This window comes from Amblyomma americanum, chromosome 3 (assembly GCF_052857255.1).
Source record: "Amblyomma americanum isolate KBUSLIRL-KWMA chromosome 3, ASM5285725v1, whole genome shotgun sequence".
NCBI classification, from domain to species: Eukaryota; Metazoa; Arthropoda; class Arachnida; order Ixodida; family Ixodidae; genus Amblyomma; species Amblyomma americanum.
The window spans coordinates 160,971,823-161,043,911 of record NC_135499.1 but is presented as its reverse complement, the minus strand read 5'-3'; the positions used below and the strand labels follow the sequence as shown (position 1 = coordinate 161,043,911).

Sequence of the window (72,089 nt, the reverse complement as noted above, 5' to 3'; positions counted from 1 at the left end):
CAAGGGCCTGGTATTAGGCTTAAGCGAGGGCATGGGGTTATGTGGCGTGGTGCCTGGTTGTGCACTTACCAGCAATGTCAAATATAGCCAATGTGGTCCAAATTACAAAGACGGGACAGAACAAGACAGTGGAAGCTGTGACGTTCAGCTTGGCCTGGCATGCATGGTCAGGTGATGCCTGCTGGCTGCCGCTGGCGCGGTCGCCCTCACTGGCAGTGCTTGAGGTGGTTTGTAATCACGCCGCCTGGTTGGCACGATTGGAAATAGATCGGGTTTGTCAGCACCAGCCAAAACTGCAGGTATTTAGAGAGCAAAGCCGTAACTGAGCACGCAAGGCTTTCAATGCCCATTTCTGAACTACCATCTCGCACGTATTGACGAGAGCATATGGCCCAAGACGTCCTGTGGCAGCAGAGATAATATACTATGTCAGTAAAGATATAATTTAGTGAGGCAGAAGGTTGTCTAAAATACTGCATTGGAAGAGGTGCTACAGAGTTCTCAGAAGGGTCTGCAGGAGCTGACAGACATCCAAAGTGAAGTAAAATTGACACTTGTATTGAATACATGGCTCGTCGTTACTGAGTACATGCTTGAGCGCCTAATGCTTTTGAAAAAAAAAGAAGTAAATTCGTTATGTTTTCAGCCTTAAATATCTGCAACTGCATTGTTTTGCTTTAGGCCCATTAGAAAATTAAAACAATCCTGAATATGCTATGTATTGTGGTTGCGGCCTCTCCCGTGTTCCAGACATGTGCCGACATCCCACAAAACAAGGCGTTTTTGATTTTCGACAGCCGGATCTGGGAACAATTGATAACGCGCAACCTTATCTTAAATGCTTTGTGCGACAGAATAGAGAATACAGGCACGCTACTCGCACGCCGTTTATTACCCTTGACCGCCACCCCACAGCGGGCTGCCAGAGTCCGGTTGAATTCACAGGTACGTGCAGCACATCCACCGCGAGACAGAATGCAAGCTGTAGGGGCTTGCCCAGGCCAGAGCTCTAGAGCGACAGGGAGCGTCGTATGAACGGGCACAAGAATTGGCCATGGCAGCCTCACATTTGCTGCGGACGAAGTAGGTAATGGTTTCTATTTCGTCCCGGTGGAATAGCCGCATTGTCACAGTTCGCAAAGGAGTCCTCCCATTACCGCACTCCGCCTCACAGCGACTGTCGCACTAGCACATGTTAAGATGCTCTCCGCGAACCAATGAGACGAGCAGTCAGCAGTGCAGTCTGTGAAAAACCCGCCTGGAAGCTTCCGAAGTACCACATGGGAGTTGACCGGTGAGACGAGCAGTCAGCAGTGCAGTCTGTGAAAAACCCGCCTGGAAGCTTCCGAAGTACCACATGGGAGTTAACCGGTGACACCAAGGTGAAAAAACTACTGCTTCGCGATTAAAGTCACAGTAGAGTGCATTCGCGATGAGCATGACCCTCAATACTTCACTAGTATTATGTGACAGCGCACACGGGGTGTACTACCTGGTTGCTATAAATAGGATGCTGCGGGTGGCGGATCATGAGGCTCAATTGGAAAGGTACATGCCCCTTCCAAGCGGCAGTGGGTTCTAAAACTGTAATCCCATACACAGGATATTGCCGATGACACAGCTCACGAACTGCCGATGCGTAGTACACACGATAGTGCTCTTGAACGCGGCCAGGTTTCGAAATTACTTTTTGTAATAAATAATAAGTTTGGAAGATTCCTCGTTTGCTAAGGAATGTAGCAAATAAGGATTTCGCAGGCATGTTCAGCGGTCGGGTAAATAGGGTGCACCTCCGGCTTCGCCAGAAGTGCTTTAAGAACTCAGTCCAGACGGAGATTGACGATGAAGGAATCTCCAGGCGGCGCGCAGGTTTGAACTGTCACTGTCCGACGAGCTCCGGTGTCGGAGCAGCGACGCGCGCGCTAGCCCGCTTCTCGGGATTGGGCCGACCGTCCGTGAACTCGTATCGAAACACTGCGGCCCGAACCCCAAGCGGCCGCCTATTGGCGTTGCAGCGCCGAGCCCTGGGTGTGCACCTCGCGCTTCAGATGGTAGAGTGTGTGCCACTCGCCGATGACTGTGCCGGCGCTCCGGTTGTTCCTCATCGTGTCAGCGATGAGGTCACTTCCGGCACAGTGCAGCTGCTCGCACTCGCACCCACGGAGCTCGGACTCGAGGCGGCCAGCCCAGATGTGGTCATAACTGCGTAGGACGGGAAAGCTCTGCTTGTGAACGCGAGTATAGTTTACACGAACCCAATTAGGCGCTGCCCACTCAGTCGATTTTATTCCATCTCTTTGCACTTGAATTTGAACTGTGAAACACATGGCTGCCACAACGCTTAGCAGGATGTAATTCGCCTACCCCTTTCAATTAAAAATGCATGAAAAGCAGGGTTGGAAAGAGAGCTCCGGTTCTCTGAACAGTACAATCTTAACTTACGTGTCTCAGGAATCCATCTTTAACCCCTCCCTCGCTCCCGCCTCTCCCCCCGCACACACTTTCCAATAACTGTTGAACCATATGAAAGAAAATATTCGCGAAGAAATTCCTAAGAAGGTGCTCAGGAAAGCGCTAAGTTGTCACGCAGTTTCTGCAAGCCAATAAATATCGAATTCCGAACATGACATCTAATAATGCATTGAGAAGTCATATTGGGCAGTAGACGGGAGTGGGGGAGATCGGAAGCCAGCATATATTGCGAGTAAATGATGCCGCGAGAGACTTAAAACAGAGGTTGAGGTTGAGGTTGGAGTGTTGAATGCTACAAGTGGGGTTAGCCTTGTTTTATCTGCCGGCAACTGCTCCACCGCAACGTCCCTTCGATATTAACAATGCCGCATCTAGCATCTACCCCGCTAAGCGCACAGTCTCTTATAATAGCACACATTCTCTCCCGCAGTCACCACCTATTCACACAATCAATCCACACAGTTCACATCATAGTCCACTCCGAAATTCACCATCTATGCACATATTCAGTCACAGTAGAACATAGGCCATTGTAGTGCCACACTCCATACACACATTCACTCACAGTATAAAGTAGTCCACTCCGGAAGACACCATCTACGCACACATTCAATCACAGTAGGCCATAGTCCGTTCCTGCTGTCACCATTTAAAAACAAGATCCGTGTTCTGCAGAAATGTTAAAAGAAGGCGTGCCGCCTCCCTTCTGCATGTCTGGTTTCCACTCGGGTAGACAATGTCCTGCACTGTGCTGTGACGGGTTCCTGCCTTCTTGAAGGAAGCGAACATCACATGCCTTTCCGCGTTTTACTCTGGGCAGTACATAATATAATGTTCGATATCCCCGCACACACCACATAAAGAGCATAGCGGAGACGATGCTATGCCGGTCTTATGCATCCATGCAGGAGTGCGAGACACAGAAGGCGCAGCAGTCATTAAAGAAATGTGTAATGTGTTAAAAATCATGTACGTTATGAACACGTGGTTAATGACCATGCGTTCATTAAAACAGAGCCAACGCGGGCAACGTTAAGCAACGTAACTGTCATCAGGAAAGTATTACAATTCGGCATCGCAAGTGGAACCAGATGCGAATTTTGACTGGTCTTGTGAACAGGCTCAACTTCCACACATGGTGTGCCAGCTAACTTGAAAAAAAGGATCGTGTGCTTTGTTAGGTCAGAGCTACTCCTATATGCGCCTGATCTGCTAATTTACACAGAATAATTAGCGTCTAATCTCTAAAATATGCGCAAACGTTTTAGTGTCAGAGATGTAGGCCTTGCTGAGGAATTTTAGTTTAAGCTGGCTTCGTGAAAGTAACGTTCGCGCTGCATGTAGAAGAGTAATATAGCGCTACTTATTTAAGATGAGCACACATACATACACGACAGGACGAGCCCAGCATGTCATGTCTATTTGCTCGCCTGAAATAAGTAACGCTCAGTTACTCTTCTATAAAAAATGCAACACCAACTAACCGCTTAACTTGTCTCATTACCTTCAGCGCAGTTCTTTTTTTTTTAACCTAATATAAGATACATGAGATCTGACAAGTGGCACTTGACTATGCGCTTCTGTGTCCCGGTGTTGGCCCCCTCAAACACACCCCGATGCAATAACTCGGTTACAGAAACAAGCCACATGTCGCAGTGGTGGTAAGGCGATCAGCGGGATTCAGACTATCTATGAGTGCGGACGATACAAATATTTTTTTTTTCGGATGGTTTGTCAGAGCCAGGGAAGCCTACCGGTGGCTATGAAAAAAAAATGTGCCCAGCGTGGGCGCCTACGACAAGCTACCGTGCTAAAATAACAGCTAAATCAGCTCCAATATGCAATAAACTTCGACATTTCAATTATTTATCTAATGATACCTCAAATTACCCTGTTGTGGTATGTGCAAGCAAATACTGCCGCGATAGCGAAGAGTGGCTGCTTTCCAATGCTTCTATCTGTGAACACATTTGTCAGCACATTTTGACGGGTTCTAGGTCTCACATCAATGCGGTCTAATAGAACACATAGTTTTACTTCTTGACAATAAAATGCTTGCTTACATATTGCATGCTGCTTGCGGACAATCTAAGTAAGTTATTTTCAGCCAAAATTTGTCTCTGCGGACTATACACAGAGTGCAGACTATCTAAGCAAGAAAAGTTTATTTTTAGCCCAAATTTGCCCCTGCGGACTATACAAAGGGTACGGACTATAGTCCGGATATTACGGTACGTGCAAGATTGCACTAGTCCAGTTTCAAAAGTGTGTGTTCTGTTTTTTACGTCATGATACAAGTGAGATGAAAGTAACATAATGATCATAGGACCCGTGAGCAATGTGAACGAGTAATTCCAAGCCGAACTGGCAGCGAAAGCTGAATCATGCCGAGGATAGGGCCAAAATTTATCCGGTTCCCGAATAGACTGTTCGGAAGTTTGAATTTTTCACGCAACAGCATTGCATAAATTCGACGGCAGTCTGACCTCCAATTACATTGTCGTATCCTGAACGTTAAGTGCGTGATTATTTCAAATAACTACCATCCATGTCCCCTGTCAAGTAAACCGCGTGCTGCTGGAGAGAAGAATGAGGCTTCAGAGGAAGTACGGAGCGCAGTTAAGCGAGAGCCACACATGTCCACCCCGCCCTCCTCCTCCCATTGGATGCATGGATGCTGCTAGTCTACATAGAACGAGGTAAGTGTATCGGATAACAGCTTGTCAGCTTATGGAACAACATTCCTGTGACCACTCCTTATATCTCAGACGCATGGTGAGCCTGGAATGAACTCTGAAGTGCAGCTGTAGATGCGAGCCAACTTACCCGACATGAAAGCTCCCCTGACTGCGTCTCTGTGCGTTCTCTCGTCGCGCCATTGCTGCTGTGCATGCAGGGAGATACTGGATAACCACAGATGCAGCACGAAGAATTATGCTGATACGTAGTAGACGCACTTACAACGGCCACCCAAGCAATGGCTGAACCCGAAGTTGAGCCATTACTTCCTGTGCACTTAGATAATTTTTACACAGTCAAGATGCGAATTGCGTATAGATATAAATGTACACTCATGATATTCATGCATACACACATATGAACAATTTTAATGTAGTTGGGATCGGTATGGCATTTCCTACTACCCACAGTCACTGAACTTGCTTCGTCTTAACCTCTGCCACTTTCGTGAATCGCATGCGGGAAACTTCACTCACCGGTAGCGCGGATCAGCACTGAGCTGTTTGCTGACTTGCTCCCTGCGTGACTCGGTGTGGTGGTAAATTGAGAGCAGCTCGTCGCTGACGGTACACAGCTGGGCGTCGGCGGTGACTGCGTCTTCCTCTCCAGCGGATTGCGGGGCAGGCTCGGTGGTCGGGCTAATGATCTCAATGGCCTGCGTTTACATTAATAGTACGGTCATTCCCAAGGTGCCAAAACACTAAAACCTAAACTTCTGACAAATATCCGGCTCCATTGCATTTCACCCTGTTCAATGTGGCGCTGGTTTACTTTCAAGATGGGCAATGTCTGGAACTTGTCTTTAACGATGAAATTTAATTTCTTGGTATCTGGGATGGATTTCTTGAAATTTAGTAGTGCACTATATAACACGCACACCCTGCAATAGTCGGCACACATCCAGTCCAGGCTACGCGTAAATACCGCGATGTAAAGTGATGACAGTATGTCAACACGCTAAAAAGAATTGTCGTCAAGATAGACCAGTTTGTATGAGCACCGAACTCGCACAGCAGAGGTGACCGGACGCGTAAAACTTTCGCGGTAGTGGGCTCTTTCTCCACTGGGGGTGTATTGCCTTAATACCCAACAACTGTACACAAAGGCAGTTTTGAACTGGAGAGAGTTCATGAATGCAATTTGTTTCATTTATTTTAAGATTTTTGTATTAAAGTTAATAAACCCGCTGATTTCTTGCCGATAGGCTGTTAATAAACCAGCTATTTCTTGCCGATAGGCTTTCATTTTTCTTTCTATTAATGTTTTTGCTGTCGTCAAAAGCGTTCCCAATTGCTTTTTTATGGCAGTCTTAACTGCTCGATACAAGTGTCAAAGATTTTGCTACACATCGGAACAATGGTCGATTACCGTGAATATTTGCCTAAAAATGCCTTACACATTTCCAATATTAAAAATTGTTGTCCAAGAATGATTGACACGCTCGCGTAAGTTGAGTGTAGTTATCAACTGCGAAATGAATTTCACTCCCCACTTCAAACCTTATAAGCTAAAATTAGACAGTTGAATTTCGATAAAATGCGGTGGAACAACTTCAGTTCTATTCATTTGTTACTAATGGGAGTATTAACATGGTTACCAGCGGGGTGTCCAATTCCTCCTGATCACTGCCACCGGCATTAGCGTCCGAATCAGTACGTGTACTGTAAGATCTTTTTTATAATTATTCGGGTGCTTCAACTATCTTACTGATATTCGCAATGACAATTCCCTCCTTGTGCCTTAACACACACATCTGACATTCGCTTTGCTTAGCTTTGGCATGGATGTTTATAGGTAACATGCGTTGTTCAGATGAGGGTGCACGCCCCCGATGCATACCTTTCCTCAAAAGCCTGACGCTGGGTCGCGAAAAAAAAAATTCCGTCTTTCAAGGCATGCCTAAATTGAGAAAAATGTTACTGCAGACGTGAGATGGAAACAGGCAGAGAACTGAGAGAGCAACAAAGAGCAAGCTTGACTTCATGCACGCTCGGCCCTGTCTGGTGGCATCCAGCTTAGGTTGTTGTGGCCCATTGGCTCCTGCTCCGGTGACAAGGTCGCGGACGTACAGTCGAGAGTAAAAAAGATAGCACTAGTGGGGTGCCACAGGAGCGGCATATATATAGACACGATGGCAAAAGTGCCGGTTGGTTCCGCAAAGCACGGCGCCCCGCCAGCAGCACGGAGCGATTATCGCCGCTCTGATGACGTACCCCCGACTGCACACCATCAACGCCAATGCATTCGTGCACCTAATACCACGATGCTTTCATTGTCTTCTACAACCACGAACAAAGATTTAGGTCATAATTTGAATGAGTGCGATATTCGAGAATTTATGCGCAATATATAAGCTGCCAGAAGGGAAATAAGATGTGTTCTGAGCTGTGCCCTGACCCGTCATCTATTAAATGTGTTTGAACACGGTCGTAGGAAAACCAAGCATTAAATATGAGGTGGCAACAATGCTACAAGTGCGCTGGCATTGGGTAAACTGGAGGTTCAGTTCCGTGCTTCACCTACCTGCGCCGTGCCGTCAGTAGTGTTGGGTCGTGAGCGGGGGCAGAGCAGCGTGACGTGCACCTCTTCAAGTTGGCGGTGGCTGAATGGGGCTACAGACCCGGCCGACGTAGGCAGTGCATTTCTTGGCTCGGCGCTGACCTCAGGGTTGGGTTGCTGTCTTCCGCTGGTGTCATCGTTGGTGGCGTCAGGCATGATGAAGAGCCGTTGAGCCAGCGTTGTCAGGCGGTGAGGCAGTGCAGGTTAATGACAGCGCCTTAACGAGAGCCTGTGGTTCTGTTTGATGGTTCAAATTAAGAAGACCCAATTCAGAGGGAGTGGACTAGAACAGTAAACAGCACAGTACACGAAGGTTTTCAGCTCCATGACATGGATGGAGGAAATAGAAAATCTATTCCGAAGTTTTCCTACTTTAAGTGTAAAGGGACGGATGTTTGACGGTGAAATACTACAGGAAAAAGCAAAGTAATGTAGGCACATTGGTCTTGCTGTGCAGAAAGAAGCGAACTGAGAACACGTTTTGATAGAGTGTATTACAATCTAGCCTTTAATAAAAAAAAAGGGAATAACAGAGGTCTGAGGAATTTAGAGGGTTTTAGAATACCGCGTAAAACTAACATTGGAATAACAGCAAGGAAAATAATTGGGCACAGGGAGGGGGAGAATGTAGGAGAGACTGAACAGAAAAATCGTTCGTAAGGGAAGATGTTTGGAATTTTACCTGCTGTCGAAGAACGAGGCAATGAAGGTGGCTCTGACAGGACGATGCTTGTTGAAATACCAGGTGCTGTAATGTATTAGACGAATGAGCGAATGAACAAGCCCTCGCTTGACAGCATTGCAGCTATTCACTTAGGGTATTGCACAAATGTGGTCATGAATGTTGGTGGCGATGAATCTCATCAGAAGTCTAACAAACCTAGCACGTATGCCGTTATGCTTGACCCCTGACATGCGCTGATTTTTTGTCACGTTTCGTTCCGGACCTCTCCGTGATGAGCACTAGCCTCCGTATGCCAACATTGGGATATTGGCACATGTAGCAAGATCTTACAGAAGTTTAGAGAAGGCATGTTCAAACTCAGTATTGTCATAACGTACGAAGATGTGCGCATTTTCGTCGATGATGCATAGAGGTGAACAAAGTTGAGGTGTATGTGCTTATCTTAAGGCAGACCATTCCAGCATGACAATTATATAAGAATAAATAGCGCAAAGCACAGTGAAATTCACTTCGATTGAAGTGCTCTCAGAAATACACGTTGTAAATGATGACGGGAACAGTGAAGAAGCGCAAAGAGGTCAAATTTTTGGCAATTGACGCGTCATTCTGCAGGGCTAGAATGTGGTTTAACGGGTTTAATATGCCAAACTCAGGCTACAGGGACGCCGCAGTGAAGGGCTCCGGAAATTTCGACCACCTGCGGAGAATATAGTATGTGGCCACGTTCTGTGCATGTGCCATAGAACAGTAGAAGGCACATGCTGGTTAGTTTCATAAATTAGTTAAGCATAAGTAACTACTATCAAAAAGATTTTTAAGTGATTTTGATTTATTCTCTTCGCTGTTTAATCAGAACTGCGAGGCATTGTTGCGCGTCAGGGGGGACCACAAACTTCCATTATGCCTGGAAACAATAAAAATAGTGAGCAATTTCTTCTGATGAATTTGCGCTAGAATTACTGTCACTGAAAGTTTTTTACATCTGAGTGTGCCCATCGCAAACGAAAAAAGGTCAACGCTTCCGGTTGTGCGTAACCACGCGGAATTGCTCCATGGCAGATGATTTCGCCTACAAGAAGCCTGTAAACAACAGTATTACTCGCATTTTATCATCTCTAACCTGCACCCTGACTAATGCTGGGATGTCGGTCACTTTCGAGCCACGGAGGCAGATCGCATTGGCGCGTGGCCGAGGACCCTCGCATCGCTTGAGACATAGCGAAAGCCAAAGGCCCGCACCGAACACATCGCCTGCTGTTTTTCCCGGGCAGAGAACTTCGGCATCAGAGACGGTTGTGAAGAGACTGATAAGGCCGAGAGAAAAAAGGCTTCATTTACCTTGTGGAGGTCGCCTTGCACAGATGCGGGACAGGAGCAAAGACCGGCTGCCGTGCACGAGAGGAAGGCGCGAGGAACGCGTTGCCCGGCCTCGTGAAGAACGTGCTGGTCGTGCAGTAGGTTAATAATGATGATGGTTATGATGATCATGAGAGGGAAATAAATAGAATAATAACACAGGGGTGGAGCGCATAGAAGACGTTCTCTCAGATCATGAATGGCAGTATACCAATATCTCTCAAGAGCAAAGCAAACAACAGGTGTATTTTACCTTTGCTCACCTACGGGGCAGGAACGTTGAGGCTAACGAAAAGGGTTCAGCTCTAGTTAAGGACAACACAGCATGATATGGAGAGAAAAACGATAGGCGTAACGTTAAGAGACCGGAAGCGGGCAGATTGGGATAGAGGACAAACGCGCATTAATGTCGTCCTAGCCGAAATCGAGAGGAAGGAATGGGCTTGGGCAGGGCACTGAGATCGTCAAGGCAAAAGCGGGAGAATGAAGTAACAGAAAGAAAGAAAAATAAATACCCTCTTCGCCACAATGAAAGCCAACACATTATATATCATGACAATAATGAAAAACAACCCACCAAAGTCCAGAGATGCCACCCACCCATCACTTTACTCACATATAGCACCTCCCCAAGTGTATACATAACGGAAGCTTCACAAGTACATGAACGCGCCCTAACTTTGTAGCGCGTGATACAACACGTCAAACGCAACTATTGAATTAAATATTATAGTTGCCACTTAGCTTTTACTTTGTATTTATTTCTTAATTTTTCACTTATACTATTATTTTTATTTTACATTGCTTTTTTATTTTAGTTACAGTATTATTTTTTTTAATTTTATTTCAGAGTTAGAGCATTTCTAGTTGTATTTTGTAGTAGTATTATTGAATGCTCTATTTCCGCAGTAAATTTCTCCGGAAAGTGTTCCTTACGTGTACCTGTTAAGTACACGGGCGTTTTCTTACCCATTTTCCAACCTGGGTAACAGCCTCCGAGGCCGGGTTACTAGCCCATGCATCCTGCCCAACACAGTCGCGGAACGCATTGCCACTGTGCTACCACGAAGGGTAAGCACCATGGGCTTAAGGGTGCCTTTTATGTCTTTAAGGTCCAGCGATTATTGGGGAGAGGTCCTCACTATCCGGTAGGTAGGTTGTGATTACGCCGCAAGGTCACGTGACTTTGGTTGCCCATCTACCTCTTAGGTTGCTCTCCGGGCAAACCCTCCTCCACAACGTACGTTTCAAGACAGTGCTCCGCCGATCACCGCCCCCGCCCCCCCCTCCCTCCCGTCTCTGCCTCCTGCCTGCTCCTTTGGTAACACTATGTTGTCATCCTCTGAAGAAACCTAGCAACGCACCTGTGCCTGATGGCGATGATGATGACGTCCATGCTACTATGCCGGCCTACACGAAGGAACAACTTGACGCCGTCGGGCAATATTGCAACAGATAATACCTGGGTAGAGACGCAGAGGAAGTGCCTGGGTGGTATTTGCGCTTTGTCCGGTGCTCCCCGAGATCTGCGCTCCTTGCCCTGGTCTCTCTTGCGTTGTGCTAGCCTTCAGGGAACGTAACAAAAAAAATTTGGTAGTGGTTTGGCTCTGGTTAAATCTGGAGTGACGCGATAGCTACAGCTGGCCGGATGGAACTTGCTGAGTTGAATTGCAAAGTCAGTTTTTCGCCGCTCCGTTTCGCTGGGCATTCCTTCATCTTCAACCCATTTGACACGGCGCATGCGCACAGCTGTTGCAGCTCGGTTTCACCGGACCGCCGCGCCGGTGAAACCGAGCTCGTGATCAGCCACGGCACCGCGACGCCGGCATCCGCTCGGCACCACGTGACCTACCACGTGACAGCGTTGCGGCGCAGCCACAGGGTGGCGGCGCCGCCACGCTGAAGTCTCGAAATGCTACCGTAATGTAGCTATTAACAAAATGCTACAGTGCCATTCACGTCAAAACGGCGGCAGCTATACTTCTAACTTAGGACGTGATTAGTTTGGACCTCCTGGCAGGTAGTATTTTAAATCCAGTTCTTTAAGCGGTAAACGCCTCTTTTGCCGCCGGTAGAACGCCAACATAGCTAGAAAGAGCAAGAGAATCAGATTTTATTCTGAACAGCAATTGGATGGAGTGGTCCGCAGTGCCGCTTCAACAAATGAGAGCAAGGAGATATACGTGACTGTTCTCTCGGTCAAATGCGCTCGCTCGGTCAGTAAATGCTCTGCCACAGGGCGCAGTAGGGTAATGTCCACCATTTATTGATACCACATTAATGGTATGGCTGCTTCCAGAGGCATTGTTTTTACGCTATTAAAAAAGTAATTAGACATCTGATACGACAGGTGCCGACAATAGTGGCCAATGTTATGTTTCTACTAGAATCTTCTAAAATGGCAAAAAATTCCAAAGGCGGACTCTAAGTACGATACAGAAGCTCATACAAAAAGAGGAAATAATAAAAACAGTACAATTCCACCATTAATCTCTTTCATGCGCCCCTGGTTCCCGAGACACACCACATCCCGGGCGCATGCGGCGAAAATAGGTTGGATCTGGCATTGCCGAGTGAACCACTCACGGTTTCACCACGAGATAGCCTTCTGCCCCAACATGAGTACTCAACGTATCGCAACGTCAAGTAGCAGCCGGAACACACTGCATGTGAGCACCATACGTGGCTTCCCTAAGTCTATTGTTCGTGCGTGAGCATCGCTTCCTTCGCTTGTGATCTTTCTTTGCCTCATTCATGATGAGTTGTTTGTCGCTCAGTCTCCCCCTCTCTTTGTCTGGTGCATAATTCGCGATGGACGCGTCGGCGATTAGGATAAAAGAGCGGCAATAGACGCAGGTTTAGCAGACATAAAACCTATGAATCCAGTTCCAGGAAGCCATAAACACGTGGCGCGAAGGCTGGAACAGCCGCTGTTTCTTGTTCCTTCCCCGCTTCCCGTGCTTGTACTGCTCGCCGAAGCATAACAGAAAAGGTCAAAACCAGGCATTCGCACTGTATGATTGCTGGTTGACCAAAGTGGCTTTACTAGGCACGAAGAATCACATTGTGATCGTGAGGCGAAGACGTTCATGTGTTTCCTTCCAGAAGACGCCGTGTAGAAAGGAAGAAAATGTGCGTGTGCAGCGTGTGACGACGGATATGCCGCCCGGACATGTTGAATTGATTGCCCATGCCATGCAAACGCCTCACAGATCAAGCACGTGTCCAGTCACAGAATGGTAAGGAGCAATGTAAGACAGTAAAAATTGTAAATGGATGTAAGACCGATGCTCGCGATGAGGCAAATGAGAGCCGCTGAATCTCTTGTCATCTAATGGGAAACGCTGTTCTCTCCGCATGAACGTCGTCGCACAATTTGTTCTGTGCTGTACTTGCACACAACCACGGAGCTCTCTCCAGCGAGCTCGAATAGAACTCTGCAAACAAGAAAAGAAGAAAGGAAACGGCTCGCAGCAGAGAAGGTCAACTACACCACTTGACGAAACGCGTGGTTGGAACGAGTTGGAGCTGCAAATAAAACAACAAAAATGAACGCTGGGAACGAGTCTTTGCGCCTTTTCTCCCCATTATCCCCCCGAGGGTAAATGCATTGCTAAAATCGGAGTTAGTTTGAAGGCGGATTTGAAAATTGGACAGAGGTGGCGTGGTAGTACGTGTTGGAGCCTGCGGGTCACTCGGCAAGCCGCAGCACTGTTCATGCCCCCCGGGTGCCCAAGATAGGAAGCTGATGGGCGCACTGCCCGCTGCTTTCTGGCTTCCCGGCTACAGTAGGCTTTGAAAACACCGTCCTCGCTCATGTTGTATTTTTTTTTGCAACTTTTACCGCTACAGCATGCTATGATGTGCGCTCGAGAGTATTCGTGCGATGTTGAGTGAGCTAGAACTCTAATTTCGATCCAACTTGGTGAGCGCAGACAGACGAAGCCACTTTAAATAATTAGTGTCACTTTATACTATACCACGTCATTACTTTTAGGAAAAAAAAATGTAACTTCGTCTAAAAAATGATTTTTGTCCCAGGTTTCATGTCCCGCGAGCTTGAGAGTAACAATACCTTTGTTATGCATGGCCTGTTCCAACATGCTTCCTTCAACTAAAAATTGGGAGTGAGTGAGTGAAAACATTGATTTCCGAAGGGATTTGCGGATCGAAGGCTCCGTCGTCTTCGTGCTTGCGCCGGCGACTAGAGTCTTCTTTCAGCAAGGGTGGGCCCCTATTCCAAGGCTCCACTGAGTCGTGCTGCACCGGTCGCGTGCTCTATAAAGGCCCTCTGCGCCGTGAGCTCGCTGCTGGTGAGACTGCTCTCCCATTGCTCCGCACTCGGGTGTTTGTGTTTGTGAAATGCCTCGTTACGTTCGCATTCCCATGTGATGTGGTAGAGTGTGGGTATGGCTCCGCAACACGGACAGGTGTCCCTGTATTGCGATGGGTACATTTTGCTCAGTATATATAAATCGGGGAAGGAGTTCGTTTGCAATCTGCGCCAAGCAGTGGCCTCCTCCTTTGTCAGAGCTTTGTGTGGTGGCGGGTATCTAATCCTGACGCCTTTGCATAGGTTTAAAAGTTCTGTGTATCCCCCCTCGCAGGCTTGAAGGTGAAGACCCGGGGCGTGTGACTGCCCGGCTCGGATTGCTTCCCCTCGAGCTAAGCTGTCTGCCCTTTCGTTCCCCTCTATTCCCGCGTGGCCTGGGATCCAAATTAAATTATGTCTGAGTTTTTCCAACCCTGCAGGGGCTACCCCGCCGAGTATCCTAAGGGCCGTTTTGCTGACTCTGGCCTTTGTATAGTTTTTGCACGTTTCTTTCGAATCTGTTAGTATGTTGAGTGGGCGACCGGTTCTGTAGCCTTCTGCTGCCGCCAGCGCGACGGCAATTTCCTCGGCCTCCGCTGCGCCCGCGACTTTTGCTGCGGCGCTCGTTAGCATTCTTTCTTTGCTGTCTACGACTACCAGTGCGGCTGCGTGTTCTGACCCGCACGGGTAGACGGCAGCGTCCGTGTATACGTAGAGAAAACGCTAGCCTCGGAAGAAAAATTGGGAACAAAACAAGGGACAGGTGTCTGTGTACACGCTGTTTGCAAGTTAGTGATTCGTCATGTGTGTCACGGGACTATATATTTTCTCGCCAAAAGACTTTGCTCGGGTAAGAGTGGTTAATTTCGAGCCACTCTCATAGTGGCCAGGTATTCGGCTCCCCGGTTTCTTCCGTGTCCTGCTAACAAAATTTACTTTTGCGCTCAGATAACGCTTAATGCAGCTGTGGTTAGCTATGATTTGAAATTACTTCAGAACCTTATATATTAAAATTTACTATATGTTTGTCCCCGCTGTTATGTTGTGCACAACAAAGCGCTGTGAAAATCTCTTCTAACTGCGGTTTATAGAAATGAAAAGCATAATCGAGAAGTTTCTTCGAGGCATAGAAGCCGAAAATGTGACCCTCCAACGAGAACAGAATGGAGAAGGCTATGATGAGACCGGACAGTCAAGCGTACGAGAAGCGGTCTTCCACGGCACCCAGACCAAGTGTTCAGCAATGGTTTTGTACCCTCTTGGTTAGGCCTTCATTTATACTAAGGCCAGCACTAAGACGTGGACAGATTCCATTTGGGGCAACTCTTGCAGGTGCTTCTTCGAAAGCTGTGAATGGGTTTGGTGAATGCGTACGCCATGCTCATAACTACCTCGTGATTTAAGGTGGTGTTAGGCTGGCGGTAAAGCCAGCCTAACAAATTAAAGCCAGCGGCAGCTCTGGCTTGGCGCGCTTCACTGCCGAAGGCGTTGAGGAAGCCAGCCGTGCCTCAATTTGCATGGACGATTGCTCTATTTATATTCTATTGGTTACAGGATTAGACGTCTTATTATATACAATGATTAGTTCCTAGGCACCGTCCGCAGCGGCTTCAGTGCGAAGCAAGTTAGACCTGCCAACGCTTAGCGAGCGTTGCTCGGACCGGGCAGCATGTCGTCGCAAGGACGCGTCACACGTGTGGGTGCAATGTGTTATCCCTTCTATCCTTCTATCCCTATTATCCACTGTTTATATATCGTATTATCGATATATCGCATTATTTCGTGATCCACTTCGAGTTCGATACTATATACATGTTCTACTCTACTCACTCCTGAACGATTTAGTTGTTGAAAGAGGAGCTAAAGAAAACACGCTCAGTTGCAGAGCTGCGCCACAACCGCGAGTCCTTCCGCAGTGCACGTTATGCGGCGATGGTCTGTCGCGTTCGCCTGATCTTGCACGAAAACAACCTAATAGATTTGTGTGCTCAGGCATACGTCTGCGACGCGGTCTCTGCGCTTGGAGTCGCGGAACAGCTGTAAAATTCCTCTTCGGTGTCGGTTATCGCCACTTTTACACAGTTTGACTTGCAGCTGCATTTCATGTGGCCCTTAGAGATGCAAGGTATTGAGAACTCCTTTGGGAGGCAGTAATGATAAAGCCCTTTTTCCAATCACTTTATTGCACGATTGTGGGCGGCATACTCGTGGGTGCATGAGGGCTGTCTCTCGACGGTACTTAAACATTAAAAGAAAGTAAAATGTAACAATTAAGACAATTAAAGTATAATAAAACATAAAGCACTAAGAACAGTAAAAGAGCCGCCAACGCAGGATTGGCACGATAAAATGCAGTTCGCGAATGGAAAGAACGCAATGATAGAAAATGTAAAATTGGCGAAAACTGAATAGGAAATGCGAAATAATGAAAAATTGCGCATTTCAACTATTTGGAACGCTGTGCGCTCCTAATGTGACTAATTAAAATAATGTAAGACATAAAGAGGGCTTCATTCACTAGCGTGAACGCTTTGGGTCCAGTAATCAGATAATGCAAGGTGCCATGAGAGTGTATTTTAAAAAGCAGTGTCGATTTGCCGAATAATTTTTCCAGAAGTCATGGCCGCCGAAGTTTCCTGCAGAAAACAAAAAAAGAACATAAAATACACTACAATAATTATGACAAGGTGACAAATTAATTAACGCGAAATGCGGCAAAAATTCCGCTGGCGCAGATGTAGCAAATGGGTTGATGATGTAATTTTTCGAGGGTTGTTCGTTGTTTTGTTATTCTAAATCGGTTCTCGATGAAGGGCATTTTACGAACTCATGGTGACAGAATCAGCGAGTGCTCGCGAGCAGACCACTCATGCCGTCACTTCAGTGTCATAAATTCCGCTACACAGTGGGAGGTGCAAGGTTACGGCATCCTTTCAGAGCTCCTCTACGGACGGGCCTAAACTACAAAAATAGCGTCTCTTCCTACTGCACTTCACTTGGATTTGTAAAAAAAAAATCGAACGGCCGGCAGTTACCAAGAAGTTTGCACAACATGTTGGCGTTGCTTTTTCTTATCTTCGACTCTATGACGTAAAATTTCGTTCTCATAGCACAAAAAACCGAACCCAATTTAAGAACACAGTCATCAGTCGCCTTTTCAGTATAACGTAGCTTCTAAACAGCAAGTGTAGCCGCTCACTTTCCAATGTCTGGCTCCTTGTAGTTCTTCCCAATAGCAGCGCTGCGTACTGGCCGCCCGCTCGCAGACCGCGCGACACTCTCTCCATCCGCTGCTGAAGTGGCCACAGCTGCAAAATTAAACACACACACGCAGCTGTATTTCCCGAGTGAGGCAGAAAGTAAAATTTGCTCTATATATTGAAAGGGTTTTTCTGGACAACAATCTAAATTTGGTTTGTTATATTGGTTAGATATTGGTTAGCACTGCCAATTATACATAAATAAAAGTGCGGCTCAGAATCACAGCAGTTTTTTTTTTGCGTTTCATTAACTGATATCGCACATGTGGGTGAGCTTATGGTGGAAATCTCGGCAACGAGGCCGCCGACTCCTTAGCCCGAAGGTCTAGAAACCTGCCACAGGCGGACTTCGTGGGGGATTTCTCGAAGGAGCTTATGTATTCCTTTGCTAATGTCCCCGCAAAATCCCGCACTGTGCGCCTAATCTACCCGCCACCACACCCATCCCCCACTACCAGGGAACAGCCAGTTTGACGTCGCCTGCAGGCGGGAACGTTGCCTACACCAGCCAATCTTTCTAAATTTATGCCGGTATCCCCATATGCATTTTGTGCTCCCACCCAAGGCCACTCTTACCCACATACTTTTATGCCCGGCCTCCCCTGGCCTCGCCGGTCCGGCGCCTCTCCGAACCTGGGAGGACATGGAGACCTCACTACGGTCAGCGTACCTTGCCAGGCAGAAGATCGCGATCAGGCGGGCCGCTTACGTCATGGACAAACACCACATGAACGTCTAGACTGTGAGTGGGGTCGTGCGCAGACCCAGGAGGCGTGCAGGCCTCGAATTCTCTTGCTGAATAAAGTTACGTCCGTCCATCCGTCCATCCATCCGTCCATCCATCCATCCGACCATCCATCCGTCCATCCATCCATCCATCCGTCCGTCCGTCCGTCCGTCCGTCCGTCCGTCCGTCCATCCATCCATCCATCCATCCATCCATCCATCCATCCATCCATCCATCCATCCATCCAATCCTTTTTAACGCGATAGCGTTAAGGGCTCGTGCCTCGTGTCGCAGAAAAGCCGGTGTCGGCGTCGGCGTCGGCGTCGGCGGCGTCGGCCGTGAGCAAGAAATCCTCCTCCTCGCACTCCTTGCAATATACGCCACTGCCCCAACAGATGGTGCGCGACGGCAGCGCCTCCCGCAGGTCTCTTTTGGGCGCAGTGGGGCCGTGCGGGGCGCATCCAAAGCGCGTTCACCACGAATCTTGCGGCTTGCTGCCCGTTCGTTTGGCGCGGAAGCTATGCTTGCGTTCGGGGCATCGAGTTTGTTGAGAACGATGTGTCGACGAACTACAACTGCAACTTGAGTGCCGCGCGTTTTGGCAAGGCGCCTGACAGCGCTTCTACGTGGTTTGCCGCTCCGCACGTCCGTTTCACCGCACCTAGCAGAGCGATTCGTCTAACGGGCAAGGCGTCGCGCCGAACGGGCGATGGCGTTCCGTGGACTCCCTGGCAGTGCTGCAGCACGCTGTCGCATTCCACTCTGAATGGGAAGCTTGAGCGTCCTCCAATTTTTTCTTCTTGGTTTCCATTCTTCGTCTCTTCTCTGCCAGCGTGATCCTGGCGTCCTTCCAGAACGGGGTAGTTAAAATACTTTCCTTTTTAACTTTCTCGTCACAAAGGAGACCACGCGACAGTTACGGCGAAGTTGAAGTTTGCGTGACTATGTCCCCACCACACTTCAAAAGCTCATCCGAGACAAAACTTGCTTTTTCGTCCAACGCCTTACATGGTTTTGTATGACTAATAAGCAGCATAACAGTAACTTTGGCAAGTCTCTTCGGCATTTCTCTGTCATGCCACTATTTCCTTTGACGAAAACTCACCTTTTGGATGCGAGCATAACAAATGACACGCCAGGTAGCAGCACGTATTTCAAGTTGAAAAAAATACAGTCGCTCGAACTTACAAATTAACGTGGTGGTCACACGGATAGCGTTCTTTGTATCCGAAGTTTGTAATAGGCGGACTTGCGGTATTGCAGCCAAAACACACTTTCAGTCAAGAGTGGCCTTCATTTCATTAAAAAGTCAGTTGTACACGTGTGATTCTACAAACAGGCCCTATCAAACCGCTTACTAAGCTCTACAGAGTGGTCGTGTGCTCCTGGCCGAAACCATTGCAGCGGACGAGTCGCTTTAGGGACGCGATAATATCGAGAGCGATTGAGCCGTTCACGGTGACTGGTGGTGGGTCGGCATCGTTGTCTGCAATCCTCTACAAGGTTGTAAAGATTCAGCTACGAAGCGACCACAGCGCATGTGCGCAGTGCGGCGGCTTACTAGTACAGTGTCACCTTGTGTAAAACACTCAAGCCGCTCATTGGGCGGGAAACAAAGCGACACCTCTCCACAGTTGGTAGGTTCTTGAAGAAACACGTGGAGGTAGAGCCGCGAAGCTCCGTCAACCCGGTGGGAACTACCGCTTTACTCCAAGGTTGTTATTGTCTGAATTCCGTTTTCAACGATTAGTGCACACTGCTGGATCACTCCATGCAATAGTGACTCAGCCTGCACGCTTCCGGCACGTGGCAGAATTGGGGATGGTGGCGAAGGCCACGTGACTGGATGAGCCAGCAGGCATACCTTGTGAGTCGTGACAGGTACTCTCATCTTTCATATTGCTGCCATTGGTTGATCATCGGGCGTGTGCAGAAGTTTCGCTTCCAACACTGCCCCTGTCACGCTATTATCACACATTTTCTAATTTAAACGCTTCGCCCAACCGGCGCGCGCGCACACACACGCACACACACGCGCACACACACGCACACGTACACGTACACGCACACGCACGCACACGCATCAACTGACCTTTAGCCTGTATGGGCGTGCTTAGTCGGCGTTAAACTTAAATTTAAGAGTCGCATCTAAATAATTTTTGGAGGTCGACATTTATTTGGACGAGATGACGGGCGCTATGAGACGCTGAGAAGGCTATATAAGAAGGTGCATACTCACAAGATGTACCATCCTCCGAAGGTTCTCGACTAGCTCTGCGGCGGCGAGATGTCTTCGCTCCCTGGCGTTTCTTTGGCCGCGAGTTGCCTCGGTCTACTGGTTCGATGGTGGCAGCTGGATGAGTCGAAGGCTCCATGCCGCCGAGCCCAGTCACAGCCGCCGGCTCATTCTCTTTGCTTCGCGCAAAGCTTGCGTGGCTCCCCTTCTCAGCGTGCTGCATAAAAGCAGAACGCACATTCTGAAGCTGAAGCAGAAGCTGTGACAAAGTGAGTGCATGAAACGAAGGCATCTGAAGGCGTCTTGGTTTCAGACATCGCACCTGTAGCAGTGTGGTCTCACGGATAAAGAACGCTCACCAGCTACGTCAACCGCGAGCCATCAATGTGGACGCACTAGCGCAGTCTATTGCTCAAGGAATGTTAGCATTTTTAGCGTATACGCAGATATAATGCTACTGTGAAAGGTACCGCTGGATAAAAGAAACATGGGATGAAATCAGCTGCAGTCTAGTTTGATTTCTTCACATATTCATTAAAGGCATTGATGAGCTAATATACTAGAAATCGACCAAATATGATTCGTTAGTTTAAACCCTTTTTAATAATGTGTCGTTCGACCGAGATAGCCCTTACGACGATGAAAAGCCAATCAATTCTTTCTCACTAAATACCGATTTTTTAAAAGCATTCCAACCCATCAATCCTAATATTCTTACAAAGTTACAGAACTACTGCATCTGTGGAGCACAGATACTGGAATGATATCTAGCTCGGCCACAGAAAACAGTACGTCGATTACGGTGGTGCTAGACCTTCTGAACAAGTCGTCGTCACCAATATGCCGCAAATAAGCATTCAAGGTCCATTTTTATTCCCTGTCTTTGTCACCGATATATTGTACTGCGTACAAGGGGCGTAGTTTGTTCCATACGCTGATGGGAGGTACTTCTCTAATGGGAACAAGTAACCTGCAAATGTCCCGAAGCCATACATGGGTATAAAAGACGCCGTAGTTTGGAGCTCTAAACTAGACTACCTGGGGTTGACGTCGCTTTGCCCACTGGCGTTTCTTCTATATAGCCTCCATCAAAATGCGGCCGTGGTGGCCAGGATGGAACCTCCGAGCGACTTTGGGATAAGCAACATAAACCGTTGAGCCACCGCGGCCAACCGACAGAGGTTGTACAGGGTGCATCAAAAAGTCCCAGGCAAAAGAGTCCACTTTGAAGCAGTATATCATGGGGCTAAAGACACCTAGTAAATACTCAAAGTTCTCAAAGCAGAATTAACCTGTGTCCTGGGAACTTCTGACGGGTGCTGTATATCGTTACACAGCGCGCACGCTGCAGTAGTCTCCCTTATACTGTGCAGAATGCGCTAAAAAAATTAGCGATCACTGCAGCTACCCGCATTGTAAGAATGCGAAAGCATTGCCTCCTCCTCGACACTGGTCGCCTATAAGATTTTGCGCCATTGTTGTTTTCTCGTCCACTTTATTGGTTATCGAATTACTCTGATTATACCCTCATTCCATCCCGGCAAACATTTCGAGTTTTCAAATTTTCCGTCACGCTTCGTTCCCGCCCTATATACCCGTCCAGTCTATTTACCGGTCCATTACCTTTTGCTTCTCAATAATTACCTAATTGCCCCTAATTTTTCATTATTTTTCTATCTCCTGGTTACGCATCTGTCACTTATTACTGGTCACGTGATTGCCCAATACGAGTTTTCAAACTTTCCACCACGTTTTGGCTCCGCTTACTTCCGGCGTTTTCAAATTTCGCGAAACCCTTGGTCCTGCCCGCCCCCTTTTTGAAATTTTTGGCTCTAATGATTAACTATTCATCCCATTTAGATTTTTTTTTCGGGCAGCATCCTCACATTCTCCTTCGATGACAACCATTCATTAGATGCTGATGATAATAATTGGGTTTTGGGGGAAAGGAAATGGTGCAGTATCTTTCACATATATCATTGGACACCTGAACCGCGCCGTAAGGCAAGGGATAAAGGAGGGAGTGAAAGAAGGCAGGAAGAGGTGCCCTAGTGGAGGGCTCCGGAATAATTTTGACCACCTGGGGATCTTTAACGTGCACTGACATCGCCCAGCACACGGGTGCCTTTTTGCGTTTTTGCCTTTTTGCTCGCCTGTTAATTGTAGCGGGCCTTTTTAGTTTATGGCGCAGTCGATGCACCGCGGTCGCTGGTGGATTTCGACGCCGCGCTGTGCGGCCAATACTTGGCCGTCTTCGAAAGGAGCTGATCTTTCTTATCGGAGGAACTCTCTATCTTGGGAGAGGAAGAGTTTCCGCGGCAGTGGTCGTGCCCATTCATTTCTGTTAACGATCGTCTTGTTCCGGTTTTGAGACCAAACTGGTGCTAAGGTCTTTTTTTCTGTGTCAGATTATTGCTGTTTCACTCCGTCAATAGGTATGCTATCCCGTTGTACATCGCCCAGAAGCAATTCCTGTTAGTTGCTCAAAGATGCTTATGGTACCTCTAATTTTTCCTCGCCTTGCATGCTTAGCGCCATGTTTGCTTGTGAATGTCAATGTTTCCAGTAACCTTGGCATGCGTACATACGTAAATAAAATTTTTTTCTAATCAGGGCCTAACCGAGGTTTGAGTTAGCAATGCGCGTGTTATGACTGGAGTAAGTGCTATAACTGAGGCTGAGGAGGGAACTAAATCGCTTATGAAATGTCATTTTATGGCGAAAGATCTTTTCCTTGGGGTCTAAACCAATCAAGAATCTTGTGGCGCCATTACCTTGACCGTAGAGAAACAAATTTTGCCCTGACTGCATTTAGTACCCGCTGGCCAATGCACTTTAGCGCTAAAGCATCGCCGCAGCGCATCACGACTCATGTTATACTGCAACACACTCTCGCGCTTTGCATTCCACATTGTAGTTTTCATCAACTTCCACCTGGAGCGCGAACAGATTAGATCAACCTGTCTAACATCGTTGTCACAAGTGACAACGACCCAGGGAAATAAACCATGAACCAACCAGGCTAAACACATGCTTTCGCACGCCTACTCGTTTTAACTACATTAAATGCCGAACAAGTTTGTTACATATAAGGAAGAAGTTCATAGGTAACCGAGGGCTTGGAATGGGTGCGGACACACCGCTGATCAACGGGCTGGCATCAGTATGTAACAACGTCCACCTCACCTGTGTACAGTGGGGACGTGCGCAGACACCGGGGCCTGAGTACCTCGGATTAGTTCGTTCGAATAAACTTTTAACGCGAGAGCGTTAAGAGCCCCGTGTCGCAGAAAGGCCGGTGTCATCGTCGGCGTCGGCGGCGTTGGCCGTGAGCGACAAATATCAAGCAAAAATAAATAAAACCGAGTAGGAAATTGGTCGAGGTTGGGGATCGAGCCAGGGCCCCGGGAGTACGAGACGAGCATAATAAGCACTCCGCCACGCCAGCTATTTTCTGTTTGCCTTTATTGCCTGTTTAGACTGTTTACAACAGACCACAAACATGTTCTGCGCTACATTCTCAAACATCGAGAGCGGACATGCGTTTCACTCACGTGAGAAAATCAAAACTGTTTCAAAGAACACAACTCTCCCATCAACTCGATAACTTCATCTCCAAAACATGGCTCCTTGTACACTTCACGCAGCTTAAATATGTTTTTTTTGAAGTAATCTCGGACAGACCGCGCATCTTCATCGCAGTGTCGTACAGCCATCCTGCTTCGCCAAATGCTGGGCAGGCCAAGAAGTAAAATTACATCGTATGTATAAAGACCCAGCTCAACATACAGGAATCGTATCGCATACGGCGTCAAGGGTCAGTCTTTCTTTATTCTACGTTGGAGCACGTCCCAAAAGAGCAGCGCATCCCACCAATCAATAAAGACGTGTTCTATTGATTCTGGTTTGTGACTTAACAAGCAGTCAGCATCCCATGGTAAAAACAATCCCTTCTCCTCCATCCATGCTTTAATCGGCAAAGTCGCAGTGTGCAACTTGAAGAAAAACGCCTTCACATCCGCTGGCACCACCATTTTTCTTACCCTTTTTAAAACATTTCCTCCTTGGCCTCCACTATACACAGATCGATATATCGGCTCAGGGAAGACACAGTCAAGCAAATCTTTTAGCAACTTCTTACGCTTGCCATTTGAAAGGTATTCCAAGCATTTAGAAACCGGAAAGCAAAGACCACTTCTTTCAAAAATCTACTTGCACTGCATCGCTTCCCGTCTACAGTGGAAATTATCCCGGAGCCCTCCACTACGGCATCTCTTTCCTCCTTTATTCTTTCACTCCCTCCTTTCCCATTTCCTTATGGCGCGGTTCAGGTGTCCAATGATATATGAGACAGATACTGCGCCATTTCCTTTCCCCAAAAAACCAATTATTATTATTAAAGAAAATGGCGCATTATCTGTTTCAAATATCGGCGGACACCTGAATCGCGCCATAAGGGAAGGAATAAAGGAGGTATTGAAAGCAGAAAGGAAGAAAGAAGTGCTGTAGTGGAGGATTCCAGAATAATTTCGACCACGTGGGGATCTTTAACGTGCACTGACATCGCACAGCACACGGGCGCCTTAGAGTTTTGCCACCATAAAAACGCAGCCGCCGCGGTGGGGTTCGAACCTGGGAACTCCGTATCAGTAGCCTAGCGCCCTAACCACTGATCACCGCGGCGGGTGTGAGAGTATGGCCAAAGTTCATTTTCGCCTCCGTGTTCTCCATCCTGGCGCCAAGGTCACCTACAGCGCGCCAACAACGGGGGCTTAAAGCATTTCATGCCTTAAACGCGTGATGACACCGAGGTCCAAGAAGAACATGCGTCAAGAATGCGAGTCCCGTCGCGACCTCGACCTTCCACGTATTATAGGGGTCACAAGGCCGCCTTCGTGATCCCAGAATAGCGCAAATGTAAGCATTGAGAACTTATCAGTAGCCTTCTTTCTTTTTCAGGCCTTCCCTCAGTCATATCCAGTATCGCTTCCCAAATCTTTCTCTGCAGACCATTACCTAAAAGTGCATCACATTCATATTCACCTCCGCGAATCTTGCGTGAAGGCAGAGCTGCCGCTGTCATTCGCAATGCACTTAGGGCGATCTATCAAGGCGAAAGAGCGCACCAGCACTATGACTATGGACGAACAGCCGATACACTGTGCTGGTGCGCTGTTTTACTTTGACATGTTAAAGAAAGTTGCTATTCAGTGTGCGTTGTTTAGAATGATGTTCCTGTGCAATTTTTCTTCCGCTCAGCTGTCCTGCATTAATGTTATGACCTCGAACTCACCGGCATCGCCTTCTACAAAGACCTGTAGGTCTGTCGTACTCGGACTTGAACTCATTTCTCTGTTCTCCCAGAGTGTATTCGGTACAGCGAGGAGGATGTTGGAAAAAACTTCAATGCCTGCTCACAAACATGTCATCTCAAAATTTTCAACGAAAACGAAGTCATTACGGAAAACAGCATAAGTGCAAAGTACAGCCAGAAAAGGAAAGGGACCATTTCATCGAGGCAAGAGTAAAATGACATGACAAGAAAGTACTCCTGTACGAATCAGAGGCAGAAATGGATGCTAGAGGCCCCTGTGAATGCACTGTGGAAAAGCAGAAAAAAAATCATTTCACCGTACTAAAACTCGCTTCTCTTGCCCCCGTTACATCACAGTAAAATACAACACATAAGTAATACATACCAATAAAGGAAAGGTAACCAAGCACGGTAGCCACCGCAAATTTAGAGATTCACATAAATCTATGTGTTAAACCGAGAAATCCTATGAAGCTCGTCATATGCCGATTCAAGACATGTATCCAAGACGGGCTGAAAGATAAAATTTTTGAACTCTGTAAAATCTTATTTTGGGGTTCATTTCAGCACCTGCTATTTAGAGCGGATGAACAGAACAGAATCACCACTTCTCGTAGTAATGCACTACAGTCTTCCGAGATATTTACACAATAGCAGGCCTCTAACACAAAGCTGACAGGATGACGAAACTACAATCGTCGCGACAATTTCTTCCGATTCTCTGCCGTAAGTGTGCCAGCGATTCCGCTTCATATAATAAATGGATTTGTTATAAGCATTGCTCAGCTTATCCGCATAAGCCGAAATACAACCACGAGCGCAGTTCTCGTAACGTGTCAACGGTAGCTACGTGCGCAGTGAAAAACAGAATGCCATACTACACGACTATTGACAGAAAAACCATTGAAATCCAGAGCCACTTAGATCCTGCAGAGGCTGACGAGCAAAGAAAGCAAGCTACTCACCGTACTGCTCGCCGACATAGGAGGCTCGTCAGGCGCTTTCTGGCTCGCTGTGCCGACCTCGCGTGAGCTCTTCTCTTGACCGCTCGCTCTGGTCACCATTGGAGCACAAGCCAGGTCTGAGATCTGAGGGACAGCGGCAGCGGGGCTAGGCGACTCCAAAAATGATATGTCGAAGTCAAGTGGGGTGCTTCTGGTCTTTTTTCGGCATGTGATGTTCGTTCTAATCAGTCTCAGGAAATCTGGTGTAAATGAGAAATGCGGGGAGGTGGGGAGGGGTGCGAAACAGGGTCACGTGTTGTTATTTCTCTTTGGTAGTGGTAGGGCCGGATTAAGAAAAATTGGGGCACTGGGCTAATGCGCATGCAGGCCCCCTTTCTCTATACTGACCCCCCCTGTCGCCTGCTACGCTACTGAAAATATGTCGTGTTTCATTTTAATTCCACCAAATTAAAAAGAACGGGATTATTATTATTGCTGTTATTATAAGAAAAGCAACAAAACTTGCTTGAAACGCGTGCTGTTGTAAACACCAACACATATGTTCACTTTGTGATTAATCTGCATTCTGTTTTCAGCAAAAGCTAGGCTTTAAGAACAACTTTAGTGCACTCAAGACGAACAAGAACGTGGAAAAGACAATACAGCTCAGATGTCGATCCTTCTGAAGCTAGGCTTTGTTTGCATTACTAAGTTTAATCCCTTGAGCAGACGCATGGTTGTATAAAAAAAACATTAAAATTCAAGCATCAGAGTGCAGTAATCGTTATACACGTTACTCTATAAATATGCAATAGATATATACAATACTTAAGTCAATGCAAACACCATAAAAATTCACTAGAATACAGATGAAAGTTACCAACTGCAATTACAAAACATTTAAAAATATTTTCGTTAAAGGTAAGACACGCACGGACGACACCGAATAAACGTCGCACTATCAAAAACAACAAAAATATAGTTATTTATAAGCACGGTAAATATCACAAGGAGAACAAGAGACGAACAAAGAAGATTTGCATAACTTGAAATACACTGTTCAGCGTTTCATTGGCAACGTGGAGGCTGGGAGGCGACACAACAAACTTATGGGAACCATTCATGTTTAGCGCAAGCAAACCTATTTTGAAATGTCATATTTCGCGCCTTCGCTTTGGCGAAATCATATATGGTCTGTTCGAAGGATAGATCGCGGAGTAGGTCACTTTCAATGGACATGATAGCAAGCGAGTTCACCTTGCCGTCCAGGAGGCTCGAACAAAGGCGATATTTTATCAGCGACGACTTGGAAAACGATTGTTCGGTCTCACAATTTGCCACGGGTATGTTTAAGTACATTCGCAAAACCATAGAAAGGTTCGAAAACGCATCAATAAGCTTTCTTTCGTGCAGCAATTTCATTATTCTCAGAGGACTCGTGTTCTGGCACACAGAGTTGTGCAGAAAGTTCGCACACTGACCGATTTCCGCGGAAAATGCTGGCTCCAAATCATTTTTGTAGGTTTTCACCAATTTCTCAGCCTGCTGTGCCAGAGATGCCTCCCTCCAAACTTCTGCCAGCAATTTTAAGAATCCGAACCATTCGCAGAGTTCAGCGTAGGCAACCTTTCTCACTCGGAAGCAGAGCCTAGACTCTCAAGTGTAACATTGCAGGCCACTACGATAAACTTTTTTCTACCTTGTAGCGCACCATCGCTTTTTCCGTCCGGGTGCTTACTCAAAACGATGCGTTTGCCCTCATCCTGATCACATCGATTGGTACTTAGCGTACGTGCTCTCTCTTCGAAGGTATCAAAGAGAGGTCGCAAAGAATTAAAGCCTTCTAGAGAGCTCAGTAGGTCTACAGCAGTTGAAATGTTTAGGTCTAGTTTCTGAAGTGCTACGCTCGTTTTGACAAAGCGCTCCAAGATTTCACTCAAGAAAATTGTCATGAATGCTGTCTCTAGGTTTGCCATTTTCTTGGAGAGAGTGCGCTTCGTTCCTAGTGTCACCGTTTTCTTCCTCGTTCTTTGATATAGCGTCAAGGCAACACAAGACTGGATTGAAATTTTACAGAATGACCTTACATGATTCAGCTTGTCTTGACCACCTGGTCTTAGAGACTTTTCAAAACAAGCTGCTGGCCAGTTCCGCCCATGCTGTCCAAAAAATACCTCCATCGCTTATGTGAGGCAGCAAAGAACATGTACAGTCTCTGAATTAGTGAAAAATTTGACTGCCTCAAGGCAACTGTCAACGCTACACGCGCCGACTAAGTTCAGTGAATGACCAGCACACAGGACGTAGACTGCCAATTCGTTCAGGTGTTTCATTTGACCTTGCAGTCTTTTGTATTTTCGTGACATTTTACTCGCATTACCCTAAGCCTGGCTCCTACAATCATCAATTGAGATGCCATTGGTCGTCAAGAGGGACATCATGGTATCGAAAAGATACAGGCCGGTATGCGATTAGATTGGAACTAATCCAAGAAAGGTTTCGTACACTTTCCCATTTAAATAGTATCGTAAAAAAACTGACAGCTGATTAACGTGAGTAAGGTCTGGAGTCGAATCAACAATTAGAGAGAAGTATTTTGCGGGTTTCACTCCGTCAAAGAGACGTTCCTTGACAGCCTTTGCCATATGCTCGATAAATTCATCACAAATGGTTTTTGGCAGATACGATGGGTGACCTTTTCCTTTGTTCCCGTAGCGTTTGATGTGCTACTCTAGAAAGGTATCAAACTTGGCAACGGCCTCAAGCACTCCCATATAATTGCCATTTCTCGGTGAACCAAAAATCTCTTCACTGCGTCTAAACGCAAGGTTGCGCTAAGCTAGAAGCTTAACTACAACGACTGCGCGCTCCAACACCTCTGTCCAGTAAGCGGTCTCAGTGACAAGATGCTAAAACCAGCTACCTGTCCATTGTGCTGCTCGAATTAGAGCGGGCGAGCCATGCTGCCCCGCAGTTCCGGTGCTCGAAGCTATTTTCTTGTGCGCAAACCTTTTCTTCTGCTCTTTTCTAATCAGAAAAGCCGTACGTGGTGAAAACACTGGGGTTGCTTGAAATCGAAAATAGTTTGCACATGAAACAGTAAACAGAACCTTTGGACTCCGAGTACATTAACCAGTCCCGCTCGTACGCCTCCCCATTAACAGCTTTTCGCACGAAAAGGTGAGGTGACAGCGTTTCTGAGTTTTGTATTGCCTTCCGGAAGAGAGAAAATTTTCTGCCCGATTTTGAAAATACAATGGCCCTTTCTCAAGGCATACACTCCGAAAGGTGTTAGTGATAACGCCCGGCCACTTAGCAGGGTCAATTCAGAGAATCTCGCAACGTACGTCTTGCTGCGGGGGTGTCTGTACTTCTCTGTTGCCGCAACGAGTAGCTGTCTCATTCGTCCTCTCGAGGCACGCTTTGTGGGTGGGAACATGATTATTTGAAGCCAGACTAACAGGAAACAAGTGAGTGGGTTCTTGGAAGTGTTTTTTTCCTGGCGCTCGTCAGTAGAAGGAGGTTTTTTCGGGGAGGCTTGGCACCTGTTGATCAGCAGTAGTAGAAATCGGGCGTGGCCGACCGGACACCTGAAGCTCTGTGGCAGGGGCCCGGCCGAGTAGCATAGACGTTCGTGACTCAGGAACACGACAGGACTCGGTTAGCGTCGGTTGCTCAGAAATATGGACGACCGAGGTTGGCCCCGTTTCACAGGATCCAGACAACCAAGATGAGTCAAACCTTGCTTCTTGCTAGGAAACCGTGGTGATGAAGTTGGCAAGTCCTCCACAGAAGCACAGTCGGTACTATTGGGAGTCTGACACGGACTCTGGGTAGAGCCATCGTACTGCTCCGCGGAAGCTGCATTCAGTAGGTACTTGGTCATCTTTGGTAGCTTCTTTTCACGCTCTTCTCTTTCTAACTTCGCCTTTGGTTTAGACGCAAAACTGATACTTCCGACCGAGCATTTTCGCATGCATGGAAGCTAATTGTTCACGGCACCGGGCACTTCGTCAGTCCGACGCGACCGCAGGTGTCCAACGGTGGCCGTCCCAATGACTGGCGCACGTTGCCTGGATGGTCCGTGGCTGGTTGAGAGGTGCGTCCCCCGGGAGCTCCTCAACGGGCGGGCTTATGCAAGCTTAACCGGTGGCTCGGGGCTGAATCGCAGCCCGCGATCAACTTCCTTTCATAGACGCGCGCCGCAACCATCTGTTACTAGCGCCAAAGCAGGTTTTCACATACGCATAGAGTTCCTTGTACAAATTCACTCCTGCCGTTCCGGTCTCGTCTTCCTATTGGCTAGGAGCAATCGTCTGTTCTGGGTGGTTCTCGATTTTTCCTTCGCCCCGACGACGCCTAGCGCGAGAACGAAGGGCAGAGGGCGACACCTAGCGCGGGCAAAGTTACGCGCCCTCCATCGCCTCTGAGTCATCTTTTTCTACTTCTTTGCGGAAAGTTCAGCGGCCAGTCTGACCTACTTTTTCCGTCGAACGCGCGCAAGGGTGCGCAGCCACTAGGCAGCAATGGGTCATGGAGACAGGCATTTGTGTCCAGCTCTCGAACTTCCCCCTTCACTCTTCCACAACCCTAGCCCGAACAGTGAACATTCCATGCCCCACGGCACGCGGACAAAAGCACGCATGACGTCTTCTTTCCTTTCATGCCTAGACTCTGCCATCAGACTCACCATCATCTGCTATCGGACTCACCCTCCCCCGCCCAAATTACCATCACGGTAAAGAAAAGTCGAATGGGAGGCACTGTTGGGCACTGCAGCACATCCTTTCTATGAGAAGGACTGGGCAGAACTATTTCAGAGGTGGAGGGTGGCGTGGTGGTAACGAGGGGCAAGGGAGATTTAGGTCCTCATCCAACATTACATGTTTTAGGTGTTTCGCTCTGGCCCCTCCTCTGCAGACAGCACTGGACAGACGGACTGACAGGAAACCACGAAAACTCTGCCAAGCAAACGCACCTCGATTCGTAAGAAAGAGGGCCCCGCTGGGGTGGCGGGGGATTCCTGTTTTTGCAGCTCGACAAGCTCTCCCCAAATGATCAGGCTAAACTCATGCTGTTACATTAGGCGGAGGGCCCCGTCTGCTCGTTCTGGTTTTCTCGCTTCATACATGTCGCTCGAAGTTCCGTTGCCCATGGTTCCATATACTAAGCAGGTTAGAATAAATCGGCCCCCCTTCTCCCACTGTCCGAGGTGAGGCCCCTGGGCTGCAGCCCCCCTTTTGTGCCCCCCCCCCCCCCCCTTAATCCAGCGCTGCAGTAGTAGCATCTATGGCGAGATTGTATTGTACTCGCCAAAGGCTGCAACCAACGCCACAGTAACCATGAATACAATTCAGTTTTCCCGTTTGGTTCATCACTGCAGTATTGTCGAATACCAAATGTAAAGCATTAATATCAAGCGGTGATAAACTCTGAGCTTTCCTCAATGTTATTAAAACTGGGACAAAAAAAGATTATGCAGCTAACCTTACAATGTCCTTTGTATCACGTACAACAAATCCTGCAACCGAGAATAATTTTCATGTATGCGTCCACATGTTATCAGTTTCTCACATGATTGCGGAGAAAGAAGACATTTGTAACATATTTCTCGTATGCAAGGTCAAAGCGCTAGCCGTCAGAGGTGCAGGATACCTGTTGAAAGATCCGGTATTGTAAAACTTGGCTCTAACAGGAAAACAGACTAAAATTTCCACGGGCAGGGCTGCTTTGTTACATTAAAGAAAAGTTAATAATTCGAGCTGGTTTATTTTGCATGCTTGATTGTGCCTGGTTTTATCGTTGTGACGATTTAATAATGCAAATTACCAATTATAATATTCTGCCAGTGTTACTTTCTTCATAGTAGGCCGCATTACTGACGAAACACAGCTAGTCTATAGCCTTATCCGACGTTTTAGTTGCTTGGTTACTACGCGGTTGAATCTACGCGACTTGCACACATGATTTAAAAAAAAGATGAAAGTATCCTTGATGCACAAATTAGTGCGAGGCTTACATCATCATCTCCATCCGCCTGACTACGCCCAGTGCAGGGCAAAGGCCTCTCGCATGTCTCTCCAGTTAGCAGCGTCTTGTTCCAGCTGCGACCACCGTGTCCTCGCAAACTTAATAGCATGCGACCATGTCGCCCCCTGCTACATTGTTTGCCTTCCCTTGGTATCCGACTCATTACCCTTCAGCAACATATTGTATGTTATCTTGCCTTCGCATTAGATACCCTGCCAAAGCCCATTTCTTCATCTTGATATTGATTAGACGTTTGTGGGCATAGGGTGGCCGCAGCTGGCATAGGACAGGGTTAATTGAAGAGATATGGGAGCGTCTTTATTCTGTAGTGGCCGTAGTCAGGCTGATAATGATCATTAACCAGCATTAACCAGGCTTACAGTGACAAGCAAAGGAAATGAAACCGATACAAGAAAAAAAATTAAAGGCATACCATTCGCTGCGAAAAACATGGCGCATGTTTAAAATTTGGTACGACAAAAAAAGCAGATATATTCATCAATACCTGCGACCAATTATTAGTCATTCCCTTTGGATCTGCGAGATTTGGAGTTGAAACGTTGCTTGCCGATGGAAAATAGCACTTGTCATTTCAACGCTCAAATCCATCCGCTGAAAGCCATATCCCCAACGAAAGCTGAGAGCGAGTTTCTTGAAAGAAATTCAATTTTTTGTGGCATATTTACCACTCGTTGAGAGGCCCTGGCCATGATCAGTTTCCCACAGCGAGATCGTCGAGCCGGAGCTGCTCTTTTTACGGTCGTCTGCGTTGTCCACTGTATACAAAATCGAAGTAGAACAATAAAGAAAAAATATGTTAAGGATTACACTCTGCTTATGAAAGAAGCAAATGGTCACAAAAATGGTGACAAGAAAGTATTATCCGCGCACAGAGCATCTAATTAGATTACAGGGCCACACGCGAACGTGTACGAGTTTTCACATTAAAGTGGGTATAAATGAGCGAAGCAGATTTTCTTTACTCATGTCCTGGAACATTAAACTTCTTGTACCCGGGTTCGGAAAGTGAGTCTCAGCCAGCAACGCCTCTTGCCCCACATTTTTCGCAAAAAGGTCGTGGCGCAGGTACCACTTGACATGCACGCTGTGTCATGCGGTAGCTATGGCACTTGCACAAGATTCACCCTTAAGACATTTCTAACTGAGTAAGTTTCTGGTAGTTACAGATAGGAACAAATGGCGGCGCGAATTCTCAACCCTAAAGATACCCCTGCTGCCTTGAATATTTTCTAGAACCAACATTACCAATGCTAGACTAAGCACCCGCAAAAGCATAACCAGCCACAACAATCTTTGTGATCTCGAAGTACCATTACTAAAGTACACCATTACTTTCACCGCCGTGGCACGACAAAATTGGGCTATTTCGACTAGTTACGACCACACGAAGGGTTGCTTTGCCTGCATGCTTTCGAAAACGCCTGTATTTTCGCAAGATGCACCCAAATTTTGTCAAGCCACAGCGGCGAGAGTAATGGTGTTTTCGAAATTCTAAAAACTGACATGGATGTTATTAACGGCTGGCTACAAGCCTCTAATTGCAGTCAGCTGCCTATTGGTAAGTTAAAAAGTTATCTATTAGAATTTAGTTAATCACTTAGCTAGTTAAGATGATTCGCCTATTTGTTAACGTCCGCCAACGCTGGCACTACTATGCCGGAAAAAGCTTCTGTTTACCCCAAAAACCCTATTTTTAAACACGAGTGATCACATTCCCTGAAACACCTGGTGTATCAAGAGCAACCTGACGGAGACAGTAATGTGCACGTTTGTCTCCCGAGATCTAAAAAAAAGGGAATTGTCGCTTATGCCAAGTCGCCAGATGTGGTTAACCATCTGCATATCTAGACGCCACTGCTGTCCGTCTTTGAGAGATTCGGGCAATCAACGGCTCTAATTCATCCTTCCGCAATTAGCGCGCAGTCATCCCAGGGCAAGCAGAACAAAAGCGTTACTCACATAAGCCCGTACTGTCTTCCGCATGCTCTGGACTTGACCTGAAAGCATGACGGCTGTTTTGTTGCGGGCTCCTCTGGTCTATGCCGCACGATGCCTCGGCTCCGTTGGCAACAGAAGAGTCTGCGGGCCCCAAACTGTCCAGATCTGGTCTGTTCGTCGGCTCTTTTTCTTTGTTTGGAGGAATACTTAGCCGGGGCGCCTTCTCTGAATGCTGCAGGCAAGCGCAGGCGAAAAACAAGCGCTCAAGTTGAAGCAGGATGTGTGGAAACGCGATGCTACGATAGGAGCAGCTTTTTTCATTACAAAGATACAACCGGCGAAATATCTGCTGGTCGACCGACGCGCATGCAAGGCGCGCGTGCATAGAACTGGCTACGTATATAAACAAGGCTTTCGACAGATTCAAGCGCTTATCGAGGTGGCTGTACTGGTCTCCTCAATACGGGCTTTTGTGAGGTTTTTTGAAATATTTAAAATCTGCGATAAAGGTTCGCTTCAGTGCCTGCAATTTAGCGCAGAGGTACAGACCAGAGATGCTACCTCGCGGCTTGTCAGCAATAAGGCAATATAGTCTTCCGACTTATTTACAGAACAGAAGGCCCTCCAATAGAGTGCTGATAGAATGCTAATAATACAATCGTCCCGACAATCCCCCGCAATTCTCTGCAGTAAGAGGCAGCGCGTCGCCTGTATACCATTAATGGAGTCAGCTTGACCAGAACCTGTTCAGCTTGACCGGAAGAACCGAAATTCTACCACGAGCACTGTTCTCGGAACTAATCGACGAAAACGATCCCCACAGTGAAGAACAGAGTATCATCAGGTACGACCATTGATTGAAATTGTCTGAAAGGTAAATTTCGTCCGAGAAAGAAGCCACTCAAAATCCTGCAATTCTTCACTGGCAAGGAACCGCATCTACTCACAGCCCTGCTCGGCAACGTAGGCAGAACTTCACAAAATTTATGGTGTGATGTCCTCGGCTCTTTTGAGCTGTTATCTTCAGCGCTCGCTCTGGTCACCTTGTGAGGAGAAGACAGTTCGGGGAATACAGGATCAGCGGCTGTTAGGCTAGGTGACTCCAAAGAGGATAAGTCGTTGGAGGATAAGTCGAAGTCCCGTGGGGCAGCGCCAATCTTCCTTCCCCGTCTGATGTTCCTCCAAATCATCTCCTCGAAACCTGATGTAAATGAGAAAGGTTCGAGGGGGAGGGGGTGACAAACAGGGTTACGTGTTACTACGGTTGGTGGTGGTGGCGACTTTGCCGAGTTTGTGTTGTACTCACAAAAGGCTGCAACCACTGCCATTATCACCATGAACACCGAATACTTTGTCTTTTTCGACCATCACTGCAGTGTTGCCAAATTGAAAATGTAATGCCTTAATATCAAGTCATAGTAAATGCTGAGCATTTATCAATGTCCTTAAATTGCGATGAAGCGGCTTACGTAGTTAACCTGGTAACGTATGGCGTATCATGTACGGTAAATGCTGAAGCCCGAATACTTTCATTTACGCGCTCACATGTATATGAGTTTCTCGCATTATTGAAGAATCACATTTTTAATATATTTCTCAGATACAGTGTCGAAGCTCCAGCCGTTAGGGGTGGAGGATGCTTGCTGAAAGATGCCTTATTGCAAAAACTAACCCTAGCGGCAAAATACCCAAAAATTTCGACAGTATTACTATTACATTGTTAGGCGAAAGAAACGTTTAGTATCTGCATTCATTTTTTTTTTGGCATGCTTGATTCTGCCTGGTTTAACCGTTCACAGACAAAAAAAAATAGTTTGCACGTTTTAATGTTGCATATTCTAAATTTTATTAACGTGCCAGTGTCTTTAGATTCGTATCTTGTAGGGAGCGAAGTGACAAAACACTGCTGGTTCATAACTTTACCCGACGTTGTTGTTGCTTGGGTATTAAGCTCTTAAAGCTCCTCAGTTCGCGCACACGTGTCGGCAAAAGAAGAAAAAGTGCCTTTGATGGACAGTTGAGCTTAAAGCTTATATCATCATCATCAGCTTGATTACGCCCACTGCAGAGCAAAGGCCTGTCCCATACCTCTCCAATTTACCTTGTCCTGTGCGATCTCCGGCCACCTACGGCCTCAAATTTCTCAAACATCAAAGTCTCTGCTGCCCCTCCTACGCTACCCTTCCCTTGGAATCCTGTCTTAACCCTTAAAGAACATCGGTTATATTCACGTTAGACGCACTGCCCCAACAGATTTCTTGCTCTTGATTTCGGCTAGGATAGAATTCACCCGCGTTTGTTCTCTCACCCACTCTGCCCTCTTACTGTCTCTCAACGTTACACCTGTCATTTTTCTTTCCCTAGCTCACTCCGGTGTTCTAAACTTGAGCTGAACCCTTTTCCTTAGCCTCCACATTTCCGCCCCACAGATGAGTACCAGTAAGATACAGTTTTCGTATACTTTTCTCTTGAGGGATATTGGTATACTGCCATTCATGATCTGAGAGAAGCTGCCATATGGTCTCCATCCCATTCTTATTCTTATAGTTGTTTTTCTCTCGTGATCTGGACCTCCGTCGCTGTCTGACAAAAATTTGTTGTCTACAGAGAATGTTGAACACTAGTACTTATGTTTGCGGCTCATTAATTTTTAGATGCCCCGTTTTGCTCTGCCTATGTAAAACATCGATCACGCATTGCTTTTCATGTCCTGAGTGATTTAGCAAGGAAATCAAATCAGCGAATTGCAGATTACTAAGGTATCTTCTGTGAAATCCTATTCACAAATGACCACAATCCAAACCTCAGAATATATTCTGCAAACAGCGATGAAAAGTATTGGCGACATTGTGTATCCCAGTCTGACATCCTTCCCGATTGGAATTTTATTGAATACTTTCTGGGGGACTGTGGTAGCATTGCAGTCGTTATAGAGATCTTCCAGCATTTTTACTTAAGACTTCTGCATTCCGATTTCGCAGTGCCTGCATGACTGCTGAAGTTTCGATTGAGTCAAATGCCTTCTCGCAATGAATTAGGGCTATACATAGGGGTTGGCTGTATTTTGCCACTTTTCTATCACCTGATTGATTGTGCGAAGATGGTATATTGTCGAGTATTCTTTACGAAATCCTGCCTGATCACTTTCTTTACAGAAATCTAAGTTTGTCCTGACATATTAGCGATTAAATTAGCAAATACACTGCAGTGAATATACGATAAGCTGATTGGGATAATGTTTCAAATCTTTTACATCTGCTTTATTATGTAACGATTACTACAGTGACATGCAAAGTAGATGTTGTGGCCAATTTTCAAGAGTAAAAATTGAAAGTAAAAATTTAACAATTTAAGAAGTGCACCATTTGCGACAAAAATATTAATTTTAATACCGCAGAGCAAGGCTGATTCTTTCATCATTACTAAGCTTGTTTTATTCAGTCACGGCCAAATATCAGCCGTGCCGTTTAGATTTGCAAGATCTGCTGGCAGTTACCTAATATACGGCTATGAAATCAGTTCTAGACTGCATCATATTTAATAATGAATGATTACTTGTTGAAGTAATATTTTATTTATCATGTCAAAGGTCAATTCCGCCAACCTAAAGCGTTTTGAACAATGAAAGTCGAAAGCGAGTTCCCTGAAACAGATCCAATTATCTGTGGCATATTTACGTGTGGAAGACAGGCGCTGGCCTTGACCATTCGCCCAAAACGATAATATCGAGGCGGAAGCTCTGTTATGCATCTTAGAGACGGCTTAGCTTTGTTCATCTTTATTGTTCAAGACTTCAGCGAGAGTAAATTGTTTCGGCGAGTGCAAATCACGTGATGCATCACGTGCCACAAGTGCAAGAGCTAGAATCCAGAGCGGCAACCGGCGCAGCGGCGAACGGGACTAGCAAGCGCAAGAGCGAATCACGTGACACATCACATGCCACAACTGGCGAGGGGGAGCGGCCGAGCAGAGGGCAGCGTAGCGGCGGACGTGACTGCCAAGCGCGCAGCTGTGGCGTCGATGAAGAAGATCGAGGCACCTGTCACGCGCGATTTTCCACATGCGGTGCGCCTCTCGTTAGAGGTCAAATCCAAGAGACAGATGACCTTCATGCTCAGCATGAGAGGAGTAGAGCTTTTCGGTTTAAAAAAAGGAACCGTCGTTTATGTCACGCGGCCAGATTATACGACATGCGTGGCTCATCGTCTATTTCTAGACGCCACTGCTGTCCGGCGTGCAGAGAGGCGTGCCACCAACGCCATCTGATTTTCTTCCTGCCGCAAGTGGCTTACAGTCATACCCAGGAGAGATAAAAGATGCGAGCAAGCAGAACAAGGGCATTACTTACCCAAGGCCGTTGTGTCTTCACACTCCTCTGGACTTGGACTTGAAATGCGGCACGGTGGCCTGGGTGGATGACGCCTCTGGTCGACGCCGTATGCTGCCTCGGCACCGCTGGCAACCGCAGTGTCTGCGCGCTTCAAACCGACCAATTCTTGTGCATCCATCGCCTCCTTTCGTTTGTTTGGGAGAAAGCTTACGCGGGGCGCATTCTCGAGATCCTGCATGCAAGCAGACGCAAAAAGCAAGCACTCAGGTCGAAGTAGGACGTATGGAAACTTGACACTACGATACTGAGCCACTTTGTTTCTTTGAGAGACACAGGCGGCGAAATATGCTCTGGTCTACCAACGCGCAGGCAGAGCGCGAGCGAATAGGGTCGACCACGCATGTATAGCACGCCTGTCGACAGGTTCCAACGCTTATCTAAGAGTTGGCGGTACTAGGTTGAAGTGGAAAGCGACCAGAATGAGTTACGCGGTAGCATGCCGCAAAATGCAGTTAACTGCAGTAACAGTTAACACCTCCTTTCTGGAATACCGAGTTATGTACGCATTGCAATGCCTTTCGGATCGCTGCAGAGACCGATTACGTGTCTACAGTTGTCCTTGTTAAAACCCAGTCTTTCCCCTTATTTGGGAGTTCAGGCGGGCACGAAGATACCTGGGTTTAACGTGCTGAAGCTGCACGTATGTTGTTAGGGACGCTATGGACGAAGGGTCTGGATTTATTTCTTGTACCCGACATTCTTTAACTTGCAGTAACTTTGTACAGCACCCTGGTGTTTTACGTTGCACCTCCACTAAAATTCTACAGCCGCACCAGGGATTCAGTCCGGCAGCGTAGGGCTCCGCGGCCGAAGGCCACAAACACTGATCCGTCGTAAAGGATCTTTTAGAGGTCTGTATCAATGATCCCGTTCAGTGCGAGCACTTCGGTAACAAATTGACCTGACATAACATGAAGGAAGCAAATAGCCATCGAAACAAAGGAGCATTGGGGAATTTTTTTAGTTATTGGTGTTCATCAATGAGAAATTAATAGTTTTATTCTATCGCTTAAAGATAATTAATAAGAAAGAAGAAACAACAAACATGCCGTCGATAGGATCCGCACCCAAGGCGTCCGAATTTCGCGTCCAGATAAGCCTCACCTGTTAAAACGAGCAGTGTTGATGCATTATAATCGCCTCTTCAAGTTTTCAAATATGGCTACAGATTTTTCACTGGTCTTTGTTACTGCACCTGAATGATCTTTCAGCAACGATCCCAACCATTACTGATGAATAAAAGTCAATGTTAAAAATAACCCCGAGAAGGTTTATGTTCTTTCCCCTGTATTTTGTGCATCGCCGCAGACGCCTTACCCCATTGAAAGATCGAAACGGGAGGCGAGTTATTCGTCTGCTCGTGAAACGACATCACATCGTTCTTGAGGGATCGTGATCACGCGCGAGAGTTTTTACGGAGCTCACGACTGTTCGAGCGTTGTGAACGCATTGTTTAATCTCCTAGTCGTTAGCTAAACAGTACGCGTACGAAAGCGTTCTTCCCGATTTCGGACTACAGAATTCATGTGCTGCCGAGTTCCTTTCAAAGCCGGACGTTTTACCATTCAAAAGTTGAATTTTCGCTGTTTCTATTGCCTGCTTGCCTTAAAGGGCATCAAAAAGGGGCTCTCAATGTCGCGGTACGCTTAGGATGTTCAATGATGGCACTTCACAGATACCCTCGAGCGAGAATTTTTTATGCGCTCGGTGTAATATTTGAATTTCCGCGGCCTCCCCACCTTTCCCTCTCCTCTCGTAAATATTTGCAGCCGCAGTGGCCGCCGCCATGGTAGCTGCCTGACGGCTGAAAAAGTTGGCGTGGCGGACCAATGATAACTCTCGGCTGCAGACGTCACTCGCACGACATGACGTTGTATGCCAGGTTTCGTGCAAAATCCCGGCACCGCTGGTCGCCGCGAGGTGCGAAAGCGGGAATTTTTCAAAAAAATAGTTTAAATTTTCACTTCGCTTCTGAGGTCTCCTGCGTGGCTTGAACGCTCGGTGGCCTGTACTCGACATAGAGCAAGCATTTTATAGCCAAGCTTGAGCACCATATTCAGTGACCCTTTAAACCGGCAGCAGTACCGAACGGCCTCAAATAAAGCTGTCGAAGCCTTGAGAGCCCCAAAGAATACATTCATGTAATCTTTGTATCTGGCTACTATTCGATGGCCATCTGGCTACAGAACAACAAGATTTACTTGTTCCCCTGGACCCTTCAACCGGAATTCAGCTGGTGGCAAATTAGTGACGTTTGTAGACAGTAACCGTACCCGAACTCTAGAACGCAAGGCCATGTATGTGCATGCGCCGACATTCGTCTGCAGCTGCCGCAGACGGCTGCCAGTGTTCACTATAAGTACCATGACTGAAGCTATAGCCTCCGTCGTTTAAACGATTATCTTGTTTTGTTATCACATGGAAAGAAAAACAGAAATTGACATGAGCATAGTTCTCGCAACGAAGTAAGAAAAGCAATATTGGTTTCGATATTGTACAGTTAAAGGCTGACTAAAAGCGCAATACCGCCAGAAGTAGTAGAATCTTGTCAGTAACAGTTAAAAGGTGAGATAAGGATTCACAGAGTATGTTAGGATGTTTACGGTTTTATGGCGTTTAACATCCCAAAAAGTCAGGTTAAGAGGGACGCCGTATAGTGACGCGCTCAGGATAAGTTCGACCGCCTGGGGTTCTTTAGCGTTAACCGACGTTGCAAAGTACACGGGCCTCTAGAATTTCACCTCCATCGAAACGCGACTGCCGTGTCCAAGTTCGAACCGGCATCTCTCGAGTCAGCAGCCGAGCGCCGTAACCATTGAGTCACCGCGGTGGCTTAAAGTATGTTAAGAGTTTTTTTTTTCGAAATCAGCCAAATCGATCTAATCAAAAACCGAGATTAAGGCCTAAGTTTTTTACCCGCACAAACCCTAGCACAATCTAATAGGTTATATGATATGCTTTACATGTTAGAACAGCTCTACACCTCAATGTAGCCAAAAAGTACGCAAATAATTTATATAATATCAGTATATAAACTTTGTATTTGATTCTCCTATGCCAGGCTCTGGATTTAGCCCTGTTTTGTTTAGAAAACTTTCTTTAGAGTTATTTTCATCCTCTGTTTGTGAAAAACTACGCTGCGAATACAGCAGGAAAACAAATACAACATGCATTGTGTGCAATTGGGTGCGCTGCTCTGCTTCCACACCAGTAAGTAAATGCAGATGCTTCTGTCAGAAGCACTGACATGACAGCCTTCTTTTGTAGTGCTCACACTTAGGTAGCGGAAAAGTCCATTAGCTAGAACGTATAGGATCTAGAATATATTTTACAACACTGTTACATACTAAAGTCTGAGTTCTGAAGCAATAGCAAACGCGTACAGACGGAAAACAAGACGACAGCGAGTATTGTTTCCCGTCAGCCATTTCGCTTGTAATAATGAATTGAGAAATCCACTGCCAACTAGTCCAACTAAACGCTTTCACGTTCACTGCAGCAGAGGCGCATCCTTGCTTCATCGGCAACGGGGCTGATGATCCCGTCGTTATCGTCATCATCTTGTTTCACATCCTCCCCCCGATCTCTTCACATCGTATGCAGTCGACGAGAAGGTAGCGTGGTGGAAGGAATAAACGAAACCACGCTCAAAACAGACCAAACTAAGAAGCTCTAGCTGTCAGAGAAAGCTCTTACGAGTGTAAGATCCTGCTCTTACATGAGCAGGATCTGGCGCGTTTTATTTGATATAGGATTTGCAAATAGGTTTTATAAGCGTTACTGGGCATCTTTCGTTCTCACAGCTTCTGCAAAAGTAGGATTTAAAAATTATTTGTCCATTACGGGAAAATTTTACTTATTTTATGCTTCTGAAATCAGCCCATTTTGAAAAATAGTCATGTCCAAATTAGGTCTCTAATGCAAGAGACGCTTTTACTTACATTCCCAAGAAGTTGATATGTACATTTTTGTTTTCAATTCTGAACAACATAGGTTGATTATTGTTCTTTAGACGCATAATATCCTTACATTATGTACGTTTATTTTGCACCTTTATAAAATAGATGTCAGAACTGCTGGTAATAAGATATCTGGGCCTATCCAAACTGTAATCAAGCAGGCGTTAGAGCATGTAACCATTCCAGAATTGTGTATTCGCCTGGAAGTAAACTGGAATAATTAATTATTAATCAATTAATGGATACCTGATTGATTATTTGGTTGTTTAATTGATCAATAAATTTATTATAAATAATAATTTATTTATTTACTTGCGCAGAAAAAGTAAAGAAAATCTTAATGAGGCTTCACAAGTGCTTACCTGATTATTCACAGCACTGCTGGCCGAAGTAGCAGGCTTTTCAGAGGCGGTTTTCAGGTGTTGCGAATCCGCCACCTCTGGAATGCGGCTGTGAGCACCACCGGTCACCATCTTTTCACCAGGTTCGTTACCCTGGCGTAGTAGTGCTGTTGGATTGGGCGACTCGAGAAAGTCGTAGTCCAAGTATCCTGTCCCAATATCTGTCCGCCTAGGGCCTCTGACCTTACATCCAAGGGATTGCACAGAATCTGAGGGCAAAGTTAAAAAGAAAAGTGAGCGATAAGTTCGAAGGAGTGTTGCTGCTGTGTCCTGTGTTGAGTAAAAACTTCAACTCATTAGCGCTGGAAAAAAAGATATCGCGCTCTGGTCAGTTGCTTGCGAACGTCTCGACAAGTGGAATTGTCTTTGTCTGGGGAAAGAGCTGGCCACTGGCGGGCTTTAAATAGGGTCATCTTCCTGGAAGACCTTATTTAAACCTTACCAATGATAAACGCTTTGCCCAGACGAAGGCAACTCCAGTTGTCAAAAATTTGGCAAGCACCCTGAGGTTTTCTCTCCCTTCTTCACTTTGTGATTATCAAGAAACACTTGATCAGTTTCTCTCTACTATGGACTTCGATCGGTTTCGTTCATTACTACGAATTTTCCTTTACGATTCCGTGATTTTGGCTATATCGAAAATAAGCTTGTGTTTCAGACTTTCGTACACGGGAAACACAATTTCGGCAAAAAAGATTCAACCATCCACACCCACCATTATCACAAGCGCTGAGTCTACTCGCAGTGAAAGGCCACTCCCGGTGATCTACTGACCCGGCCGCACTAGCTGTAGCGGCCCGTTTCAAGCGACTTTAACTTCGTCCTTACTACTCCCGACACTTTATCAGCCTTCGTTCTCATGAGACAGCATGAAAACGCCGAAGGTTGTAGCAAACCGCCATTCCCCGTACCGCAGTCAGCTACTTCGAGAAAATTTTGAGGGACTACCAAATACACTGCCTGCGATTAAGGTCTGACTGTATGCTAACAGCACATAGCGGATAATACTCGTTTGTTGATCAGGATCCTAATTTCGAAAATCAGCTGTAGCGATATTAGGGGAAACGCTACTTTTCAGTGGCGTATTACCAACCATAATTCGCCCAAGCTAGGGGCCTGTATTTTCAGTTATATTCATAATTTTGCAAATTACCATTGCCGGACAGACCGCATAGGTCGTGACGGGCTCCGACTGTGACGATCTACTGTTCAGACTGGAGCCTCGGATGCTCTTTGCGGTGACCGCTACGTAAGAACTTAAAATTGCTTAAGCAGATTACGACACTTCCCAGCGAGGCGCTGGGACAATTAGGCTTGAAAAGTTAGGAATGCACCAGTTTCAAAGCAGAGCAAAGGGAAGAACAACGCTCCTTTTGGCGTTGGTGCCTGAGGCTTCCCACAGGTACTGGAGGGCCGTTCACTACTAGACATGGAGCCCCGGCTTCTCCTCGCTATTGTTAAGCTCTCTAAAAAGTTAAAAAGGACATCACAGGAGTACCTTCGTAAGGCATTAAATTTATTTAGTTTACATTCAGAAAAGCCTGAAATTCGAGGTGCGTATGGCAGTAGATGGCAGAGAACAGAAATGCGGAGGATGATAAAATTTTGCCTCGTCGACACACTGCTGCTGTTTCTCACAGCTTCTCCAAAAAATGAAGAAAAATAACTCATTTATCCTGCACGATAACAGTGTTGGCGAAGGAACAACAGCAGAAGTTCCACCTAACTTCTGGCTCCATGTTATTAATTATTCATGGCATCAGAATGAAGACCGCATGGCACTACACATTCCCTAAGCCAGCCGAATTCATGTTAAAGCTGATAGGGTGTTTCTTGGGGCAAATTGTACTTGTGGCAAATTACCCTATGTGGAGACGTTATCGCTGGGAAGATCTGCTGCCAACAGCGACGAAATCCTGTACATGAGGGAGCCGCGGGTTCTGATTGCGTTGACAGCTGCTGAAGGATATTAAAAAAAATTTCAGCGAAATTTAGGAGGACATTTAGGAGGAATATACAGGCGCTGGTTTAAAAGCTGCAAATCCGGCTGTTTCAAGCAAGGCAAGCGGTACAACAAAAGACCAACACACCGTCGAGCACTGGTGTCGGAGGCTTAGTAGAAGAGCTAGGAGGATCATCAAGGATGCTGATTCGTCCGGAAGACCTGGCACCAAGGCTTTTCCTCGGCGTAACCCCTGTTAAAAGCAAAAGGTCATTTTGTTGAATTTTATCAGGATTTTTGGTAGGTTGAGGTAGCATATCGCTAATAGAAAACTGCTTATTTTTCAAATCTCCTTTCCACCTGCAGTTACCAACGTCACTAACATGGAGAAAACTGGATAAGAAAAATATGGAAATCTAAGGCGGATAGTGCGAAATTTTTGGTTGACTCGAACTTTGTCGTTTATAAGGGCATTAAGTAGGCAAGTTTGGTATGTGCACTTTCAAAGGCGCATAAAAAGACAAGCGGATGAAGGAAGAACATATAGACTCGCAACTGAAACTTTTTTCGCGACAGGAACACGTATAAATAGGAAACAAATCCCAGAAATACCCAAAAGCAACAATCGCCACATGAGAACGTTCTCACCCATCAGGTGATAGAAAGAGCTGAAGCATTAAAACAGATTATCCTTGAAACCCAAGAGGGGAGACTGATAATTAAATCCCTACCTGTCGTTTGTCTCTACTGACTTTGCTAAGCATGCAGTGACAAGGCAAAAAGCCAAAAAAAAAGGTTCATTACACTTTTATGATGACTATGTCGGCCAAGAAAAAATCGCTAGACATAAGGAATCACCCCACTGCTTGATTTTTGTCCTTTGTCGGCAAGCACAATAAAGTTTTTTATGTTGTTTCACGACCAATGGCGACTCAGGCCATGAAGGACGCTGGAGTCGAGGGCACCTGGCAGCGTAGACGCCTGGAACTGGTATCTACGGTGTGCAGCAGCTTGACAACGGTCCGGAATGCAAGTGGTTTCAATCTACATCGCTACACATTCTACTAACCTAACCCAGAAGAAATTCCATTGTGTTCTCCCATGCTGCCTGTTAATCAGGTGTGTGCTCTTTCCTAGAGAGTCATGGTTTGGAGCGTAGTTTCTTCTATTCTCTACATGTGTGTGCATTCCGCACATAACACAAAACCGCCATACACTGCACTTCGGAATACCCGTTGTTGTGTGTCAGACAAGGCTGCTTATTCATAGCCTTTCTCACTCGAGAGCTACGAAGGAAATAACGAGTACAGAAAGGTTTTAGCCATTAAAAAATTTCTTTGCACAGCGAGGGCTCGCGCCCTACACACCACATACGGCCGGACCGACAATGTGGAGTACGTGGACGCAGCGGAATACCGACAAACTCAGAGGAAAGAGTTTGCACTTGTCGCGGTGAAAGGAACGGCGCCCCGTTTGCGGCCGCGTCGATGGAAACCACCTACTCCGAGACGGCGGAGTAAACGGCAATAGCATTGTGTATAGCGAACATGCGTGCTGATATTATATTCAGCGACTCCAAAACAGCCATTCGCGATTTCGCGAGGGGCCGTATCACATCTACCGCACTCCGCATCCTTCAAAACACACCACTTCCGATTAGGGAAGTTGAATTGATATGGGTCCCGTCCCACTCGTCCAATCCAGGGAACAAGGCGGCTCACGCACAAGCCCGAGGTTTCGTCGACCGGGCAATGAGCGCGCCCTCCGACCCGAACTTAACGAGGGACGGGTTGATCTCATTTCATGACATCAACCATCACTTAAGGCTCACCCCACAAATCGTTAACTAAAGTGCAGGAAGTTACCTGGCGCCGACTGCAAACACGCTCCCTTCTGAATCCGCCAGCGTTTGCCCTCATGCACCCTGGCCAGTACGACCCAAACTGCCATAAATGTGGTGAAAGAGCCACAAACGACCGCATTCTGTGGAACTGCGCAATTGGTCCGCCTCCGGCGGAGTTGATACAGCTCCCTTCTCCCGAGCGGTGGGAGGCTGTGCTGGTCAGCTCGGACCCAAAGATTCAAGTACGGGCAATCGAGTGGGCCAATGAGGTCGCCGCCAGCCATGGGCTAGCGGCCATCTAGTATGTGTCTCCTGCAACCTGCTCTTGACGCAATAAATGTTTTGGTATCCAATCCAATTGTGCTTAAACACAGACCACCGGCTGAGGCAAGAGTAGTCTACATGGTACATTTCTGCATAGAGGCCAGAACACAGGGTCGTTGAGCTTCTTACTGAAATCCAAAACAAAATTTGACCCAACAGCGAGATATATATATATATATATATATATATATATATATATATATATATATATATATATATATATATATATATATATCCTACCGGCAGCATGTGATTGCTTTTTCTTCTGCTTTATAATCATAATCTTGAGTGATAAAATATTTACGCTAGCAATGTCCAATTAATCATCAGTGTCAATAATAAATCCTTGCTCTCATTTCACTGACTGTTGGCTTTCTGCATGCATATTAAAATGTGCCCCTTTATCTCCATATCAATAATTCAGCGTTGGAGAATCACAGGTTAGATAACGCACATTTATAACCATCGCCGATACATCCTTGCAACTCATTCACCCATTAAAATTTCCCTCCCATATTGGCGTAAAACTTCAGAAGAAAACATACATCGCCATATCAGAGAAACTGATAGCTTAACATGTCTTTCTTACTCAATAACATTATATCCTTTCGCCCTCAATGCTGGCCAGGGCGAAAGAGCCAGGTGATCGAAATTATTCCGGAGCCCTCCACTACGGCACCTCTCTATTCTTCCTTTCTTCTTTCACTCCCTCCTTTATCTCTTCCCTTACGGCGCGGTTAAGGTGTCCAACGATATGAGACAGATACTGCGCCATTTCCTTTCCCCAAAAACCAATTATTATTATTATTTTCCATTGAGAGGTTAATTGCCGTTTTGTCACGGTGTATCGAGTGTCTCCAGCTTAATTTTCTTTTTCCAGAGCAAAGCGGAAAATGCCATGACAGTGCCCCGGCATGTAGAATGTACACGGAAGAAAGTGTCCATGGGGTACAACCTGCGGCCCGGAGCAGATTCTCCGAGTCCTGGGTGAACGTGTCGAGGAGCATCCGTCTCGACGCGCTGGCGTCCTCGTCTTCCTCGGGGATCACCGAGAACTCTCCACTCTGGTCCTCCGACCTTTTCCCCGGAGGATGCAAGGACGGCCTCCTGCGTTGAAAACAGCAATGGAGCACCCTCGTTTTTGCCTCCAAGGTCCAACTATGCGGTGTCGTGAGGGCCCACTGTGCTGTCTTGTGCAGGACTGCTTGCAGAGTGAAAGACCCCAAATGTCCCCTTCATCGATGTGCACGCGTTCAGTGTCGTGCCCATCTGCACTTGAGAAGCGTTCAATGTGTGCCCCTGGAGTGGACGCGGGTATGCACGTGTGCGATGTTCGTGTGGCGGGAAAGATCTTATTTGGTCGCGCCGACCAAGCGATCTGCGTTTCCTTCTGTGGGTGCGGCGGAGTATACTTGAGCTACTGCCACAGAGCCCAGCCTCAGACTCAATTCGGAAAACAGCGACGCCCACTTTGATTACTCACTCCTTTATCAGCCATTCGGCGTCATTAGGTACGAACTTGTTTTCAGCGCGCTACTTAATCTTAAAGTGATAGCTCATGTTAAGCCTGGCAGCGTACGAAATTAATTGCTGAGCCCCTACGCGGAACCCTTGGTCAATATTCTATCTTGGCTGCTCCAGTTAACCTTAAAGCACAAAGAACTGCGTTCTTCCTTTCAATTGGCACACTGCCCGGGTACTAGTAATATAAAAAAAAATGACCGTCTTTACTCTAGTAACTATCGCCTCGTGACATTAATCTATACTACGTGTAAATTTATAGAACACAAATTATCAAACTTCAGTGACATTCTTAGAGAAAACGGCCTTGGCCTCATTTCAGCATGGATTCTGGAAAGAAGTTTCGACTATCAGCGAACTGATAAATACTATATGCGTATTAAGGCTGCGATTTGGACAAACAAGGCACTGCTTGACTGCTAAACAACGGGTAAAAACAGCACTGTCGGAAGAAAGAACACGCAACAGAAGCGCTAGCTCGCAACAGCTGTAGTATTCATTGAGAAGTGAAAAACATACACTACGTTGCCGTGGTGCAAACACGCATTCATTGCACGTGCCATACTTGGCTCGCACTAACATCTTCAGGAAGTCGTTTAACCCATCTACTATCGACCACTGGAATGAACGTGCATTAGTAGTCTTTTCCACACTTGAACTGTCTTTCATCAACGTGTACTCAATGCGCTTTCTTGAATATATTTGGTCTTTTAATATCTTTCTCTTTATTTGAAGTAGTTTCAAGTATTTTCCAAGCGGTTCTTGTGTTTTAATATAAAGTGTTGTTCGCTCGTGATTTTGCTGTATTAAATTTCTTTTTCCCTGTGAGACGCCAGTGCTAGGACAAGGTCACAGCGCGCGAAACGCGGTGGGTAGGCAATTTTTTGGAAAAACAACACAACTGAGGACACCGGAGAGCACAGCAGACATCTACATGTACGCTGAAATTAGAAACGCCACTATTGGTAAGACTAGGGTCTGTGCGCCAGAACCTCAAATCAATGGCCAGCAACGGTGCCACCTACACGGAGGCTCAATCTAAAACACGAAATTGCTTGCCTTATGGAGAGCCGTCAACACCACAATCACCCCCACAGGTGATTTTGCGGAACGGAGAATTTTAAATCGCTATCGAATCGTAACTGGCTCATGCGCATCTATAGCAGAGCTGTCCGCACAAACTGCAAAAGATTCGGTGACCAACGACATCCGGAACAGACGTCGGAACAAACGGCAAAATTGTATGGACACCGGGTCGCACTGGCGCGGAGGGGGAAACGCAGCCGCGCAATCGGGTCGGGTTGATCACACGTACAACGCCCCACACCTCAACTTCCTGCCGAACACGGTAGATCAAAAACCATATCAAAACCTTCAATGAAGACTCCCCCCACAAACCACTGATACACTACGTTCGCACCTAAATAAAAGCAGAGAGCAGACGCCGGTTATCGGAAAGAACACAAGCGCCGGTGTTTGACACTGAAGCTCACTCGGCTACTAGAGTTCTTACACAAAGCTCTTGAAAGCACAGCGTACACCCCGTACATACGCCACAAGTGGCCTCTTGCCAGACCGGAAACACCTGTGCACGACAGATGCAACCACTTCCAAGAACACTACAAAGGAGATCTTAGTCATTTTATGTGGACTTGCCCATTTCTCTCGCGAGGAAGAAAATTCATATTCAGCACATATCGCATAACTACATGGCTACCCTAGCAGACCCGATGCGATCCAGCACGGCAGCACAACATGCCATCGCGGCGCACAGTAGTTCGAGCGGCCTGCTTCGAGTAGTGTAGGAGGCCGACGGATGTAAGACTTGCAGCTCTGAAGGCTATGAAAACGATCGAATAAAAGTCACTACTGCACCTGCACCACAAATCCTCCCAATTCCCCAACTGTGACCGAGTGCCATCCCTTCTTTGCGATTATGACTTTATTCATTCATTAACTTCCATGTATTGCCCTCCTCCTAGGTCTTCAATGCATCCAGTACGTTTTCAATAAATAAACTACACTTGGCTGGAGAGAAAGCCGACTACCACTTCCCGATGCCTGTTGGTCACAGACGTGGAAGTGCGACGGTGAATAATGGTAAAAAATACGCACTGGTCCTGAATGTCTGCATCGTCGTCGGCGTCGGAGACTCGGACCAGAGTGAAGTCGACACCGGGATTCATTAACTCATCCAGCAGAGTCACGGCTCGTGACTGGTACTCGTACATTGTGCGTGAGTGCTGCATAGCCATTTCCAGCAACGCCTTTACCTGCAGGGAGTGTTAGTAAAGAAAATAGCTCTTTTTCACTTATAGTTGGTGTACGTTGTCAGATGTCAAAAGGCACAATTCTCAGTCGCAAAGAAGGTCGTTAAACGGGGCCCTGAACCACACTCTCCTTGCCCAACTAAATGCTTTTGAAAAAAAAAAAGTTCTTTAAAGAGCTACTTTAGCGGGTGAAGGATGAATATAAAACATTTATCTTTTGCAGCTTCCTTATTCCCCTTATTTCTCTTTCATCCAAGCTTCCGGTAACATCGCCGCATATACCAAGACCACAGGGCAAGTGACGTTGCCCACTGCAACAACCCTTGCACTAATACTTCATTAAGCAAATCGTGGCGGATTACGATGGCCACGTGTTCCACTCAAGTTTCGCGGCGTCAGGCGTAATACCCTAGTACAGCCCAACACAAAGGCTTCGACTAAATTTATCTTGTTTAGAATGAAATCACAAGTTTTCAATTTCGTACTAAACTTTTGTGGAGCTTTAACAAGTAATTAAGACTTCCCCGAAGGGACATCGTTAGGTTATTTGGTGCTCTAACTTCGACAAACCGAGACAAACATTCCAACGTTTTGTCTTATGGAGAACACACAAGTTCTTGTGATAGAAAGGTCGACTGGAATGGCCTTCCCCACGAAATCGTTGCTACTACCTGCCCATCTTCCTGATTGCAACTTCTGCATGACCATTTTTTTTCAATAATGAGTTACCATAATCCTTACTGTATGTATAATAACCTACCCCTTATGTAATGCCGCAGCGGGGATATTTAAGGTAAACTAAACTGAACTGAACCGTCCTAGGCAACCCTTCTCACATAAGTGCGCACAATCCGAAGTCAACGTGCGACACATTCACCGACGACAGATTCTTGGAAGCATTTACTCTGAAAGCCCACTTCGAGAACTTTCGTTTGCCAGCTCAAGAACTGGATGTTTTAGATTATGGCGTACATTAGCATCGCGGACACGTCTTGTTAGTTGAACAGCATGGTTTTCACAATGTGAAAGGCGTCATCCATATAACTATTGCTAAAATAAGGTTGAACAATCATCAATAAAACCAATGCGGGAATGATATCCTGATTACTATGTATGACACAAACATGAATAAAACATATTTAAAGGCCCTCAAAGTAATACTGAGACAATTGCATTCAATTACTCTCCTCTAAAACACATCTGGTTATGTTCAGGTTGACTGGGCAGCAAAAAACTCATTTATCGCCAAGGATAATGGGTTACAAAATCTTCCCGTTAGTCTAAAGTTAACAGGTAAGGGTTTTGACTAACTTCTGCCAAACTTTGAAAAATAATAACCAGATCTACGAAGGCTTACCTTCCGCAGAATTATAGGCTATCGTCATCGCCAGGCAAGCGTATTTTTAAACTATCCTAGTTTTGCAATTCAGAGAGGTAAATTAGCCCAGTTTATAATCAATAACTTCAGAGAAAAAAATTCAGTGCAAGATGTAGAATGTCATGAGAAATGCCCGTGAAGATCTTTTTCTTAAAAGAGAATTCGTAGTTTTTCTTTTTCGCTTCAAATACAGCACGAGAAATTCAAACATCACGTCCCTATACGCTTTTGCGTAGGGACAATATGTATCCTCAAACGCGCCCTGACTGGAGGAAATCAATTTCACAAAACTGTAATGTATAAACAGCCAGCCGGTAATAGCGTCAGTTATGCATGAGCGCGTGGTTTCGTTTTCCTATCACGATCAATATGCTGACGGATGACTATCATGTTGGACAGAAATTGTTTGTGCTGGCCTATCAGAATACGGATCACTAGCTCTCATCCCAGAACCACGGCCCGCTACGAAGACGAAAATGTAGGTAATTTAAAGTTGTTAATTAGAAAAAAGGTGAGTTAAATATATATTCACCTGTACAAGACGGCTGTGAGCGTGCTCCAGTAAAACCTTCGTCGACATCGTTCACTAGAGATTGTTAAGTTGGGTAAGTTGTACTTAGCATGCCATTTTAGGTTACTTCAGCGCGAGAAGGATGACAACACAGGTACTTCTCTTAGTCTCGTCCTTTTTCGCGCTATAATCACTGAAAATGACACTCTGTTGATTTTCTTAAAGATTGTCAAAATCTAGCTCAAACGCATTTTATATATCGAGGAGCAGGAGAGACGCAGTAATACGTGGAGAGGAAAGACGTCTTTTTTCCTCGCACTACACTTAAACCCTTGCAATGTTGATTCATACCTTCGGCAAGGCCAGGTTGAATACCTTCTGCTGGCTGCTGTTGGACTTCTCTAACTCTCTGATCATCTTCTTGGAGGCCACCAGAGCTCGTGCCAAGTTCTTGTTCTTCCAAAGAACAGCGCGCACTTTATTCTTGTATGTGGCTGTTTAGGGAAAGACGAAACATCAAGCATGTCAGCCTTTTATTACAACAGCACTACCTCACAAGCTAAGCTGAAAAATCCGGGGTATGTGTGCAGCCTCAAGATTTGACCTTCGACGTAGCGCCAGCATCGGAGGCCTTGCGCAGCTCCTCCATCAACGCGCGAAACCGGCACTCCACTCCGCCCCCTCCTCCCCGGCGCGCGGCTGCTGATAGCGGCTGACGATAAGACCATGCATGCGGTTACCTTTAATATAATAATTGGTTTTTTGGGGAAAGGAAATGGCGCAGTATCTGTCTCATATATCGTTGGACACCTGAACCGCGCCAAGGGAAGGAATAAAGGAGGGAGTGAAAGAAGAAAGGAATAGGTGCCGTAGTGGAGGGCTCCGGAATAATTTCGACCAGGCGGTGTTGCCTTATGTGCTTCCGCACGTCCTACTCAAATTAACTACGTTGAAGCCGTACCATTTTTTTAGTTTGGGTGTAACCAGATCCACGCCTAGTCCAGCAAGGTGTGTTCAAATTACATTGAACTTTCACAATGTGCTACGAAGTTTTCGGCATGTTTCCCTCTAGATGGGCTGCACTTCGCAGAAAAGTAAAGCTTCTGCCAAAGTATCAAACTTTAGGTAATCCCTTTATTACAGGGACGCTCCTTTGGGTTTTTATCCACTGGAGACTGGTCCAGAGCTAAGGAAGTAGACGCTGTAGAAGTCCATCTGAGGTCAGGCATTTGAGCTAGTCGTTTGAGTGTTCGCCTCGCATGAGAGAAGTGCATGGTTTGATCCCCAGAGATACGGTGAGTACAAGCTTTCCCCTTACAGTTGCTTGGTGCTTGCCTTCTTTACAGTGAAATACTTGAAAAAATGGGTCACTGACATAATCTTGAATACGCTAAAAAGGGTAGCAATGACCTTTACCGCATAAGACGAATTTCAGTCCCTCACAGATAGATTTTATGTCAAGGGAGGGTAATGTGTCGAAAGGCCGTTTTTTAAGCTTGTGCTACCGATGGGTACGCCACAGCACTGGGAATCGAGCCCCGCATCTTTCGCATGACAAGCGAACTCTGAAATCGCAAGGCCGCATTCAGCCACAATTTGACAAGGCGCTCTTGAAGGCAGACTACGTCCTTCTCCCTTCAAAGAAGAAATGAATACACAACAGAGTTTCAAAGGAAAGATAAAGACGTTGACTCAAAGCACGTAAAACCACGACTTCTGGTAAATGTGCCCCTTCAATAGCGAAGTGAACCTCAGAAGTGGCAAAATTTATCACTGCGACTTCTCTAAGTACGCCTGACGTGCTCGAACTTCGCAGTGACGTCCGTGATCTAGCGTCTGAACGTAGCGGTAAACAAATATCTTGGCTACGTTGTCATGAAATAAAAGCAGTACCTCTTACGCGTTCAGTCTTTTAAGCTGTCTGGCAGCACGTTCGGAGTGCCGAAAAGCCCAAGAGAGATACAAGGCGGCCACGATCGCCTTTGTTCCAGCTGGAGTAGAAGTAGCAACGCCATCGGCTTCACCTCGTGTGGTCATGCGAACGCCGGCTACGTAATGGTATGTACTTCCTAGTTTTTCTCCTTCAATGCAAGGCAGCAAGAATCACTACAGGCGAACAATTGAAACCTTGCCAAACAAACCAGCGGGCGAGAGAACACTCACCCATTAAATCCGATGCATTGATGATGGAACTCTGGTGGCTCCTGTTGCCCCAGCGGATGTTGTACTTCACCTGCAAAGTACATTGAAATGATCCAAAGTTTTGTTAAATCATGGAACCTGACTCGAAAGTGAGACGAGTAAGTTGAAGGCCCTTTACGGCTCGTACTATAGCTGTTCCTTTCCATTCTATGCTGCAAAATTTCGAATAAAAATCACAGGAGAGTTAGAGTGTAGCACGAATGCATGAGCGTAAATTGTGTTGTGACAGTGAAGAAAGGTGGCGGATGCCTTGTGAAGAAATTCACTTGTGAAGGTGGGGACTTTCCGCAACGTACTCCAATACCACCTTGTGCAATCACCTACAACGGCCTTTCAAACCCTACACTTGAGGCCCCGATAACAATAGCCGAGGTGCAAGCCGGAGCCCGTGCATCGCAGCGCAACACCGCTCCTGGAGCGCATAAAATCACAGACGCTGTTATTCGTAACCAGAGTCATGCTCATATCAAAGCCATCACTGACTTCTTCAATGATGAACTCTAGGAGAAGGGCATTGTATCTCAGGATTGGCGTCATGCCGAAATTATCACCCTTCCCAAGCCCAGCAAGCGGCTGTCACTTGATTCCCTCCGGCACAGCTCCCTAACATCATGTTGAGGAAAATTCTATGAACGAGTCATCTACACCCTCCTCCAAAATTATTGAAGGTAATGATCTCTCCCCCCCCCCTACTATAGTTGGGTTGAGGCAAGGGCTTTCGGCTCAAGACGCCTTCCTGCTCCTGAGAGAAGTGCGTACCAACATCTCCAGAGGTCAAGAACATCTCATATTGGCCTTAGATTTAAAGGGCGCCTTCCACAACATATCCCACGAGGCGATCCTTCAAGCCGTAAATGACTTTAGCGGCGGAGAAAAGGAAGTTGCTTACGTGCGTGCGCTCCTCACTGGCCGCACGGCCACGATAGGCATCGGACAAAGCCGCTCCGACGTCAAAGATAGGCCACACAAAGGCACACCTCAGGGAGCTATTATTTCTCCCCTGCTTTTCAACATTCCTAACATTGCTATGCTCAGGCTATCGCGTGCACTGCAAGCATTTGAAAATGTCGGCTTTACCATATACGCGGATGATATAATTATGTGCCACAAAGGGTTCCCTGGGCCAAAAAGAAATCACCCTACAATCAGCAGCCCGGATCGTCGAGGACTTCGCCTCGCAAAGCGGCCTCCACTGCACCCCGGAGAAATCGGAGGTCATACGAGTACATGGTCTGAGATACGTCCCTCCAGGTCCCATCAACCTCACGATCGAGGGTCAAGCCTACAGGGAAGTTAACCTGATCCACATTATTGGTCTTTGGATACAGAGCAACCTCCGTGTTACCCACACCGTCCAGACTCTCAAAACCACCACAAACCAGATAGCTCGCATGATCAGCCGCATTACCAAACATCGCCAAGGAATGCGAGTAGACACTCTTCGGCTGGTGCAAGCGCTGATACTTGGCCGAATCACATACGGAATATCCTTTCACTCGCTAACAAAGGGAGAGGATCAGCAAATTGACACCATCATAAGGAGGGTATGCAAGACGGCCCTTAAGCTTCCTAAAAACACCTCGACGGAGCGTCTGACCGCTCTAGGAACTTCAACACCTTTGCAGAACTACCAGCAGCCATTCGTGCATCTCAAACACTAAGACTTCAGACCACCCAAGCTGGACGAGCTATCGTACGCCGAGTAGGCACTGTTGAGGACATCCGCGCACTAGATGTTCAATCCTCTCTAGAAAAACAACAGAGGAAATACATCAGTGTGGCCCCGATACCAAAACTTGTGCTTAAAGACGTTCACACAGGCAGACGACGAGCGCGAGTATCCTACCTACGCTTACGCCCAGCCAATTGCCCGAACGTGATTTATGTTGACGCCGCAGCATACCCGGACCAAGGCAAGTACGCTGTGGCGGCAGTGGACCCAAGGCCAAAGCGCTCATGTGATCTCATTCTCGCAGCACGCGTGTCGAAACTTCCTGAGAGGCCGTGTTCCCAAGCACGTCAGTCGGCTCATGGGCACTGCACCCCTCGCAAAGCACCACCAAATCACCTGCACCCCAGGTCACGAGGGGCTGGAGGGAAATGAGAGGGCACATGCTCTAGCTCGAGGCAACATCGACCGAGCGGGGCCACAAACCGTGCCCGCTTTTACCCCTCTACATTCTGGGTATAACGAACGCCACGGGTTTCAGCGTCTTGAAAGGAGACACTTCACTCCACCTCATAGGCAATTAGACACCCCAGATGCCATCTGTTGGCGGCAGATCAAGACGAACACATTTCCAAACCTCCATAGACTACATCTCATACACCGAACATTATACTCCGACACCAGTCCCTGGTTCCAAGCCCGCCCTACACCTTCCACATTTCGTGGGGATGTGGGGCCAAACCAAACACTCTACAGACGGAAAATACCTCTGTTGAGCGGTGGGAGGCGCTGCTGATCGGTGGTAACCTGGAGCACCAACGGGCCCTCATACAACATGTACGCTGGGCAGCTCAATCCAGTTGAGCCCTGGAATTAGGGCCCCGCCCATAAGCTCGCCCAACTCCCTTTCCTTTCAAAATTCCCCCCTCCCCTTCTCCTCAACATTACATTAACCAATAGACAAATACCTCATATTTGTTTATATTTGTTGACTACTATCTAATTTGGGATATCTGGCTTCCCAAATATAGAATAAAAAAATGCGTAGCAATAAAATTAACTTCGTAGGCAATCGTTTCCCGTCCTCATAACCTTGCTTTCGTAACCTGCTGTCCAAGTTAGTCCCCTAACCTTGGTAAACAATTGTAAAATGACAGCGTTCCAAATCGCACGCAATTCAAAAAGCATTCCCTAAAGTAGAAATATCATCGCAGGTAAGCACTTTCAATGTTTTCATACAGAACACCAAGAGCTTGTTTTTGAGCCTGCGAATAAAAGACTGCAGATTAGAGGCTCACCGATGCAGAAGACAACAGTGGCAGCTTATCACATACGCAGTTTGCCTATACCGGGTGTGACATGGAAGACTAAATAATTTTGAAAAAAAGTTTTTAGGCAAAAATGACTTCTGCGGCACAGTATAGCCAGGATTGCCGGATGTCAGAAAACCGGTGAAGAATCTTAATAAGATGGTTAACTAATTTCATTAAGTTTTAAACTATTAGAGTTAGGCGTCTAGTTGCAATTAGAGATCTGTACCCGACCGTTAGTAATTAATAACAATATATCGTTGGACACCTGAACCACGCCGTAAGGGAAGAGATAGAGGGAGTGAAAGAAAGAAAGAGAGGTGCCGTAGTGGAGGGCTCTGGAATAATTTCGACCACCTGGGGATCGTTAAAGATCCCCAGGTGGTCGAAATTATTCCGGAGCCCTCCACTACGGCACCTCATTCTTCCTTTCTTCTGTCACTCCCTCCTTTATCCCTTCCCTTACGGCGTGGTTCAGGTGTCCAACGATATATGAGACAGATACTGCGCCATTTCCTTTCCCCAAAAACCAATTATTATTATTATTATTATTATTATTATTATTATTATTATTATTATTATTATCTTTAACGTGCACTGACATCGCACAGCGTACGGGCGCCTTAGCGTTTTGCCTCCATAAAAGTACAGCCGTCGCGGTCGGGTTCGAGCCCGGAAACTCCGGATCAGTAGCCGAGTGCAAAAACCACTGAGCCACCGTGGCGGGGCCCGTTAGTAATAATAATAATTGGTTTTTGGGGAAAGGAAATGGCGCAGTATCTGTCTCATATATCGTTAGACACCTGAACCGCGCCGCAAGGGAAGTGATAAAGGAGGGAGTGAAAGAAGTAAGGAAGAGAGAGGTGTGCCGTGGTGGAGGGCTCCGGAATAATTTCGACCATCTGGGGATCTTTAACGTGCACTGACATCGCACAGCACACAGGCGCCTTAGCGTTTTGCCTCCATAAAAACGCGGGAGCCGCGGTCGGGTTCGAACCCGGGAACTCCGGATGAGTAGTCGAGCGCCCTAACCACTGAGCCACCGCAGCGGGTTCCGTTAGTAACTGCCATATCAGTTTTTGGAATTTCGAAAACGCGTCGCCGCTGTGGCTCGAGAATATTTATTATTTTCGACTATTTACGTAAGCTGGAGGGGTTGCATTCACTGCAAGCTTTCGAAAGCGCATGTATTTTCACACGAAGCTGCCAAATTTTATCAGGCCTTGTAAGACCCGGTATATTAAGCTCATTCAACCAATTCACTATGACCATCTCGTCCTATTTGCCTGCGCTCTTTCCCAAATGCGGTATGTCAGTTGTCTGCCCACTGCGACATTATCATGCCCCAAAACAAGAAAACGTGTCTTTAGATAGGATGTGCTAAGCATAATGCGCACTATATATTTTAAGACCTATGACACTGACAACTTACACAACAGTGCTGTCGTCGCCAGCAGCGGATAAAGAGTACCCGTCATAGTGGCATAAACGGACATTTCCTCGTCTGGCTAGTCAAAAGTACAGTACATCCCTTTTTCATTCCAATCGAGTACCGTTCGTGCAAATACGGCTCTGGGGATGAAAAAGCATGCTAAACATTTCACAAGATGGTCATTTTTCTGGCTGGTTCCGACAATTAGAAACAACGGCAAGATTTATTTTTACTTAACGCCTCTTACAGCTTAGAAAGCGGAGCATTGCGCAGCTAGATTGGCTGCGACGCCAGCTGCGAAAGATAGTAAAGATAGCTACCTGCAACTGCAAACAGGATGACCGGCGCCAAAGCGCTGTTGTTGTTGTTGTTGTTAGCCTATCAAAAGATGGCACATACCCACACTGGGGGATCGGCCAAGAATCGGGTGGCTATTCGCCTGAACGCAGTTAACAAAAAGGAAAAGCACGTGGGAGCATAACACCGGTGAATTTTTCGTCATGAACAGAAAAGGGATGAGTGTTTTGATTTTAAAATTTTAAGATAATAATAAAGAGAGTGATTAAATATTAATGATTTAGTCAAAATGTAATAATTGATAGAAAAGAAAAGGTTGAAACACTTAGCAAGGCAGTCGGTGAGATTCTATCAGGAAATTTTGAACAGCGGTGCAAACAGATCTGTGGCTGAACCCAAATGTGGTGGCGCCAAATGATAGCAAGAGCGGGCTGCTCAAACTAAGGCCAAGATGCTGCAAGGGCTCCTCCAGCAACCTTTTTCTCAGTGAGTTGAATCGGCGACAATACAGCCAAAAATGTTCAATAGATTCTGGCTCACGGCAAAATGCACAAAGGGGAGAGAGCGCCAAACCCGACTTGTGTAAATAGAAATTTAGAGGGGGGATGCGGCAGCGCAGCCTCGCTGCAGTGATACTTCAAGCTGCCGAGAGCAACAAATTTTCCTGTTCCAATAATATTTAAGGTGCTCATAATCCGCCGATGTTAAAGGTGATGTGTCTTGCGTGCTTAAAAACGCACGTCGCCGAAATCTAGATGCTGTAAATATATAGGCTGTAGCCGGGATGATTGGCAACACGGGGCCGCTGAGGGAAGCCTTTGCGAGATTATCAGCAATCTCATATACTGTCACACTGCTGTGACCGGGAACCCATACTAAATGAACAAGGCTCAAATGCGGAGGAAGTAGGGATAAGAAAGTTGATAAAATGGGACCGTCAACCTGTGCAGCGAGGGACGAACACAAAGATAAAGAATCAGTAATTACTGCAACTGCTGTAATAGAGGGGTCTAGCTTGCGTAGAGCAAGTACAACTGCTAGAAACTCTGCTTAGCGCAAAACCGGTGTGAAAAGAAAGAAGAAATACATGGCTACGCTGAATGCTATACTGACGCAATTGGTAAAAACCGAGGGCCTAGCTGCACAGCTTAAAACCTCACTTTCTCACTATCGGCGTAGTGCAAGGAAGTAGAGCAAGCAGAATCTGCCAACAGATCGAGAAACTAAGCACAGCTTACCAGACGGGAAGCTCCTGCTGACGCCATCATAGCTGTTACTCACTGATAACTCGCAGAAAAGAAATGAAGCCGCCAATGGCGTACGCCCACCTCAGGACATCAGCAGCGCACCCTCGTGGGAACAACACGGTAAAGACGAAGGCAATCTTCTTCTTCTTCTCCTGTTCGTGTGTATTTGTCTTCTGTACTTCGTTGACTAGTTCAGTTTTCTTGCCTGCTACAACGAAAGGTGTGGTCGATATTTTTGTTTTCCTATGCTGTAATATTTCTATTCGGGAATGAATATGAAAAACGCTGCGCTCAAACGGACGTTTGGATTGTTCTCGTTTTAAGGCGCACGTCAGCTACCACCGACAATATAAAGTGTGCGGACAAACACGAATATAAGAAAGATAAGTGGCTACATATTTGTAAGTAAGTAACGATTTTAAATATATTTTAATTACTCATTAAACATATTTTATCTGCGTACATTTCGTTGGAAAGGACAACGCTTTTTTAAAATAAAATAATATGTGTGCTCGCATTCCCTCACAGTAGCGGCCAGCGGCTCTTGTGCCGTCCACCTTGACTATTCTGCGGCTTGTCGCCGGCTGCTGGTTAATCGCGACCTTAGCCGGCGTATCTCGTCATCTCGAGACTTCATTGCGTATCGGCTGCTCGCCTTTTATCTGCGTTGATTTCAAGTGCTTGGCTGCCTTTTTTCCATACCAGCCATAGTTCTAGTCGTACGCTTTTAACGCTACTGCTTTCGGAAAGACGTGTGCTTCAAGTCGCAGAGCGCACTGCATGCGACGAACTGGTGCTATGTAAAAAAAATGTCAAAGTCAGAACTCCGCTGCTGGCATCACATTGCAACGGTGGGTTTGATAGTACGGTAACCCGTTTACACTGAGTGCCTGTAGCAGCAGAAAATGTGTGTCATTCATGCGATCTAAAAAGGAGACCTAATTTCGCCGGGAAAGCGCAGCACAATTTACAGCGCTCTTACGCCATTTATGCACAAGAGGCAAGTGGCTCAATCTGGGCTCGTGCAAAGTTCAGACTTGTCAGTGCAGGACTGTCAATACAGACTAATACAGATATTTCACGCACGGCGTTGCAGTATTGCAGTGAAACTTCATGAACAACAATTGCTCTGATGCAAATTGACCTGGCTAAGGCGTTCGGTCGGTAGAGCCAACCACTTCTTTTTGAAGGAAAAAGCGTTCCTACGCCCGCTTTTCGAGCCCTCAGCGTGGCCGCAAGTTTGACCTTGAATCTAGCTAGAGGTCAGCGTGGCCACAAGTTTCACCTTGAATGTAAGTAGAGGTCAAACCATGAGAATAACTGCTGGTAGTCAGACTCGACGCATGACGTCAGCTACAGCAGAGACACCAGCGGCTGTTACACTATCTCTACTTTGACCTTGGACATTGGCGTTCCGGCAATCGGGAAAGCGTCTGGCCGCATCTCATGCGCAGATAAAACGCCGATGCACTTTGATGCGTTCAGCGGAACGCTAGCAGTGATCGAAGAGACGCCGCCCGCCAGTCGCTCGACCACAAACGTAGCCAGGGAGATGCAGCTTTTCGCTTTCGACGAGGTTAACCGGGCCCAATATAACAGCAATGTTTTCTCTTTTAGATCACGTTAGCATTGGTTCAATTCTCTCTACTCTAAAATACGCCTTTGCTATAAAATCTTATACGCGCTTAATTAACAGTAAACGGCTGTCTCTCACAATCAGTCTGTATTTAGTCCTCTGTGAAACCAGGTTGCCACTGTCCCCGTTCCTGTTCGCAATTTACTTGGAGGCGCTTTGCGTCAATATTATAACTAGTAGAGCCATCAGTGATTTCTGTGTTATGGTTTACGAACTGAAGGCATTAGCTTATGCAGACGACCCCGCCTTTTTCTGCTCTGATTAGCCAAACACCAATGAAGTTATTCGTTTAAGGGAGGACTTTGGTCAGTGTCATGTGCTCGGATTAATCGTTCTAAGAGTTGCGGTTCCTGGTTTGAAATGTGGGATCCAGCCTGCCGAATGTGCTGGTACGCAATGGACACGTAGGCAACCCAAGTAGTCTTGTTCAAAAAACCTCAGGCCGCTGTGAGCTGGCTCCGAAGATAACGAGCTCGAGGGAAACGTGCCCTTCACTCTCGGGCTTCTGTTGGTAACAGCGCGCGCCACGATCTAATGCAATGTTCATTCTACCTGCTGCGTTCTTGTCTGAAGCCCGCCACACTGCGGCGCTTTGAACGAGTAATAACGGTGGACAGGGCGAAGATGCTCGACACCGGAGTGATTTTTGAGCAGCCGTGAAAATTTACGCAACGTGATGTTGCACAGAGAATCGTGGCGAGTTTCATTACGTTTTCATTCCTTTATTCTGAGCTTATTCACAAAAACTCGTCTACTTTGGTACACTAGTTTTGTATAGAGCAGGATGTAAAAAGGAAGCAGTGCGTTCATCATCTCCTGGCCGTGGTCATCACGCGACCATCAAGCTGATCTCTATTATCACAAGGTGATAATCTTGTGGCGGTGGTCTATTTTACGCGACTCCGAATTTAGGGCAATAACTCACGTAACCGTATCGCATAATGAGCACGGGACCCACTTGCATCGGATCATGTGCGCATGGAAGGGGGCACTAACGGGAATGAGTCAGTATTCTATATGCCATTAACACGGGCCAGACAGTGGGCGCATTCCTAAGTGGGGAAGGAGTGGTTGTAACTCTAATGGCTAGACAGGGAAGGAGACCGTCCTCTAATTCCGAAACTTTTTTACACTATGTCTGTGGATTTATAAAAAAAAAAAACCGCTGCTCCGATCAAAACTATACAGTCGTTTCTTAGGGGGCAAGTGTGTTTTGCGATGTATTTCAAATATTGTGTATTACAGAGGTGGCTGCGTTCCCTTCCCGAAGGGAGCCCTTTGTAGTCGAAATTGCGACTTCTGATCGTGTTTTCAAAAAAGGTGAGCAAATGGTTCACACACCAAAACACAACTTGGTTACAAACGTGGGTGCTCTGAGACAAGTCAAGGTTACGTTTTAAATTTGTGTCTCCTATACGAACAGCAACACATTGAAAATATGAAACCTTATCGGTCGACTCATTCACAATACGCAAAATATCTATTAAGGTAATTTGAAGGTTTGGGCTTCTGAATTTGAAGGACAAAATGTAATAATTAGCAATCTTGGAAATTAGAGAATTTTCTATGACGCAGCGTGTTGCGAGGGCATCGGGAAGCTTCGCCCTGGTCAGTGCAATTACTCGCACAATGCGCCGTGGCGCGGCGTCCGGAAGATAAACCCGCAGCAGGTAGAGTGAAAGCTGCACTAGGTTCTTCGCGGGCGCCTTATCAAGAGACGCCCGAGAGTCAGGGGCATGCTTATTCTTCTTCTTCTTCTTCTTCGTCCTCGTATAACATGCTTCCTTGTCCTCTTCCTCTACTTCAGCGCAAGCGAGTGGCGGCGCGCGCTGGCGGTGGCAGCGCCACAATAGCGGACCGCAGCCGCTCTTGGCCCATTCACAACGGCCTGAGTTTTTTTTACCATGACTGTACCTTGGCGTCCATTTAAGCGCCTATTAGCATAGTTCCCGTTACGGGAAGACAGAGTGCCAATTCTACCGCGCAATGCTCAGACTTGTGTCCTCCACGGTCTCCCAATTTTTGCCGGGCGACCGCATGTTATCAGTTTCCCGCGAATAAAATTTATTATGCTTCCAAAATTACTGATTGCAAAACATTCTATATACAACGTTTTCATAGAATTGTCGCCACTTTTGCGTGCGAGTCGTCTCTCGAATCTATGAGGCGTGATAAGCTTTTCGGCCTGTAAGCGCTGGTGGCCTTGGTTTAGTCAACCTGTATATCCGAGCGATAGTTTCAGATTTTATGTTTTTACGTGACGCTACACACCCAATAGTGCGTGCATTCTTGCAAGTTAAATTAGTGAATGTTTTGCTGAACCTCATTCTGGCTTTCAATTTTTCTGACAACCCGTGTTCGAATGTGCTGTGTATGTGTATTGAGTGTGTGGCAAGAGATGGCGCCACCATCCCAGCGCCTGTGTGTGCGTGTATGAGTGCGTGGCACGAGACGGCGCCACCGCCGCAGAGCGCCCCCAGCAAGGGCTGTGTGTGTGTACGGCCAGCGCCGGCTCTGTGTAACGTGTAACCCAGGAGAATAAAGATTGCTGTTACGTTATCCCAAAACACAACAGAATGACTTAATGCATTATGTGTAATTTGGCTGTTTCTTTCCTGCTTGTTCATTTGTTCCCTGAGTTCCTGGTTTTCAGTGTCGAGGAAACGTTCACACGAGGATTTAATTTGTACGTTATTCCCTACACCTATGTACCGCTCTGTGGATTTTGGTTTACCGGAACATCCCGTACTGAAGAGAGTATGTAAAATACCCCTCTCACCATGTACGCAGATATTTTTCCATAAGCTACATAGCGAGACAATGCAAGTTAAAACATGAAAAAAAAGTGCATTCTTGTGACTACGGTAACTTGACGTCATTGTGATGTTCCAGAAATAATTTAGCGATTGAGCATTGTTTCATATATTGCAAAGGTGCAATGCTCTTTTGAGGTATCTTACATCGGGCATTGAAAAAAAAAGTATAATTTGGCACCGCATTCTTTTCTATAGCTAACTTCGACTCTCTTTCTTTGTGTTCGTCCCTTGCCTCGGCTGTGGATTCGCCACTCTTGAGCACCTTCACTTCATTACTGCCTCCGCATTTGAACCTTGGTCACATGATATGAGTTCCAGGTCATAGCAGTGTGACAGCCAATGAAGTTGTGGACTGCTTGGAAAAGGCGTCCCTCAATGGCCCCGTGCTACCTATCGTTCCTGCTACAGCGTACATCACAGCAGCAAGGTTTCGAAGACAGAATTTGTTAAACATGACAACTGGATCTCTTTTAAGATATGATGATTACCTGCACCTGAGGTATTCGTGGAGCAGGCAATCATGCCATTCGCGACAGCTTGAGGTCTCTCTATCAAGGCTCCGCTCCCGGATCTCACCCTTAAAATTTTATTTGCACAGGTCTAGGTTGGCGCTTTATCCAGTCTGCGTATTCTGTGGTGAGAACGAAACCATAGACCATTTTTTAACCCGACAGCTGTTAAGGTTTTTTCAGAAATGTTTCGGGACATTTCCTATTTCTCATCCGCATATCTGATTATTGTTCGTTCCTTCTTATCGGAAGTCTCGTCTGTAAATTTTATTCGTGTGGTGTGAGTGTGCTGTTGTGTGTTCGAAGTCTTCCAACTCGCGACTGCTGAGGTCCATCGAAGTGCGAGCCCCTCACTTTGCAGCCACGTGTCTGGAATAGTCTTCGCGTGAAGCAGTGATGGTGTCGCTCACCGCCAGCTTCTTGAAGAGGCGAAAGTAGCTTCTGCTACAGAGCCTCTTCATTACTTTATCGTTGTTTGGGTCCCAAGGCCGAGAAGCGATACAGCTGTTAAGGAGCTCGTGTCGCAGAAAAGCCGGTTTTGTCGGCGCCGGCGTCTTTGGCCGTGAGAAAAAAATGGCGCGTTTTGGTGGACACCTGAACCGCGCCGTAAGGGAAGGAATTTTAGCGCGACAGCATTAAGGATTGATTGATTGATGGATTGATTGATGATTTGACTGATTGAGGGATTTATTGACTTATTGATTCATTGAAGAATGGATGGATTGATTGATGAATTGATGCATTGATTGATTGATCGATTGACTATTGATTACTTGATAGATCGATCGATCGATCGATCGATTTTTCCTTCCCTTACGGCGCGATCCGGGTGTCCAGCGAGAAATGTGACAGGCGTCATTTCCTTTCCTTAAAAGCAATTGTTCACTTCACTTTCCTTCCCTTACGGCCGGTTCGGGTGTCCGCCGAGATATGTGAGGCAGGCGTCCTTTCCTTAAATTATCCAACGGGCCACGCGTCGCGATGAACGGGCGATGGTGTTCCGTGTACTCGTCGGCAACGCTGCGACACGTTGTCGCGTCTCACTCTGAAAGACGAAGCTTAAGCGTCCTCCAATTTTTTGTTGTGTCGCCGCTACCCCACGATGAGAAGACGGTGTTTAGAGAAGCCATTACAACACCTTGGTTTTTGTTTGAGCAGCCAACTCATATTGCTGTTTGGAGCCACTATACTTGGGTGCAGCCACAAGCCTGTTTTTACCGTCGTCCAAAATTTTTTAATGGAATCAAATAAGCTACGTTTGTAACTCTTTTTCGATATTTTTTTCTTACAATTATTATTATCATTATTATTATCATTATTAACCCTGAGGCAAGTTGGATTTGGTCGGACAGCACAGCCTTTGGAAAACTCGTATGATGGACAGACATTGTGAATCTGCTATTTCAGCAAAAGACCACTTCAGCAGAATGATTGTTCATCTGAAGGCATTCTATGCTCAGACCGAGTTTGAACCGCGGCGGCAACCAATCCTAGTGCTGTGCTCTTCATTGGCTTTTTTTTTTTTGCATCGTTGCTTAGGTGTGGCCAAAAATGCTGTAGTATGTTTTTATTTCTCGTGGTTGCCTGTCTAGGTGCGCCGTATTGTGCATTTTGTTAGTTTGCGATTGTTGTCTCCATTGTTTGTACACAGTTCATGTATATAGAACATTGGATCACCGTAATGAGTACCATCTTAAAAAAAAGCGGTCATATAGCACAGGGCTCTCGAGCACTGGCCAGCAAAGGTGATCTGATCGCGCCGCCGTGGGTTTAAATCGCAGTCGCGGCAAAGATTGTTTTATTTATTTATTTTTATTTCGCTCTACAGGACTATTGTGATTCGTAAAGAGGTGGCCGTACGCGTTGGGTCTCCTAACTGGGAGAGTATTGTTTTTATTTGATGTTTGCGGACATCTTAGGTGTTACGTTTCTTTTTTTAATGCTTTACTGGTCATGGGCACCGAAACGACAAAGCGGCTTTGACGGGAAGAGCTAAACATCAGTAAAGGCCCGGTGGACGCTCCCTTCAAAGACCTGTAAAAACATTAGCTTGCTAAAAGAAGACACGCATCTCCAGAAGTGTTCTAACAACACGTAACGCGCTCCTTTGCTAAGCGCTGTTCGAGAACCGTCAGCAGTGACGGCATACGAACGCGAAACTCCGCTGATTACTCGTAATCGCATACCCAGATCTATCATGCAACATACCACGCCGAGTGTGTTTGGTTTGTCCCACCGCGTGTTGGCCTGCTCCACGCAGGTCTGCGAGGCGCAGAAATAGACACGCATTCCATTCAGAAGTGTTTTCGTGGCTCTGTACGCCTGATCTCCGCAAGGCAAGTATGAACGCACACACGCAAAAACAAAAGAGCTGACGGCAAGGCCTTAGCGAGGAAAAATGCTAAGGCGCCCGTGTGCTGTGCGATGTCAGTGCACGTTAAAGATCCCCAGGTGGTCGAAATTATTCCGGAGCCCTCCACTACGGCTCCTCTTCTTCCTTTATTCTTTCACTCCCTCCTTTATCCCTTCCCTTACGGCGCGGTTCAGGTGTCCAACGATACATGAGACAGATACTGCGCCATTTCCTTTCCACCAAAAAACCAATTATTATTATTATTAGAGTGCGCAGCGCCTGGTCATTGAAGCAGCGCCTGGTCATTGAACTCGCGTAGTCTGCATGGGCAATTGAATCATGATAAGCATGGTTTCGCGTTGAAGACATGCAGCAGGCGCGCTGTCGTTGCATCGTTCCTACAACCGCAACGCCGAGAGGTATGCATGGCGAGGAACCTTGCGGTATAACGAGGAGGGGTATACGAGAATGTTTCAGTGCGGTGTGGTATTACTGACTGCAGCAGCTGCCCTTGACAACACGCCAGGGGTGGCGATATAGCTTGCATGTATACATGCACACAAATGTCTCAGTGGTGGTTTGCGTACTTGTCCCTATAGTGACCGACGGTGCGTCGCTTTGGCATGGGTAGGTGTAGATCAATGCGCTGCCCGCAGGAGGCTTGCTTTCCTATGGTCTGGCCGAATATTGTTGTCCCGCGCGTGGGGAATCGTCGACTTCTGCAACTGCGTTCGCATCTTGTACAAGATATCGAGAAATGAGTGAACTATGACATGTCCAGTATGTTTGGTTCCTTGCTTTGTCGTTGTCGCCATCTGTTCTAATTTTTTTTCTGTTTCACGTAGCGTGTAAACTTTTATTTATTTATAACACCTCAGTGACCACAGGGGAGGGGGGGGGGTAGGAGGTTTGCGTGCAAGAAAAAATTCTGAGGGCACTTAAGTCTGCTTAAGGGGAGAAATGCGTAAGCATTGCGTTTCTCTACTCCTGCTGTTATCCGGATATCAGTTCCGACATGCCACACCACTTTTCATTTCTCGGTTGCGACATAATACACCATTTTGTTACATCCGATGTCGTTAATTAAATCCAATTTTCTGTTACGACATGCTGCAGCACTTCGCTATATCTAGATCTTTTCGTTATATTTGATATTCGGTTACGACATATTATATACCATCTCCTTATTTCCAGATTCATCTATACTGCGTGTAGAATTGGAAAATGCACTCGGCTCCGTGGCCGTCTGGATGCGCTGTATTGGCCACGTCGGGATTGCAGGCGACGAGGTGATAAACCTGCTATACCGCGATACATTAGACCGGGCTCTTGTAGTCCCGCAGCCATACCCTCGGTCTAGCAAGAAAGTCATTCAAAACAAGAGGCCCGTCTCCTTCCATTTTGGCAGCCTCCACGAGAACAGGCAAACCACTTCACCCAATAGAAGCCTTCGTAAAATCAACTAAACGTCCTGCTGATACCGGCACCGCGGCTTTGTTCTTACATGTCCCAACGTTCCCTACATGCTATACCTGCCTTGAACCATATGCCATTTCGGCACACCCCCCTTCTGGAATGCCCCAGAGTCATTTAGTCTCCCCACCTCTCGCCCCCAAACCTTTTTTTGTGAGGGGCCTGGCTCGCCTCGGATCATCCGCAAGACCTGCTCGCTCACTCGTGCGCCAGGCCCGCTCCCTTTTTGGTGCCCGACTGCGAGCGAGCAAATAAAGTGATTTTACTTTTAGTACCACGAAGCCGCCCTTTACCGCCGCACTTTTTCTTGGAAGCTACTTCAGACGGTGTCACAGAAAAAAGCTCGTTGGCACTGAAATCGCCGAAATGTGAGTCGACAGGCGGAGAAAGAAAGCCCTCATCTTGAGCCGGACCCGTGTAGTTTGGACGTGTAGGGAAGCTTCGTATAGTGCGCAAGCTGAACTGCGAACAATGAGAGAGGATGATAAAAAGTGCAAGACTAGCTGCAAGCACCGAGAGGTCTTGATGCGTACTTATCATGCAGCGAACAAAGCACACGCACGGCATTTTCTGCGAACAGAAAGTTCGAGAGGAAGAGGCGGAGACTGGAAGAGATCCATAAAGAGAAGTTCTGATTCCCTAAGAAGCTTAGAGAGAACTTTTCTTCTTACCAAAGAGAATGAATCTTCTGGCGCCCTGCTCTTTGAACAAGAGGAAGATTAAAGCGTCTTGAGGTTGTGCGACTCATAGATCTCCTTTTATTGCTTTCGGCAACAAATTGCCCTTATCTAATAGCGGCGTATTTCCCCCCGAAAGGCTTCGCGTTCTCGAAAGCGTCCATCAGCCCAGCGCCGCTTCTCAGTTCCCTGAGCTTTTGATAATCCCTCGTCCTCCCGTTCGCGAAGCTCCGTCATAACTTGTATGTTGTGCAAAGCGTGAACCGATACGGGCTGACAAGCGGCCCAAATTAGATATATTCCTTTTTTTGTACTCCAGCGTAGTGTTCATTGAAGCATGTCACGAAATGCACTAAAAGTGACATAGAAACAAAGAATTAAGACCTGACGATAAATGCGTGAAAATGAACACGGCAGAAGAAGCTGTCTCATGGGCGATAGTAGCAGACGCTCTAAGACTGATGCATTTACGTGGTAGTTCGGGCTAAGAGCACCTACTATAATTACTGCACCCATAGCGTACTGCTCTGCAAATGTGAAAGCAAAAATGTTCTTAATAAGGGTAAAGTAACGCCGAAAGGCGGAGACAAAGGAGACACTTATAAGTCATATCTTCGTTTCCATTTTCTGGCGCTTCTTCACCATGAATACCAAGCGACTGTTCGAACTACCTACTTTCAATTTCCACAGTGTTTATTATTGCATGGTCAGTGCAATAATAAACACTGTGCCTTTTGGGGCACAATTTTCTTGTTCTACAACTGCTTAGTGTGCGCTGAGTAGAAATCAGTTTTCACTCCACATCATGATAGTTAGAGTGGCAATTAGGACCGAAGGAAAAAAAATGGAAGGACGAAATTATTAATACACAAACATGAGTGTGTCACATTGCCTGCAGTAGCAGAACTCATTGCGCGACCACGACCCCATTAGGCCCCGCCGCGTTGGATCACTGGTTATGGCGCTCGGCTGCTGACCCGAAAGGCGCGGGTTCGATCTCGGCCGCGGAGGTTGAATTTCGATGGCGTCTAAAATCTAGAGGGCAGTGTACTGTGAGATGCCAGTGCATGTTAAAGAACTCAAGGGGGTCGCAATTTCCGGAGCCCTTAAATACAGCATCCTTCATAGCGTGAGTAGCTTTGGGACGTTGAACCCCCATAAACCAAACCAAACAACCGTATTAAAACGCCTAACCACTACACAAGCGGGTAGAGATATCCGGTATTGACTGGGGCAGGCACTGTGAACCCGTGAGAGCAAGTCCCAAATTCCGACACCTGCAAGAGAGATCTATGTAAATCCGATACCCAGACACATACACCACGAGAGGCAGAAG

General features: G+C 46.6%; 2 protein-coding genes across 2 annotated transcripts; both read right to left on the bottom strand.

Moving 5' to 3' along the window:
• Positions 1 to 2,000: 2,000 nt before the first annotated feature.
• LOC144124214 (uncharacterized) lies at positions 2,001 to 8,052 on the bottom strand. The gene is made up of 3 exons (XM_077656861.1): positions 7,735 to 8,052; positions 5,688 to 5,866; positions 2,001 to 2,202 (listed from the first exon to the last, which is right to left on the bottom strand). The coding sequence occupies exons 1-3, from the start codon at positions 7,924 to 7,926 to the stop codon at positions 2,001 to 2,003; spliced, it is 573 nt and encodes a 190-aa protein (XP_077512987.1). The 5' UTR covers positions 7,927 to 8,052.
• A 9,917-nt stretch (positions 8,053 to 17,969) lies between these two features.
• On the bottom strand, positions 17,970 to 55,871 carry LOC144124213 (uncharacterized). Its single transcript, XM_077656860.1, has 14 exons — positions 55,770 to 55,871; positions 55,296 to 55,365; positions 53,484 to 53,626; positions 51,089 to 51,246; positions 48,408 to 48,559; positions 45,434 to 45,538; positions 43,305 to 43,552; positions 38,942 to 39,155; positions 35,541 to 35,794; positions 34,615 to 34,825; positions 33,321 to 33,410; positions 26,626 to 26,864; positions 20,350 to 20,563; positions 17,970 to 18,016 (listed from the first exon to the last, which is right to left on the bottom strand). Exons 1-14 carry the CDS (start codon positions 55,869 to 55,871, stop codon positions 17,970 to 17,972), a joined length of 2,247 nt encoding a protein of 748 aa, XP_077512986.1.
• Between the last annotated feature and the right edge of the window lie 16,218 nt (positions 55,872 to 72,089).

Bases quoted from the DNA above. Each gene is read 5' to 3' on its own strand.
- LOC144124214 (XM_077656861.1), bottom strand. From the start codon at position 7,926: ATGCCTGACGCCACCAACGATGACACCAGCGGAAGACAGCAACCCAAC. The intron at 5,867-7,734 runs GTAGGTGAAGCA...ATGTAAACGCAG, and splicing joins CTACTGACGGCACGGCGCAG to GCCATTGAGATCATTAGCCC. The intron at 2,203-5,687 runs GTGAGTGAAGTT...CGTCCTACGCAG, and splicing joins AGTGCTGATCCGCGCTACCG to TTATGACCACATCTGGGCTG.
- LOC144124213 (XM_077656860.1), bottom strand. From the start codon at position 55,871: ATGACGCCAATCCTGAGATACAATGCCCTTCTCCTAGAGTTCATCATT. The intron at 39,156-43,304 runs GTAAGCACTTGT...GCTTGCATGCAG, and splicing joins GCAGTGCTGTGAATAATCAG to GATCTCGAGAATGCGCCCCG. The intron at 34,826-35,540 runs GTGAGTAGATGC...GCTTGCCTGCAG, and splicing joins CTACGTTGCCGAGCAGGGCT to CATTCAGAGAAGGCGCCCCG.